Source organism: Carya illinoinensis, chromosome 12 (assembly GCF_018687715.1).
Source record: "Carya illinoinensis cultivar Pawnee chromosome 12, C.illinoinensisPawnee_v1, whole genome shotgun sequence".
NCBI classification, from domain to species: domain Eukaryota; kingdom Viridiplantae; phylum Streptophyta; class Magnoliopsida; order Fagales; family Juglandaceae; genus Carya; species Carya illinoinensis.
The window spans coordinates 26656218-26711731 of NC_056763.1; the positions used below are offsets into that span (position 1 = coordinate 26656218).

Sequence of the window (55514 nt, forward strand, 5' to 3'; positions counted from 1 at the left end):
ACATGAAAAATACATACTCCACAGTTGTTGTGGCCCCATGTATTCTACGTGTAAATACATACTCCACAGTTGTTGTGGCCCCATGTATTCTACACAAACTTGACTTAACATGAAAAATACATACTCCACAGTTGTTGTGGCCCCATGTATTCTACACAAACTTAACTTAACATGAAAAATACATACTCCACAGTTGTTGTGGCCCCATGTATTCTACGTGTAAATACATACTCCACAGTTGTTGTGGCCCCATGTATTCTACACAAACTTGACTTAACATGAAAAATACATACTCCACAGTTGTTGTGGCCCCATGTATTCTACGTGTAAATACATACTCCACAGTTGTTGTGGCCCCATGTATTCTACACAAACTTGACTTAACATGAAAAATACATACTCCACAGTTGTTGTGGCCCCATGTATTCTACACATCACAATTGTAGTAAAATACATACTCCACAGTTGTTGTGGCCCCATGTATTCTACACAAACATAATGTACTCAAGATGAAACGTGACTTGAACATAACTTGAAATACATGACCAACTTGAGATAGAAACATTTCGTAACATGGCATAACATATAATAGACAACATATTTAACATGACATACTTGCAACAGTGAATATTACATGACTTGACATACATGTAATAGATGGCATACTTAGCATGACGTACTTGTAATGTACAGTAATACATAACAGAATATATTATGTAACAGATAAAAATTGATGACAGAATAAATTCTGTATAATAAACAATTACGTGATAACTTGGCGTGGCATGACATATATGATAACACACATACATACACTATAGTTCTTTTACTTAGCACACATACACAGTAGACTGCTGGTAAGTTAAAAGCTAACTTACCTCGATCTCCGCGTTTCTTATAAAACCTCAAGCGCGATCACGAGGAACTGTAATTAGTGATTCTAAAAGTTAGTACTAAATCACTAATAATTTGAAATATGGAAAAATACTAACTTAAAGAGTAAAATTTCCATTTTATTTCCTACATGTAGGAAAATGACCGTTTTACCCATAACTTAAGGATTTTGCATACTAACTCCAAAAGTCACCAAAATTTACATGCCTCATGTAAATTTTATCCTCAACTCAAATATCAATTTAGAAAAATTTAAAACTAATCACAACTATTAAAACTCCATAGGGCCGAAATTCTCATATGTTATTTCTATTGATTTTTGTTTCTAACTTGTTTTGATCAACCTTTTGATCTATGACTTATAAATATGTGATCTTCAAACCAAACCATCACATGGTTTAGAAAGATGTCCTAAAACATATATAAGCTTCTAATTCAAGATCACATGGTTAAAAATTAACCAAAACATAAATTTAGCCAAGAACATCCACACTTTGGCTTATCTGAATATCTCTTTGTATAAAATTTCATATCTTTGAAACTAACATCAAATATCTTCAAAATAATAATATAACATGTATATAAGATGCTTAGGATCCTCCAATAAAATTATCAAAGTCATTAGAATAGGTTTAGACCACAAAAGAGTTAAACTTTCTCAAAATAGAAACTGTTTTTCTTCTTCCAGTTTCTAAGTTTCTAAATCTAAGCAAATATTTCATCAAAACCTTCAATCATGCAAAAATCCTCAACCAATAGTCATATATACATGTTAACAATACTCCATAAAAATTTCGGACCAATATCTATCCATTAGCTTGGTCAAAAACTCTAAACTATAACATATTCTCCAGTTTATCTCCCAGAATGACCTTTCTATAGTTTACACAATATTTGACTGACCAAATGATCTTCAAATGGGGCAAATAAGATATCCATGTAAACTAGACTCAAAAAGGAACAACTTATATGAAGGAGACTTTATGATAAAACACTTACAACAGTTTCGAAATGGGCATGCAAAAGAACTCCTAAAAGCTGTCCGAGAGAGAATGTTTGATATTCTTTTAAAGAAACGTGTAAATGAAGATAAGTTCGTGGGTGATGGCTGGAGATGCTTATGGAAGAGATAAGGGAGATGATAAGGCTGGAGTTGAGAGTTGAGTGTGGTTTTCTCCTACCCAAAATATCTATAAAATATTATTTCAAAATATTCTATCCAATAATATCTATAAAAATCAGCTCAATATATTTTCCAAATGTGGAGTAGACTTGGAAGAGTAAGGTGGCTAAAATCTTTCTATGTGTATTTTAAATCTCTATTCTTAAGATATTTTCCAAATGTGTATTTTGCTTAGGTGTCATGATCTCACGCCTTGATTTCCTTCACAATTCCATCTAATGGTTTCTCTTTGTGCCAAGTATCTAATACTATTCATTATGTGTGGTTAAGATCTTGCCAAGTGTCCAAATAAAATATCGCTATCCTAATTTGGACATTTCACGCTATAATTTTGAAAACACTGCGCTCAGTACATTTACCGAGGTTACTATTCACTCCAAAAATAAACGTAATAAACTTAGTACTGAAAAATTCTAAATATTTAATTAAGCCTAGTGGTGTAGACTATAATATATTCTGACACTTTTAACTATCTCAAATAATTAAAATCGCATTTCTAGCACCATAGTGAGTGATAACACTAACTATGTTGACAGGCTAAAATTTATGCGATTAGTCGATTCGTGTAAACTTACAGAGTTTTCACGAGGTTCCTAAAGTCAATAGAAATTCCTTAATTGAATTTCTAGCGGGCTGTTACAGATACACTTGATTCTTGGCCAAATGAATTGCACTTTGACTGTCACAGTCAATGGTAACCTTTTGCTGCTTAAAGCCCAAATCTGTTACCAATCCCTGTAACCAAATAGCTTCTTTCACAGCTTCTGTTACAGCCATGTATTTAGCCTCAGTTGATGATAGTACAATTGTCGACTGCAAAGTTGATCGCCAACTAACTGGTCCTCTAGCCATAGTGAATACATATCCAGTTGTCGATAGGCGTTTGTCGAGATCACCTGCATAGTCTGAGTCAACATATCTAGTTACTAGACTATCTTCACTCTTCTCGAATTTCAAACCAACATCTACGGTTCCCGAAATATACCGTAAAATCCACTTAACCGCATGCCAATGAATCTTTCCAGGATTATGCATATAGCGACTAACTAAGCTAACGGCCTGGGAGATATCAGGTCGTATACACACCATAGCATACATTAAGCTTCTAACAATACTTGCATATGAGACATTCCTCATGTAGTCCCGCTCTTCATCGGTTTTAGGAGACTGCAATGCACTGAGCTTGAAATATGGGGCCATAGGAGTACTCACCGGCTTTGTCTTCGAGTCGATGTTGAAGCGTTTCAGTATTCTCTTCAGATACTGCTTCTGAGTAAGGTGAACTGTACCTTTCACCCTATCTCTGTCGATTTCCATCCCCAATATTCTTCGTACTTCTCCCAGATCTTTCATTTCAAACTCATGACTTAATTGAGTTTTTAAGCGATTTATCTCTCCCTTACTTTTACATGCAATTAGCATATCATCTACATATAAAAGCAAATAAATGAAAGATCCATTTGCAAATTTTCTGAAATATACACAATGATCGTATTGTCAACGAGTGTATTCAGATCCATCATAAAGCGGTCGAAACGCTTGTACTATTGCCGAGGTGACTGCTTCAAGCCATAGAGTGACTTTTTCAGACTGCATACCCAATTTTCTTTTCTAGCTTCTTTGAAACCTTCTAGTTGAGACAGATAAATCTCCTATTCCAGATAAAGCTGTCTTTACATCAAGCTGTGCTAACTCAAGATCATATTGTGCAACCAAAGCTAAAATATACGAATGGATGAATGCTTCATAATAGGAGAGAATACTTCACTGTAGTCAATTCCCTTTGTTTGAGCGTAGCCCTTGGCTACTGACCTAGCTTTGTATCGCAATCCATTTTTAGCAGCTTGATCATCTTTCTGATTGAAGATCCACTTACAGCCAATTGTCTTCTTTCCTTTTGGAAGAGGCACAAGCTCCCAAGTCTGGTTATTGTGAAGAGACTGCATCTCTTCATTCATCGCCTTTGTCCATTCAACTTGTTCACTGGACTATATGTCTTCTTTGTAAGTGGTTGGGCTCTCACCCCATTCAGCTGGTAATGCATATGTCACATAGTTTGCAAAAAGTGTCGGTACACGTTTCTCTTGTCTCAGTCTGTTGGTTGCTATTGATTCAGATTGTATTGGAGGTACTGTGATTGACTATCAACCTCATCTTGTCCGTGTTCTCCATTTGTTTCTCTTGAATCCTTTCGAGTGGATAACTACACCTTTTGTGAATCACCAGGTGTTTCGCTATCATGGCTACCTTCATTAGAATCTTTATGCTTATGTGACTTAAGCATCTCAGATTCGTTAAATGTAACATCTCTACTGATGATCACCTTTTTAGACTCATGCACCAGAGTCTATATCCTTTTACACCAGTACTAAAGTCCAAGAATTTTGCTTTCTTGGCTCTAGGATCAAACTTACTTTCTTTAGCATGATAGCAAGCAGGACATCTGAAAATGTGTAAAGAGTTATAATCAGTAGCATGTGTACCTCTCCACATTTCAGTGGGTGTCTTCCTGTCATTGGCAGCTGCGGGTAGTCGGTTGATGAGGTGGCAGGCATATGTCACAGATTCAGCCCAAAATTGTTTACTGAATCTAGCATTCAGCAATATACATTGCACTTTCACTAGTAAAGTACGATTCATTCATTCTGCCACACTGTTCTGCTGCGGTGTACCTCGTACCGTGAAGTATCTGACAATTTACTCTCTCCGGCATACTTCCATGAAGGGGTCTGAAGTGTATTTACCTCTATTATCAGATCTGAGCCGCTTTATCTTTCTGCCGGTTTGAGTCTCAACCATTTTCTTCCAATTAAGGAAGATTTGCAGCACTTCATCTTTATTCTTCATCATATACACCCACACACGACGAGAATAATCATCCACAAAAGTTATAAACCAATGGTTATCTCCCAATGATGCATTTTGGGTAGGTCCCCAAACATCAGAGTGTATATAGTCAAGTATTCCCTATGTATTGTGTACTGCAGTTCCAAACTTGATCTGTCTTTGCTTCCCCAATACACAGTGCTCACAAAAAGACAGTTTATCAATTTTGGCACCTTTAAGTAAGCCTTACTTCACCAGTGTTTGCAAAACTTTTTCTCCAGCGTGTCCCATACGCATATGCCAAAGACTGGTGGTGTCGGCATCAGTCTCATCTAACTTCTCATAGCATGTGGAAGCTTTTCCATCAATAGTACTTCCTTGCAAGAAGTACAAGTTTCCTCGCCTCAAACCCTTCATTGCCACCTGAACTCCCATTAGTACTTTGAGAGTTCTGTCTTCAATGGTGATTCTGAATTCTTTTGAATCCAGAGATCCCAATGAGATGAGATTCTTCCGCAAGTCCAGAATGTACCGACTGATGAACCACGTGATGTGGCCCGTGTTTTCGATTGCTTCTTTCCGGGATACCTTGACTGTGGTCTCCCCCTTACTGTTAGCGCTTCATTTGATGTATCTTGTTGTACTTACTTATCCTTTTTGCGGTACTCATGCTAATTAAAGAACTAGATACATCATTAAAACTAATCTTTTCCTTTCCATACAGTAGAGTAGTAATTAAATACTCATATGTATCAGGCAAGGAATTTAACAAAAGTAAAGCTTTATCTTTATCTTGAATTTCAACATCCAAGTTTATCAAATCAGTAAGAATTTAGTTATAACTATTCAGATGTTCGGATATAGAAATACCTTCACGAAATTGGAATCTGAAGAGCTTTTTCTTTAAGTGCAAACGGCTCTCAATGCTCTTCTTTATGAACTTATCTTCCAATTTCTGTCAAAATTTCTTAGCATTTATCTCTCTCATGACAAAATACTTTTGTTCTTTAGTAAGGCATAACCTGATTGTACTACAAGCTTGTGTATTAAGCTTCTTCCAATCATGTTCAATCATATCATCTGCCTTTCCGTCCAATGCAATATCCAACTCTTGTTAGATTAAAACGTCCATGACTTCACACTGCCACATGCCGAAGTTGCTTGTTCCATCGAATTTCTCAATTTCAAACTTGGCATTTGACACTGTGGACCGACGCCCGGAGCTACTGGCATTTTCAGAGCTCCTATCTCTTCCAGATCCTTCCATTTGAATTTAGAAAATTTAGACAACAAAATTTCAAAATTCTAACCGTACAGATGAGTATGGAATGATCCAAATAGTTGGAAAACATTATTTGATCGTTGCAATCGGACTCCAAATGGCTTAGATCAAGCCCAAAATGGATCTGAAAAATGAACGGTCCTGATCGTCTGGCGCTTGAGATGCATGCGCATCAGCAGTGCGACTGGGGCGTGTGGGGAACATGCGCAGATTCCTGTCTAGGGCGCGTGGGGGCGTGTGAGAGAGTGGATTTCAAGCTTTCTCCTCCTTCTAGGCGCGTGAGGGCGCGTGTGGTGCATGTACTTCACGCGTCTTCAACCTCCGGGGTGCATGTCTGCACATGGGGGCGCGTGAAGCATGAGTTTTAGTCGTCTTCAACCTCCAGATGCACGTCTGGAGGGTGGATGCATGCTCCGATCTTCTAGGGGCGCGTGTGAGCTCCTCTGACCTCTGTTTTCAATTCCGTTTGCAGCAACGGATTCGTTTCGATGCGAGAAACACCCTGGAGTTGTCAAAGGTTGATTTTGAGCAACTTGATTTTTTAGACAGCGTGAACCAGAGCTCTGATACCAATTGTTGCGCCTCTGGCCTGTCCAAAATCACACAAGACGATATTTAAGTGGTTCAGCAAATTGCCTACTTCCACTGGAGTCTCTTTTACTGAATTTGTACGAGATTTACAAAAAAAACTCTACAAATTTCTCTCACTCTCTCACATCCTTCTTTTCTCTCTGTTTTCCTATTTCCGTATTTGCCTACCTGAGCTCTCCTATTTATAGGAGAGAGCAGCCTACAACTTATGATTTCGGTGCAGTTACTTCTAACTTTGCTAAAAAAAATTGGGTGGGTGGCCTAATAGAGCTAAGAAAGAAAATGGTGCCTAATACAACAAAACAAAGAACGGTGCAAAGGTTGGTTTCACACTGCAGGTTGTTTTCAACACCTCAACAATCACAACGTGCAAGGCCAAGACGTTGAAGGAAACGGCATGCATGATTTGCAACAAGAGTGGAGCAGTGACATTATAATAGAACCCAATGACCTCCAACTTACAGCATACTGTCCGTTCTAGCAGGCAATCGGTGGAAGAAATTGATAGGCACCAAAGGTGACCGGTGGCGAAATCTCGGATGCCTCATCAAGTAGAACCCAGCCAAAGTGGCCATCGCCTGAAATGGGGTCACATACAACATTTGTGCAGCTACAAGGCAAAATGTAACATAGATGGATGTAGCACGCGGATCTCGCCAACTTAATAGTTCTGAATTCGCTCCCCTTGTGTTGCCACATTGCCAACCACTGTCTGAATTCTACCAGCCACACTTCTCAGCTGATCATACCTCATTCTCACCAGCTCTGGACTCCGACTCATGGGAAATGTGTCAAATTCCTCGTCTAGCTCATCCAGGTGTACTGCCTCTGCTTGTGAGAGCTTTGTGTTCATGTGGGGAGGATATCTTGGCCGGTACCAGAAGTTCCACACCCCTATTAGAAACATGTAAAGGAAAACTGTGGGCAAAATGAGTTTTGGGAAACAAACAAGCATAAGAAAGAGCACATGAACAAGCATCGTCGTGATAGGATTCCTCCACATATAGATATCACCAAACCATTTCCCAACAGAGAATAGTCCTGAGAAAACGAACATTAGCCTAAAGAAATTTGCCTTGCTTTTTCTCATGCTCTAAAGGTGCGTGTACACATCCGCCATGAATTCCACCACTTCCTTCCGAAGTGGAGGCTCTGTTCGACCTAGCCTTGCTGCCACTATGTTGACAGCTTGGACACGTAGCATGTCCAACTGCATTAAGCCAAAAGGCCTTACATAGTGCATTTTTGACAGAAGTGGTCGAGAGTACATGTAAAGCATGTTTACAAATGATGTGCATGAAAACCGTAATGCCAAATGCAATTCCCCCATCTTCTTGACACTAGTAGGGTGAAGAACCAGCAAAGGATAAGAGTGTGTATAGATACGACCTGCTTCGAGAGTTGAGATACGAATGCGAACCTTCCCAATTTTGAGGTCCTTGTTACCATTTGAACCCTTTTCAGTTAGTTGGCTATTGTCAAATACACCTATAGTGAGAACCATGGTGGGATCAAACACCTCCCAAGTGTACTGCTCATTGTATTTTGGACAAAGGTTGTAAACGATAGTGCGTGTCCTGACCCATTTGTGACCATACTTCGCTACACAATATGTATCTGATGTGCCCCTTCCATCTCGTGTTTTCATTGGTTGAAGCCCAACATCATTCAATATTCCAAGTTCTAAAAGCCCAATTGGTGGCTTCCAGAGTTGCTTTGCTGTAGGGTGGAGATCGCTGCAGTAATGAGTTGACTCATCAAGGACATGGTAACCTCCATCTAGACAGATTCTTAAATGGATACGATTGGAAAACTTCTCTTTGTTCAACTGATCTACATCCACATTAACTGGCTTTTTAAGGTTGAACCAACGGGAAGGGATTATACAATTGTCAGCACGCCTATCTACAGAGCTCAACGGTACGAGGACCCTTCCAATGATTTCATCTTTCCCAAGACCCATATGATCCTCAACAGATAGTACCAGATGATCGTCAAAAGGTTCAGCAGCAACAAAAAAAAGGTCCTCATTCCAAACAGAATTTAAAGTCTAAGCTGGAACAGTTTTGGTTTTCAAAACCTTGTTACCTAGTTGAGCTTTAACATACACATCCGGGAAATGATTCTTCTCTGTTGCAACCAAGTCTTGCGCCTCAATAATATTAACACGTACATACCACAAGCGCGGTGCATGATAGACTTTTGAAAGTAACATAATAGAGGTTATTGTGAAAAACGATGACAATAATTAAAAAAGAAATATGGAACGAGAAAACAATCACACACGATACAAGATTTACATGGTTTGACAAATTGCCCAAGTCCAAGAGAGCTGCAGAGAATTTTATTATTAAGGAATATCACATTACAATGATAGATCAATCACTGTACGTTCACAATGTTTCTACAGTACGACCATATGATATAATAATCATATATATAGTCAAACGGCAGAAAAAACCATAGAGTCATGTAAAATGCATGTTCGCTTAAGCGGTGTGTCGAGCGCACGTCGAGCGAACTTCCTTCTCACATCCGCTCGAGCTCATTGTCGAGCTGACATCGAGCGTTCAACTCTGCCCGACGTTGCTCGAGTGGTCAATGCCTCCGCTCGAGAGAAACTTCCTTCTGCATCCGCTCGAGCTCACTGTCGAGCTAATATCGAGCGTTCGAATCTATCTGACTTCGCTCGAACGACTAATGCCTCTGCTCGAGCGGTGTGGACCAGACTCCACAGTACTCAACAAAGGTAGCTGGTGTGCTATCGATAGGTGTAACTACATCAGAATGCCATGCATCAGAAAAGGCCTCATCTGCTTGGGTGCCTATCCAAATTGCAAGCATCACCTCACTCTTAATCTTCTCTCCTTTCTTATTCTTGAGCCGGTACCACTCAGGAGCAAGAGGGCTATCCGGTGGCACTCGCAATGGAATCTCATTTATATCAAACCTTACAATGCCTACAAAGTCATCCTTGACGAGATCCTTGTCCTTAATCACAACTTCCAGAAAAGATGCTTGCATCCGATCCTTCAAAAAGGCAAACACCTGATTCCACAATGGATTTTGCTGCTTCTCAAAGTGTTTTGTAATCCCTTTATAATTTCCAATTTTCACTTCAACAAATGGATCAAGACTCCCCGTAACATCCATAGAAGGAAGATCACGAGCCTTAACAATCCTAACATATAGAAAATGCATCTGTTCAACAAGATCGTAAGTGCTAGAAGTCTTGTCTCCATGAATGACTTGACCGCCAACAACTCTTCCACCACGAAGGTAGGGGCTTGTTTCTTTTAGTGCATACTCAACAGGCTGTGATGACGATTCAAAGTACATGCATACTAGCTTTGGAGGCTGTGGTTTTGTTTTCATTTCCTCAGCCTATATAGCACACTGCGCTTCAAAACTAAGATCCTTAAAATCTACTACTTGCGCGCGAGATTTACACAGGAGATTCCACTGAATATACATATAAGAAAAACAAGAAAAATCAAGACGCAGGGAAACTAATTAAAAAGAAACAGAGAAATGAGAGGGACAGAGAAATGCACAGTGCACTAGTCACGTAGGTTGAACAAGATTGAAAAGCAAAACTATGTTACAGATCCTTCACGGATTTGAGATGTTGTTAAGTTTGAAACTCAAACAAAGTAAATAAATAATAAAAGTACTTAAAATACAGAGAGATATTATAAACCCTTTTCCAGGGAAAAAAAATCCAGCCGTTCTTATTCATTGAACTATAACAAAACAATAGAAAGTTTAAAGCCGAGGAAATGAAAAGTGTATAAAAAACACAAAAAGAAGAATAACGAAGGTACTACTTAGCATATGAAAACAAAAACAAGCAGAATCTAAAGCTTTTAGTAGGTCGGCAATGGCATTGTCATAATACTTTGCAGAGAACGAAAGAATTAACCAAGAACAAAAAAAGAGTGACCTACTTTTAGCTTCAAAAGCCTTGGGTATTTAGGCCTGTATCAAGACGTCCAAAGATCTGAGCTTTATAAAACCGAAGCATCAACTGAGAGAAAAAGAGTGAGAGAGTCATCGATGCGCAAAACGAGGAGTCAAACAAAGAAGTGAAAACCAGAGATGCAGCAATGGCAATAAGAGAGAGGTTCTGTTCAACAAAATGTAAGGACTGATATTCTGACGAATATAGTGTCTCCGGTTGTGAGATCAAAACACTAAAAAGGGTCCTTTTTCAGTTTCCAGTTTTTGCTGCAGGACCCTAAAAGATAAATGGTAGGGTTTGCACGGCTTCCGGTTGGTAAACGTTTGGATCAGATGTAAATGACATTCGCCGATTGCTCAGTCGAATGGGAATGAGAGAGAGAGATATATAATAAAATTTCGAAAGTTTTATACTTTTTTTTTTTAAATTAATTTCTCTTCCAAATTACATCACGCAATCTTACATGTTGAACAAGCCATTCCCTTTGGTGGGTTGCTTGAAACAACAACTCTCGATGAATTTATTGAAAGTGGGGAGGCATGTTCATGATGGGAAAAATACCAATAAATGAACGGTCAAGAACTCTTGGGATCGACAGTAGATAAATAACATTCATTGTAGTTTGTAGCTCCCTCAAAATCAACGGATCACTCACGTGGATTTGAGTTAGAAATTTCTTCTCAGATCAACGAGAGGATCATGCATGTAATTACTAACATTCATTTTTTTTTAAATATGAATCTATTTATCATAACGAAATTACAAATGTGACTTATCATTACAGGAAAATCCCGACTATAAGCCAATCTACGCATATGCTCTGAAAGTACCCCCGCACACGAAGTAGTGGACATTGTCTTAACTTCTAAACTTCTCCGAAGAGAAAAAGCACTCTGTATAAAACAGAATGACCAGCCCTCCAACCTTCTAAGAAGGTGGATTAAGGGACATCACTGCTTTGGACACTAAGTCCAAAAGCGTACTCCTAATTTATTACTAACAAAATAACATAAAAACTACACTACCAAACAACCAAACACCAACGAAACTGAGCAGCAGCGAGGGCCCGGTGGCACACCCACCCCAGACGACGGCATCAGGAGCCCAAGCACAGCACGAGTACCCAGCTCGCATGCGGAGCACAGAACCTCCATTAGAGGTTGGCCGTACGTCCACTGGCCGTAACACCGACTGCCTTTCTCCACAGCACCAGCCTCGGGTTGTGTCCAGTCAAAAAAACCCCATCACCCGCTCAGTTTACAACAAGAAAAACAAAACAAAGCCCAGAAAAAACACTAACTGACTGACGGACGAAACCCAGAAAAACAAATAAAACAGACGGCAAAAAAACAACACAAAAATAGTGGTGCGTGCAATGCAACCATTCTTAGAGGGGGTCCGACGGTCGTTCGATGACCACCCGGAGGCTTAGGACCCAGAAAAGCCAGGTTTTGATCTGTCAGGTGGCTCCCCGGTGGTGCTTGATAACCTCGCTCTGGGTCTGTCTGAGACTTCGTCCCGCGCGTGCAGGCTACGCTCCCTCCCTTCTGGCGCCGCGCTCGGTGGTCTTGAAGATCGGCATCTGATCAACGCTCTGGTGGGTTGCTTGTTGACAGTCGGCGGCTAGAAACGGTCCCGCCGAAACTCCCCTCCTTTATTTACCTGAAACTACACAAAAAACTCAAAAACAAAAAGAAAGCTAATACAAGACAACAAAAGAGAGAAGAAGGGGAAAGGGAGGGGGGGGGGGGAGCCGAAGCTCCCACCCCCGTCGGCTCCCACCCCCGTCGGCGATCTGGTCTGTTAGGATTTTATGGAGAGAAAACGGAAGATTTTTTAGACTATTTAAGATAGTGTTCGGCTGTAAATTACTAACATTCATTGTAGTTTGTACCTCCCTCAGAATCGATTCATCGAGAAATGCTAGATTTAACAACAGTATTAGTTTGTACATTCCATGAAAAAATGGAGAGATTATTATTAAAAAAATATTTTTTATATAAATTTTAAATAAAAAAAATCTATCTATTTTTTTTATTATTCTTTCATCATATAATATTAAATAATAAATTTAAATAAAATATCTATTTAGTCATCTTACTGTTTATATAAACAGTATAATAAAAAAAATGTAAAGATTAATAAAAATCTCAACTTTTTTCATAAAAATTCGTGAAGTCCTGCCTTCTCCGTTCCTACAAGACCACCATAAAATATTTTTATGATTTAAATTAAATAATTATGAGTAGTTTTAAATGAAATGAAGAATGAAGACGATCCTAACTATGTAAGCATTACACACTGCCACAGGAGCAGAACTAGATGTATTGTTGGTGCTTCAGCCACAAAATTTCAGCCCCCAAAGCAGAGTATATTTATTTTGCAAATAAAAATACTAATTTCTCTTTTATATATCCACTAATATTTTCTATTATGATGAAACATTTATTTACTTCGTTTCTTGCCTTCGAATTTGGAGCTTAGAAAATTGAATTCCCCAAAATTTATCATTGAGAATATTTTCTTAGTGATGACTCGAGTTTAGAAATTATCCTAGAAAATTGGTTGGGTTGAAATAATCGCCTCTATACCCTATAGATAAGTATTCGCTTCCATAAGTATCGTTGCTAACCAGTTTCATCTACCTCGTTACAAACATACCCGACTTCGCTTTCTTTTGGAACCAAACCAACACAAGAGTTGGGAAGTACACAATCCGCGCCTCCTATCCACTTTTATTAGAGAGAGGGAGTGAGAAGACTACGGGAAACCAAGACAAAAATGAAGCTGAAAGTGTACGCTGATCGGATGTCCCAGCCGTCTCGGGCCGTTATTATCTTCTGCAAGTAATTCTACATATTCCCTCATTATCCTTCTCATTTTTTTTTTCGAGTTTTTGTTATATTATCTTCAATTTTTGGTATAGTTCTATCATTATCTACTGTAATTGGAATCTGGGTTTTCCTCTTTTTTCTTTTTGGGTTCTACCAGGGTTAATGGTATAGACTTCGACGAAATCAAAGTGGATGTGTCCAAACGCCAGCACTTGTCTGCTGAGTTCAAAGGTATATATATATATATATAAGTATGTATTTATTTATTTATTTATCCATGCATACTTATATTGATACCAGTCACCGTGAGCGCGCATACGTACGTACATGAATTAATCTGCTGAGTTCGGCATGTTCATATTGATCGAATTCATGGCCTTGCTAATGTAATACCTATGGGCTGTTTGAGAGAAAACACGGATAACACTGTTGTTACCGTAGGTGAAGAAAGCAACGACTGCAAGTTCAGGGAAAAAAAATTAACCTTTTAGACAATGGAATTGTAGGGTGGATGTGATGAAGCAGATGCATCTGTGGGTTGTGGTGGAATGAGCTCTTGGGTTTGGTTCTTACTTTTGAGCTCACTTCTTTCTTCCCCCTTTTATGTATTTTCAGAAATAAACCCTATGGAGAAAGTTCCAGCTATTGTTGATGGAAGATTTAAGTTGTTTGAGAGGTAATCAAAGATTTTGATTCCATACTTCGTTATAATTTGGTAGTTTTTTGCCAATAAGATTTGATTTCTTGAAAAATTGGAAGGGAGTTTTCTCAGCGGTTGTAATCAATACTGCAATTGAACTATCATGGGGAGAAATTTTAATTCCGAAAGCATGCACATATTTGGTCCTTGTAGAGACGAGGGTTTGCATTTCTTTTTAAAGATTGGCTGTGTAATCCACCAATTGATATTTATTTTGCTGATAGCAGTGGGTAGGTTCTTATGGTTTTCCCTGGTTCAAGTGCTTCTAGGAGATTATTATCATAGGTGTGGTTTCCTTCGGATTTCTATCTCTTGTATAATATGGATATTTATGATATTTTTGTTGTAATCTCTTAAAAACAAATGATGTAGATATCTATGATGAATCATGCCAGCCTCATTTCTTATTTGTATTATTCAATTTTAAGGATCTGGAATATGCACATCGTGGCTTCTTAATGGCCATCATCTAGACTAAAGCTCAATGCTGCGTATGTTGTCATGCTTCTATATTTGAGTTGTTGTCTCAGTTGACTCATCGGTCTTGTTTTCCTTAAGTAAGATCCACTCTAAGTATACATATATAGTTATTTATAAATACTTATTATTGATGCTTTTGGCCTGTGATGCTTATAACTAGACTTTCATGAAGTTTTACTTATAATTGATGCTGTTAAAAATCTGCTATGTTTTATCCTTTCACAATTTACCCATTGATTTCAATAATGAAAATTTTCAATTTATCCATTAATTTGTCTACTGAAGCTTTTTTATTTTATTTTTTGGTTGCAGTCATGCAATTCTTATCTATATTGCTTGTGCATTTCCTGGAGTCCCAGATCACTGGTAAATTGAGTGGCCCTTCTTGCAGTTAGTTTCCAGGTTATATTTTATCGACAATCAAAATATGTGATATATGTGATTTAGTCAAAGGATGGTGCAGGTTTTGGTGAGTACATGAATATGGGTAGTGCTTTGGTCTAATTCAAGTCTCACTCACTTTTATCCAACAAAACCAAGGAGCAGATGTCTTGTTTGCTAGGAGTCCTTGACCACTGTGATACTCTTGTTTTATTCCTTAAATCTAGATTCAGATTTAAATTGACACCTCACCTTAGGGTATTGAAGAAGAAAACCGAATTTCATTTAGTAGGTCATGTCCGTGTCTTAAATTTAAAGGATAGGTGTATTTGAAAAATAATCACTCCAACTTAGACAACGGTGTGTGCATAAATTAGGTTTAAATCCATATTTACTATTTAGTCCCAATAATTTCATTCTGCGGCCAGTTTTTTAACTTCCTTTTCTGTTCATACTATCAGGTATCCGGCTGATGTTTCCAGGAGAGCGAAGATCCAGTCAGTATTGGATTGGCATCACTCTAATCTACGCCAGGGCGCAGGTGTCAACTCCAAAAGATGCTCGTAGTTATTAAGTGTTATCAAATATAACTCTAGTTCTCCTAATTGTACATTTATTTGCATGCTAGTGGATATACATTACTCAGCATGGAATCATTAAATATTAGTTGTTTCTGGTTATTCCTTCAAAATGTGGCAATACTTCTACACATATTTGGTATTTCAATGCACTTGACCAAGTTTTCTCTTTTCTGACAAGCTAGAGCTTTTTACTTGACTTTTATCATTTCAGCCTTGTTTGTTTTCAATACCGTACTGGCACCAGCACTTGGGTTTCCCCTGAATCCACAAGCAGCTTCTCAAGCCGAGAAACTTCTATCCTCATCTCTGTCAAAAATAGAGTCCATTTGGCTCAAGGGGAATGGACGCTTCTTGCTGGGTGGCTTTCAACCATCCATAGCGGATCTTAGCCTTGTTTGTGAGATTATGCAACTAGAGGTAAATATATTATTCAATGCTTCTGTTGTTGCCCCTAGCTAAAAAGGGGAGTTTTGTTCTTTACTAGAGTTAATTTCAATATGGTGGCATGGTAATTGGCATTTGTTGAGATCATTGAGTGAGAAAACGTAAACATTAAACAAAAAGTGGTCATTCTAAGGAGATTGCATGCTTAAAATGCTCTAAAGATAGCCCAAACCAGGACAAGTGGTAATTGGTGTTTGTTGAGATCAGTAAGCGAGATAAGCAAAGTAGCTTTTTGAAGAAAAAACTACAGAAGTATGCTTTATTAGTTGGAGTTCTTATCTATGGCTCTGCAGAGGGATTTATTCTTGATCTATTCTTGTTGTAACTACAAGTTTGTTACAAACTAAAACTAGTTATCTAGGACATTATGGGTCACACTGTATTACTTATTGCCATATATAGGTTTTGGATGAGAAGGATCACAGCCGTATACTAGGCCCACACAAGAAAGTTCAGCAGTGGATTGAGGATACGAGAAATGCAACAAGACCTCACTTTGATGAAGTACATACCATCCTCTATAAAGCCAAAACAAAACTTGCAGTGCAGCGATCAGTGCGTGCAAACAGTGAGACAGAGTCTAGCATAAAAAAGTTGCCTTCAAAGATGTGAAAACCGTGTTGCTGTTTATTAAGCATTGTAAATGTCATATTTTACAATGCTGAGCGTTGTAGAAAGATTATGTAATAAACTCTTAGGATTTGTCATGTGGATCAAGGCTATGATTGGCATTGAAAATGTGAACTAGAAACCAGCAGTTTCGCCTGATGGGTCACAAATGCCTGATTTATCAAGTCATCCAGCAAATTACAAGGAGTTCATGTGAAATAATGTAAAATTTATTTTAGCATTCAAATGCGTTTGGATTTATTTGTACTTTTCTTTTTTACGTGGATAACCCATTTCATGTTTGAGTCTGGGTGCTTTTGAAAATTGTGCAATACGTTTTAAAGGTCTCGAACCTTTATTTCCAAAAGTAGTCATATGAAAGCAATCATTTATGAAACATGTTTTGTATACTATGGCGTAACTTTTTATTCATTGAATTTAGAAACAGAAATTATTCCAACTCACACATGCATTCACAAAAGAAATCAACTTTTCATTGCCGAATCTAAGAAAGTTGGTTTACAATTTGAACGTAATGGGTGCACAATTTAAGAGGTGATCGGTTATGAAATCAATATGTATCTGATCTATATCTGTTCATATATTTTCTTCAATGAAAACACTGCCTAAATTTGTTTCTATGGAGAACCTTCACTCGATGCATATACACAGATGAAAAAAATCATTATTGATTACTCGATCGTTATCCTATGTATCACCAGGTTATCCAGCTTCCGGGGTCTCCTATAATACTTCAACAAGAGGGAGCTGCAAACAACACTGACAGATGAGGCTGCCATTGCTGCTCCAGCAATCCATGGCGGCAAACGAAATCCAGTAAATGGAAAAAGAAAACCTGCAGCAATTGGGATGCCAAGAATGTTATATCCCAAAGCCCAGATGTAGTTTAGAAGTATACGCGAGAAGGTTTTCCTGGAAAGATCAATGGCTGTAATAACATCCTCCAAGTTGTTCTTCATTAGAACAATGTCCGCTGCCTCAATGGCAATGTCTGTGCCAGCGCCAATAGCCATTCCCACATTTGCTGCTGCAAGTGCTGGTGAGTCGTTGATGCCATCTCCCACCATTGCCACAATGTAGCCTGAAGCCTGTGTACGAGGAAAAAAAGAAGAAGAGATATGTGCGTTTTATCATGACGATAAAGTATTTGAGCACATAACAGCATTGAACTTGGTCTAGGCCTATGACTATATCCAAGTGTTAGTCATGATGTTAGAAGTAATTATGGATGCATACAGCAAAAATATGTTAATGGAGGTGGATGAATTTCCTAGGTACATAAAAATATTTGTTAGATAGTCCCAGGATACCTACAATTGGTACTCCTATCCTATCTCAAGGTGATATGCAATTATAAATTAATGCTTATTTAACCAAACTGAATGACACATCCTTTAATAGGAGGAGCACCATGTCATCCATACCTCTTAAATGCTTGATAGATGGAAACTGCAGCATTTATCCATGTTTTCACACAATCTTGATATCAAAAATTTTTACTGACCATGTACCTGAAAATCCCTCACTTTCTCTGCTTTTGCTTCTGGTTTGGCTTCTGCAATGACAGTTTCAATTCCGACTTCTTCACCAACGGAATTGGCAGTGCCCCAATTATCACCTGTCACCATTATGCTCCTAATCTTCATAGACTTGAGAATGGAAATGACTTCTCGAGCACCTGGTTTAAGAGGATCAGATATGGCTAAAACTCCAGCCACCTCCCTATCTATAGCTACTAGAATCCCAGTTTGTGCCATCCGTTCAGCTTTTGCTAGTATATCTTCAGCATCCAAAGGAATTTCAACGTTCTGGTTGAACATCAAGCTTTTGTTTCCCACAATTATTTCCCTATTTTGAACCCTGGCTTTCACTCCATGGCCAGTAATTGAGATAAAGGCTCGTGCTTCTGGCCAGGCGGGATTCTCTTTATCTTCTACGAAATTCTTGGCATACTCCACTATGGCCTTTGCTAATGGGTGTTCACTGTTCACCTAGTAGAGATACACCAGGCCAATATTATCAGTGCCAGAGATGCATAACATCACTCTGGCTTCAAAGTTAAGATCTCTCGTCTCTTAAAGAGTGATATTCCACAGGATTAAAAAAAAAAAAAAAAAAAAAAAAAGACTTAATACCTCTGTTGCAGCAATTAGTACATAGAATTCTTGAAGCTCCATTTTTTTCAAGAGTTGTGTTATAACGACCACAGGTTTCCCTACTGTGAGAGTCCCCGTCTTGTCAAACATGATACAGTTCACCTACAAGAGCAAACATGCACACAGGAAGCAAATCTGAAGAATGCTATATCATGCACACTTAAAAGTATCTATGGATATATAGGAAGCTTACCACAGACAAGCATAAAATAGAATATTGGTCCAGATTAGGGACAAAAATTCAAGAAAGATTTACTGAGTTTGAGTTTTAACTTCGTCGCGTTCTTATAAAGTTCTACCAACTCAAGTAGTTGCAATACAGAAAGCGAAAAAGAGAAGACATTTGGGAAGCCCACAAGCATTTGGGTGGTAACTGAGCTTGTACTATTCCTAAATCACTCCTTACTTTCTCTCTCTTTTTGGTAACTAAAGAGTAAAATGGAAAAAATGTTGACTGGGCGGATGGAGATCAAGTGTACCACGAGAAGTGATTACAAAAGGAGAAGTCTTAATTCTTATTGCTTTAACGTAATGTTGACAGCAGTATCATTGGGACAAGCTGCAACTTCAAAGAAATTCAATATAAATTGATTGGTGAAAATCGAAGAATCAAGATGAATTTCACAATGCTACCTTATGTGCGCTTTCCAAAGCTTGGCCGCCTTTAATGAGTACACCTTGAGATGCGCCAACTCCAGTGCCAACCATAACAGCAGTTGGAGTTGCTAGGCCTAGAGCACAAGGGCAGGCAATGACCATGACAGAGATACCAAACTGAAGTGCAAGTTCAAAGCTACTCATGGAAGATGGAATCCATGATTTTGGGTAGGCATGGAACTTCCCAGCCAAAAACCAGGCAAACCAAGTTGACAATGAAAGTATGATGACCTGCAGAAAAAGCCTATTTCTTTAACAATGGCCTCCACAAACAAAATAATTGAAGTAACACCTCAGGGAAAACTGAATCAAGAGAGAGGATAAAGTATTTGTAGTTTGTACTCACTCACCAGAGGCACAAAGTATTTGGAAATGCGGTCAGCATACTTCTGGATAGGAGCTTTAGCCATCTGTGCTGACTCGACAAGTCGAACAATCTGAGAAAGAGCAGTATCTGATCCTACTCGTGTTGCTTTAATGTGCAACACCCCATTCTCATTCACAGTTCCTCCAATCACTGTGTCTCCCTTCCGTTTTGCCACTGGCCGTGATTCTCCTGTTATCATGCTCTCATTTACGTGACTTTCCCCCCGCAGAACATAACCATCTGAGGCTACTTTGGCACCAGGGATAATTTTAATTACATCATTCTTTTGTATTAACCGACCATCAATTTCTTGCTCGCTCACCTCATTTCCTTCACCGTCCAGAGTTAACAATATTGTTGTTTCAGGAGTCAATTCCAAAAGCTTGGCAATGGCCTTTGATGTCTTTCCCTTCGCCAAAACCTCTAAATACTTCCCGAGTAGAATAAAAGAGATGAGCATCGTGCTAGTCTCAAAGAAATCTGTACCCTTGAAATCTTTTGAATAAGCAGCCCTTAGCAATGAGTAGACAGAATAGAAGTAGGCTGCATTTGTTCCCAAAACGATCAAAACATCCATATTAGCAGAACCATGGCGCAAAGCTTTATAGGAACCAAAGTAGAATCTTCGCCCTATAATGAACTGTACTGGTGTAGAAAGCTCCCACCTCACAACCATGCCAACTGTCAACATGTTGATTACCTTAATATCTAGTACCTGCCTAAATCCAGGGATATACATCAAAACCATGGATGTTAGAAACACAGGAATCGTAAAAACCAAACTCCATAAAAAGAATCGATAATAGTGCTTAATTTCTTCCTGTCTACGAGCTTCTTTTCCTCTTCCTTTGGGGTATATGCTTGCTTTAAAACATCCACCACCAGTAGATTCAATGACACCGATGAAAGTTCTGGGTCCTGTCATATCTGGTTTGTAAGAAATTGAAACTTTGTTGAGTTCAGGGTATATGATTATCTCTTGAACCCCTGAGATTGCTTGAAGAGACTTTTCAATCAGTCTTGTTGTATGATGATCTGTGTCTAAACCATCAACTTTAAACTCTATGTTACTTATTTCTTCCCCAGTACTAATAAGCATGGCTTCAAATCCAGAGTTTTCTATGGTTTCCAATAGTTGATTATAGCTCACAGTCTTGGGACTATAATGAATTTCTGCTTCTTCAGTTGCCAAAGCCACTTGGGCCTTTCGAACGCCTGGAATTGCTTGCAGGGCTGATTCAATAGTGGAGGAGCAGGAGGTGCAAGTCATTCCATTTACGTGTATTTTGCATACTTGAGTGGATCTCTTAATATTCTTGTCAATATTACTGATCAATGTTGCTTGAAATCCAACATTTTCAATAGTCTCACGTATTGTTTGCTCCTATAAAATCATTGGAAATAATGATAAAAGCTTAGAGCAATATGGGCAAATTCAAAAACATCACTATAATTACCTTAAGCAATTTTCAAACTTGACAGCGAAGTGTTTGCATAGAATGACTAATTACAGGGACACCAAACACGCAAAATTTCTCTTATGATCATCATTGGAAAAAGTTAAAAAGTAATGATTCTGTAATTAAAGCACGTAGGTTTGGGCCACCAAATCACCATGACGTGTCTGATCCAGAAAAAAGGAAAAAGAAACGATGGTCAAAGTAACCTGAAGTAGCATTACGTTGCCTTGATCAGGAAAAGGGCGGTTCGCCGAGGGAGCTCGGGTGTGAGTTCCCATCTGCTTTCCTCACCCGAATTACACTGCAATCCGGAGAGGAAATTGCAGTGAAACTCGATAAACTTAATTGGCTCAAGCAAAGATATATGATACATCTACTTATATTACAAAGTTTTAAATAGATTCTATCTATATTTCTTTACAAAGGAGGACATGTCTTCCCTCCCCCTACCCCTTTTCTCTTCTTTGCTCTTCATCGTTTTTTTCCGTTCGTTTTTTTTTTTTTTTTTTTTTTTTTTTTTTTTTTTTTTTTTTTTTTTTTTATTTCAGTTTTTTCATTTTTGTAGCTTGTGTTTTCAGGCATATAAGGGAGAGTGCCGACCGGGAAGCCTTCTAACCGCCGTCCGCCAACACGCACCCCGTCAGGATGTTCGCCAGCCACCAATCTTCAAGTCTACCGAATGCGAAGCCAAACGGAGTGGCGCGTAGCCCATACGTGCGGGACGAAATCTCGGATGCTCCAGAGCGTGGCCGCCACACACCTCCGGGACAGCTACCGACTAATTCAAAACTGGGCCTTCTGCGATCCCAGTCATTGGGAAAGGACTCTCCGACCATCGGCTCTCCTCCAGTTCCTCCTGCACCACAGCCTCCTCTTTTGTGTCTCCTGTGCCATCGCTTGCAGTGGTTTTGTTGGTGTATTGTTCTTTAGTTGTTTTTTCTCTACCTCTACGGCAGTGTGTGGTGTTGGTTTCTTGGTGTTTTGTACGTTTGGTTTTTCTTGTATTTTCAGTTATTTAGTTTGTTTTAGGAAGTAGTAGAAAACAGTCTAAGACAGTCTCTAGGGTCCGTAGAGTTTTGTACTTCACTCCTTGGGAGGGGGAGTTGTGTGGACTGTTTTAGAAGGTAATCTAAGACAGGTTTGAAGTCTCTCATACATTTAGTCTGGAGGCATGTCTCTCAAACTATTAGTCTGAAGGCATAGGACAACACCCTGTCAGGTATAAAAAAATTTGTGGGATGAAGAGCGAGAAAATATTAATTTTTTATTTATATTTTACAGGTTAAATATTATAATTGTCCACTTCATTAATGAATGGAAGAGTTTCCGCTTAAAAAAAAAAAAAAAAAAAAAAAAAAGAAAAGAAAAAGGACATGTCAAGTCTGTCAATCAATCAAGAAAGAAATCGAAAGTTTCTGCACCGGCAAAAGGGATAAGCAGGGGGGATATTTACATGACAAGTACTGCACAAAAAAATTATTAAAGAAAATGATAAGAGACAGAAAATAAATATAATAAAAGAGTAACGCAGGGACAAGTTTTAAATGTACAAACTTTATGTAAATCTTTTATAAACAAGAGGACCCTAAAATCGGGCGGGTCAGGCCGAACCAATGTTAAATAGGTCAAAAATTTCATCAAAACACTACAATAAATTCTTATCGAATTAGATCATCAAATCGGATCGCACATAAATAAAATCGGGTTCCATTAAAACATGAAGTCCAACAACATTTTTCATAAAAGTAGATAATTTTTTCTAAAAATGAAATTCTTTAACCATCAATTTAATTACCAGATTCCACAAAGACTTAAAATTATTGAAAGTTAATAAATAATATTTCATGTTTAAAAACTATTTTAGAGGAAGCTTGCTTTCTGAACTACGTTAACATCCTTTAAAAAACAAGCAATTAACAGCACATCAATGGTAAACGAAGGAATGATAGGAAATTAATTACTTACGTTGACAAAACTGGGGTGGTACTGGACTTGGGCTCTATTATTCAGAACATCGACCGCGGCCTCGCGTATTCCCGGCAGCCGCATGATGGCCTTCTCGACCGAGCCGGCACATGCTGAGCATGTCATGCCGATGACTGAGAACACGGCGGCCTTTGCCTCGGACGACCACCCCTCCAACTTGTTTTCTTTTAGCGACATGCTTAATATATCCTTGGTTCTTTTCCTCCTGGCCTGAAGGATCCCCGCGCGGCCACCTCAGTTTACTGCAAATTAATGTAACTCAACTTCGATGTGCTATATATATAGCTAGCTAGCTACTGATCATTTGGTGGCCACGACCGACAAGCATTTGTCTCCTCCTAAATGTAAGCTTCTTTTGTTATGGAGAAGAACTTACAGCGAAGATATATAAAAGGGTTTGTGCTTGATTATTTGGCAAGCTAATTGGATACATACTTTATGATATAGCAGGTATGATCTCTGCGCATTTACAATTTATAAAAATAAATAAATAAATATTAATGGTATATGGTTGAGTACATTTCTGGGTCCTACCATTACTTGAGATAAACGCCATGATAATATATATGTTAGTAGCTAGCGTGCATATGTGTACATTTCCTGCAACTAAAACCCTAGCAAAAAAACGAAAGTTTTTAAAAAGAAAGGGATCGTGACCTTCCCCATACGTACGATGCCCGAACGACATATTAGGCTTTCTGGGAAATCAAGTGGGAGTTTCATCATGTGAAGACGAACGTGATTCGCATGCAGAAGAATTTGTCTTCTTGTCTCTCATGATCACCGTTATCAGAAGATAGAGATGAAAAGGGTGATATCTTATATATATATATATATATATATCTATTCATGGAAACGGCAATCTTCTTCTTCTTTTTGTTATATATGCTTTTTATTAATTATTTGGCTTTTGCGTCTCTTTCGTACTCTGATCAAAGGCCGAATTAAGTTGCTGATGGTATCCGACACGAAAGCTCGATCTCAGCGATTGAATGATTCGAGAAGCTGCCATAAAACTAACAGTTCTCTAGCTTGTCATTAATGATTTGAGGAAGTCATAAGAGTGCGCCCCGTTTCCATCAAGATCAAGTTAATTATTAGTATATATTTATATACATAATATACTAATTATTTAAATATGAAATTATAATACAAGACGTCAACTGTGCTTAATTAGTTACATAATCTTATTCTTTATACGAATAATGTGTATGATTTTGAAGCATTCAACATGCAGATGTACTTCGGATAAGAGCATGATTAAAAAAAGAAACGACGACTTGTAATAAAATATACATAAAATGATTAATTAATTAATTAAGTATTTACAATTCATGCAGCATTGCAAGCAATATTCTAAAAGGAGAGCATCTAGATACACTTAAATTTAAGACTCAAATAAAAATTAATATTATTTTTAAAATATATATTATGTCGCGAATTTTGCTATTTATTATTCACGCATATATCACACATTCTATATCACATTTATTTTTCTTATTTTAATTTTTTTAAAATTTTTATTGTTTTAAACTAATTGAATTTTTCTAACTATCATATTTTTTTCCTAAGAAAATTATGAGTAAAATTTTTTATCTCACTATATTTTTTTGGAATACAGTACAGCAGGCTTCAGTTGAGAGGCCAGGCCCAATTCAAGCAGTGAAGGAACTGATCCAGCTGACTCAATAGACCATCGAGTTGAACGAGTACAACCGTACAAGATCTCTACACTGACCAAGAATTTTAGACTTAAATATTTTTGAAAATTCTTGTACCGAGTCCATTCTCCATACTCACCATTGAATAATTATACATATAATCATAAAGTATAAAAACACATCATAATTATTTTAAAAAATAGTAGAATTTATTATTAAAAATTTAATTTATTTTCATATAAATCTCATATTTTATTCATTTTTTTTAAAAGATTATAAGGTAGTTGGACAATTCACAGTTATAAATATATTTTCTCATTACATATATCAGTCAATTGCAAAGGAAAAAAGAAGAAACAAAAAACGAAGAATAAGAATAAGAAGTAAGTAAAGAATTGAGGCAATTTACAGAATTAGAAGCCTTGAATAATATATAATGAAAAATAATAGATATGTAGTCTCTTTTATAAAATTTCATATAATTATTCTTTAAATAAGATTAGTATGTAAAATAGATTATATAGATAGCAACACTTAAATATATACACTCATTTTATTAATAAAAAAAAATTATAAAAATAAATGTAAGTATATCATTATTCGTATATAACTCATGCCAAATATGGCTTGCTAGCTCCATGAACTATTATCCAACGGATCTATCACCAACATGGTGTTGTTTAGATCTCTGTGTGCCCATCGCACTTAAGACACCACGCAAGACGCAAATTTCACACAAAACTGCTTATATCAAATATGCATTTTCCTCACTTTGAACAAAGCAACCACTGGGTCTACAATCAAACACTTTATGTCCCTCGCAAGTTGATCATCGACTCTCGTATTCCCTCTCACAGTCAGATCGAGATGACCCGTGGGTCTAGATCTTCTTTTACCTTGACAAGTTGGCTCAAGCAGCCCATGTTGACCTCTCTTTTTAAGACATGATATATACAGTTTTAGAATATTCAATTAGCATATATTCTATTAAAATTATTATTAAAAATTAATTTTTTATATAAATCTGATTTACTTATTTATTTTTTTCAAACGGAGTATACGTGAACTACACTCTTCAAGATTATAAATATTATTTCTCATTTTTAAAACATAACTCTGGCCTTAGGATCATTCTCATTAAATTAAATATTTTATATAATTTTAAAGTGTACAAGCCTCATAGATTTACTTAGAAAAAAAAAAAGAAGTAGGATTTACATTTAAAAAATAATAATTTTTTGCATGGGTCTAAAATTTATCCATTTTTTTTTTAAATAAATGTGTAAGACTTGTACATCTTAAAAATGTAAATATCATTTCTATTTTACGTTAGAGCGATTTATTTAAAGAGTTTTGATCGCACAAGAAATAAAAATGTTAAAATATAATTTAATGAATTAAATCTCTCTTCTCGTCAATTTAAAAGTTGTCTCATATGCAAATTCATGGGAAAAACACTTGAAAGAGATCGGTGGAGGAGATCCAAGCTGAGAATGAAAGTGTAATGACCCGTGAAAATAATAATAATAATAATAAAAATAAAAATACCCTTGGCTAACAAAGAAGTTTTGTATACTTGATTTGGGACTCTAACATAAGATCAATAAATCTACATCTAAAAATAAGACAAATACTTAATATGGCTAGGATTATATAAAAATAAATCTACAAACTGATGTAATTTGATGTAATATGTCGGATTGTAAAATTACTTTTAAAGTAAAGTAGATATAACACATTACGTAAAATCTCATCAATTTGTGAATTTATTTTTATATAATATCTTTATATTTATAGCAACTCTCAAAAATAAATTGAAAGTCCCAAAATTTATGGATCTTGAGGAATTTATATGGACGTACGATTTCTTACTCCAGTTAATACTAATTATAGTTAAATAATTAGGGAATGTCTTAAGAAAAGCCATTCCTACGAGATGAGGATTCATATTGCAAAAGTACTTAACTTCCGTTTGGATACTTAGTGTTGATATGTACTAATACTAAATAGTACTAGCAAAAAAAAGTAATAAAGTCATAGTGAATAGTTTATAAATAATAATAAAATAGTTTGAGAATATTTGAGAACATACGGATCCTTAGTTATTTTATTCTGGACAACTATTAGTAGGATCAAGATATTCTCAAGATATTCATGAATTTACTTTTTTTTTTTAATGCTAAAATTAGGGTAAAAACTTTAACAATGTAAAATCATTACTTGTTTTAAAATATTTAATATAATGTAGAATCAGTATTTGACTTCGTAACTTTTGCTCTGATATCATATTATAAAATTATTATTTAATCAAAAAACTTATAAAGTAATGAAAAGAGAGAGATTTAAATTATATATATATATATATATTTTAATTATATCTTTAACAAAGAACTCCATGTAAAGGCTTACAACTCCATCTCTAAAACAGAAACACGTCTGATTGTAAAACCAGGTACGTCATTCTAATTAACCAATCGGATGAATTAAGGAACTCAAAAGGAAACAACGCTTCGAACAAAACAAAACATTAAAAAAAACAAAAACAGATACGACTTTCAGAAAAGTTGGGACATTAAGGGGATAAGGGTCGTGATAGAATACTAGAATTATTGAAACAAGATAAGAAATTGTTTCTTTCTTTCTTTCTATTCTAGAAAGTAGAAACAAGATAGAAGTTGCTTCTTTCTTCCTTGCTAACGTGTATTCCAACTGCGCTGTCTCGGTATTTCAATATTTTTCTCAAAGACTTCTACCTGTTTGACAAATGGACCAAGATTGCTAGCTACACATTTTATAAAACTCCATTTTGGACTTTACATAACCCCAAAGGCCAATTATTTAAACGACGCCTCCTAAGCCTACGCAGGGCTTATCAGGCAAATGATCTTTTCCTTCCTTGACAACTAGTACTCAAACACCTGCCTCACATCTCCATATTCACCGACACCTCCAGTGACGTCTTTCAAGCTGAATTGTGGAGACAGAGAGAGAAATGTGATGCTTAAATATCATATGATCATCTAAGCAGACTAAGCTGGCCTGCGACAATATAGAGTACTGTACGTAATATTTCTGGTCAGATTTAAAATGAAAAAGATAAACTCATAAAATAGAGTAGATTAATCTACCTCTCTCTATCAATAAATAGCACGAACAACTTGGAAATCTTGGCCATTAATGGACATTAATTCAATATATTAGTCAGACATGCGCAGCATGAGCAAAATTGATTTGAGTTTTGAGCAATTTATTGGCAACTGGGGAAGGCTTCTTCTACTGGGGAAGTGGGGGCTTCGTAGGAGTGGAGTGGAGGTAGTGGCCGAATTGAGTTCCGCCATTGAGAAGGGATGATTGATAATCAATGAGTGTGCATGGCAGCCGACACAAGGCTCATATAGGTCCCCAGCTATCGCCACCAGCTTTTGTTTTTTTGCAGTGCGTAAGCGCTTGCGTTAACGTCCAAGAGTACGTTGCATGAGAAGGCTCGACGAATCTTATCATCGTGTGGTGCTGTAGAATTTGTGGACCTCTAAATTCCCATTTTTCACGCACCTCCGCTGCGTATAATTGACCAATCTGCTAAAACCTGTATTTTTTGTTTGTTAATTTGTGTTTTTTTTTTTTTTTTTTTTTTGAATTCTGAGATTCTACGAAAATCTTATCACACTTTCTGTGATACCTAAGGCTATATATATATATATATATATATATTATTGCTCCTCCCTCGGCTTTGATTTTGTCAAAGAATTAAGAGGTTTTGATTATTATTATCAAACTTTGCAAACCTAATTACTTAAAACATCTCTTAAGTTGATTGTTCCAAAAAGTTAAACTAATGGAAATACGTAGATTTAATTATTTTTATTATATTTTTAATACTCTCTCACTTGTGAGTCAGACTTTCTTTTAACGAGTGGTCCAATATTTAAAATATTTAATTAAATGAGTTTCAATGTAGAGTCAGAATTTGAATTCAAGACCCACGCTCTGTTACTATATATATGAAATCATCACTTGTCTAAAAAACTTAAGTTAATAAAACAAGATAAATTTTATTATTTGTCTTATATACTTAGCACTTACTATATAATAGTACTATTATTACTCTTTATTTTGTTGTTTTATCATTTACAGATAAAGTTATAAGTTTATAGATGATCCAATTAAATGAAAAATTACTTAAAATGTGGAAATTTAGATCGATTTGATAAAATAACAAAATCTTAATAAAATAATATATATGTTATTTATTCTAAATAAAACAGATGAATCCTATCTAATCTGTGCCAAGTGGTACTAGATGTAGAGTCGGACCATTTTTGTTTTGACAGAATCCTTTTACCTGTACCCTACAATAAATTATATATATATGGTCGAAGGCGGCCGATAATATGTAGTTCTCAGAGTCTCAATTCATTAAGAGGAACGTTGGCCCAATTAATGGGCAATTTGGTCATTTTATAAAAAGTTAAAAGTTAAATTATTTATTTAATTTTATGTAAAAATTAAAAAAAAAATTATAATATTAGATAAGATAAGACACTTTTACTATTTAAATTAAGCCAAATGCATTTGAATTTGACTGCCGCACAATCAAAACCAAATATGTAAATGAGTAATTCTATGCATCAGTCATTATTCATGCTACACACTACATACTTATAAGTTTTTATAAAGTGTAAGGATGCTTTTCATAGGATATATATATGTTTTTTATAGGGTATGTGATGTGCAGTAGTAAATAGTAACTGCTCCTAATATTTTCTCTATGTAAATTATTAGAAAAATATTATAATCACAAATAAATTATACACAAAAATAAATTTACATACTTACATAAAGTCAGGTAATATATTAAATTTATTTTATAATAAAAATAATTTTATAATCTTACATATATATATTATATAAAATTACATTAACTTGTAAAATTATTTTTCATGATCTATTTATGATTAAAACATTATATTCCATGAATAAAAGTTAAGAGAGTTGGGTTTTGGAAAGCAAAATCACCGGAACTCACGTGAAATTTCAAATGAAGTGCACTGGATAGAAAAGTTTGAGAAATAGTTCACTGAAACGGGACACATTTGAGATCTATGAAAATAAGTAATTGCTTAGGTTATATATATATATATATATATATATATATCAGAATCCCTTCTTTTTTATGTATGTATTGAGTTTTCTAGCCAAACTTGACTTTCATTCAGCTAGACGAGTCAAAAAGAGAACACGCTTGCTTTTGAGCCAACTTTGTCTTCAAGAAAATGATACTGGCAAACCACGTCATATATAGACTTTGTCCATCTGTCAAGTGTCATGCATATTAACTACTTCCAACATTTACAGTTTACACCTCTTTGTTGTTGTTGTGATCTATTAATTCTTCCTAGTTCAAGACTTTTAGAAACGACATTTATAAATTAAATTTAAGCAAAGTATTGTTAAATATAGTGTACAAACTACGCACTCTTTTTAAAAATATAAAAATTTTATATGTAGTTAATTTTGCGTATTCATTATACACTTTATTAATGCGATATGTTGTTACTTTTTTTTAATATAAAATAATTTTTTTAATCAATTATATCAGTAAAATGTATAAATAATATAAAAAAATAATTATATATAACATAACTCTTAAAAATAATATGGTTTATCGTTAAAACATGGGTTCTTTTATATGAATTATAAATTTATTTTCTTTTTTTAAAAAAAATGGATATGCAAAATTTGCACATTTCAAAACTATACAAATTATTTTTTATCATAAAAAATAATTTTTAAAAAACAGAAGAAAATTCTATTGAATATTTCAAGGCTGTACATAATCAATGATCATCTTGAATCAACAAATTATTATACATTTTTGTCTAACAAGATCTGGGGTAGAACGTAACCAAACCATATTATTTGCATGTCTAATTGGCTGGCTAGCTTCCCTTGAGTCACTTCATTACTTTTCTCTACCTCGAATCGGTCCAAATGTTTCAGCAAAACTTTCATGAGTCTAACCAATCGCGCGACCCATTCTAGATCGTTTAAGGAAAGATCACGAGTCTAGCGGCTCCACCATTAATCTCCATGAATCATTTTCAAATATATGTATCTTTTTGTTGCGAGGGCTAGCTTTCACCCACTTCCATTCCATATTCAACTTTTGCTCAAGCAATAAACACACAGCCTTTCTTGTCACATACAAATTTACAATAGTTCCAATCCCATATATGGTTATGAACTTTAAAATTAGCTTCTACAATTTGGTCAAATAATTTAAAAAAATCTCTACTAGAAAGAAGCTCAGATCAATGTTTTAAAATCCGTTCCGTTCCGTTCCGGCTGGAATGGTTGGAATTTTTCGTGCCGGAACAGTGACCGGAACGGAATAGGTATTCCGTTCCGGTCAAATTCCGGCCGTTCCGATCAATTCTGACCGGAATTCCGGTATTCCGGCCGGAATAGTAATTCCGGTCCAAAAAAAAAAAAAAAACTCTCTTGTAAATAAGTTGAAAAATAATGAATAAAATTGTACTTTTAGAATTCAAATACCCCTTTCCGTGCACTAAAAGTATTGTTATTTTTAATAATCTATCTATTCTTTAAAAGTGAACTCAAGTTTGTGATTTTTTTCAATATATATTCATTTTATAAATCTTTAATTCTTCTATATATATACACATATACATATCACACACATACATATATATATATGTATTTATTTTATTAATTGTTAGTTTATATATACATATAAATATTTATATATAATATATAATTAATTCCGAAACGGTACACCGAAACGTACCGGTATTGAAATATTCCATTCCAGTGCCTCAACCGAAATGATCTCCGGAATGGATTTCAAAACTTTGGCCCAGATCACTGACGTGACTCGGGGATCATTCTTTCCTCTCTTTTGATTTGGTTTTACAAATTTACACATTAACAGATTTACCAGCAGACACGAGAAGGGTTATAATAACTAATACGATTTCATATAATTTGTTAAAAATAACTTTATAATTTAATGTGATTTTATGCAATTTGTTAAAAATAATTTTATAATTTACGTGTTCGATTAAGTGACGTTAATTTAATTTATAATTGTTGTAAAATAACATTGTAAAATTGTATGACCACCTTGAGCTAGCCGTCAAATGCACAGTGCATAGTGCCAGCATAGTACTGCATAGTAACTGGCATAGTAAATGGCCGACATCGCACAGTGTGTATAGTGCCAGCATAGTACTGCATAGTAACTGGCATAGTAAATGGCCGACATCGCACAGTGCGCATAGTGCCAGCATAGTACTGCATAGTAACTGGCATAGTAAATGGCCGACATCGCACAGTGCATAGTACCAGCATAGTACTGCATAGTAAATATGCACAGTATCAGCATAGTACTGCATAGTAACTTGCATAGTTCCCTTTGTACGCCTATATATATCGTTGAATTCTTTAAGAAATTCATAAGTTTCATAACTTCTTGAGTTCTATTTCTCTCTCTCTCTCTCCTTTCGATAGTTTCATAATACGTTATCAGCACGAAAGTTCTGACGATCTTGAAGCTAATAGTCCTCTACTTCAAGTAAGTCTTTCAATATATTTTTTTTATAGTTTTCAAAATGAATATGAAATATTAAACATACTTATGTTCTTGATTTATATATGTAGAAAATGTCAAATCTTACAAAATTGGAATTCGTTGCTCTTGACATTTCTGGGAAAAATTATTTATCTTGGATCCTTGATGCTGAGATCCATCTGGATGCAATGAACCTGGGAGATACAATTAAAGAAGGAAATCAAGGGTCCCTGCAGGACCGTGCTAAGGCAATGATTTTCCTTCGGCACCATCTTCATGAAGAATTAAAAACTGAGTATCTAACGGTGAAAAATCCACTTATTTTGTGGAATGATTTAAGGGAGAGATATGAACACCAGAAAACTGTAATCCTCCCAAAAGCTCGTCATGATTGGATGCACCTGAGGTTGCAAGACTTCAAGAGTGTTAGTGAGTATAACTCTGCACTCTTTAAAATTAGCTCGCTATTGAAATTATGTGGTGAAAAAGTCACTGATGATGACTTGTTAGAGAAGACATATACTACTTTTCATGCCTCGAATGTGCTCCTGCAGCAGCAGTATCGAGAGCGAAAGTTCAAGAAATATTCTGAACTTATATCTTGTCTTCTATTAGCTGAGCAAAATAATGAGCTTTTATTAAGAAATCACCAGTCACGTCCTACTGGTTCTATATCATTCCCTGAAGTGAATGGTACTAGATTTACATCATTCCCAGAAGCGAATGGTGTATCTTTTCAAAGAAAAAGAGGGCGTGGACGTGGTAAGAAAAACTATAGAAGTGGAGGTCCTAGAAGTAACCACACTAAAAGGGAAAATAATAGATATACATCGTACCACCAGAAGTGGTTCAACTCAGAAAAGGGCAAAGGTCCTCAAAATAAATTTGTAAAGAAATATGAAGATGAATGCCATAGATGTGGTATGACTGGACATTGGTCTCGTACCTGTCGTACAGCTAAACACTTGGTTAACTTATACCAATCTTCCATAAAAGAAAAAACAAAGAAATTTGAAACAAATTTTGCTGAACCATCATATGCTTTAAATTCTATAGATGGAGAAGATATTACAAGTCTTGATGTTTCTGATTTCTTTGAGGATTCTAGTGGTAGAGTTGATCATGGAAGTGTTCCTTTTTAATTAATGTATTTCCTTTATATTATTGTAAAATATTTTTATTCTGTAATGTTTTTTTTTAGTAATGAAAGTTTTATATATTTTGTAGAATCATGAGTCTTATTGATGAACTTTCTATCTCCGAGATGAATAATAAAGATGTATGTCTGGCTGACAGTGCTACAACTCACACAATTCTTAAAGATAAAAAATATTTTCAAAATCTAACATTGAGTAAAGCCTATGTTCATACCATCTCCGGTTCATCGAATCTAATTGAAGGCTCCGGAAGAGCTTATATTGTGTTGCCTAATGGCACCAAATTTTGCATTGATGATGCTCTATTTTCTTCACAATCCAGAAGAAATTTATTAAGTTTTAAAGATATACGTCGTAATGGTTGTCATATTGAAACCATTAACGAAGACGATAAAGAGCATCTTCTCATTACTAAAATAATTTCGAGCCAGAAGCTCGTATTAGAAAAACTGCCTGCCCTCTCATCTGGATTGTATTATACAAAAATGAGAACAATTGAATCACATGTTGTAATGCACCAGAAGTGCATTGATCCCAAAATATTTATGACTTGGCATGATCGCCTTGAACATCCGGGATCAATAATGATGAGACGAATAATTGATAATTCGTATGGGCATCCCCTAAAGAATCAGAAGATTATTTTACCCAATGAATATCCATGCTCTGCATGTTCTCAAGGTAAATTGATTATCAAACCATCTATCTCAAAGGTTGGTTTTGAATCTCCATCGTTTTTACAAAGGATTCATGGAGATATATGTGGGCCTATTCAACCATCAAGTGGACCGTTCAGATATTTTATGGTTTTAATTGATGCATCAAGTCGATGGTCACATGTTTGTTTACTTTCCACTAGAAATGCTGCATTTGCTAAACTTCTTGCACAAATAATTAAGCTACGAGCACAATTCCCTGACTATCCAATTAAAACTATTCGATTGGATAATGCAGGAGAATTTACATCTCAAGCTTTTGATAATTATTGCATGTCAATAGGAATAGATGTTGAACATCCAGTTGCCCACACACATACTCAAAATGGTTTAGCTGAATCATTGATTAAAAGGCTTCAGCTAATCGCTAGACCTTTACTCATGAAATCAAATCTTCCTATTTCTGCTTGGGGACATGCTATAATTCATGCAGCATCATTAATTCGAGTTAGACCATCAGCATATCACAAATATTCACCATTACAGCTTGCATTTGGTCAGCAACCAAATATTTCTCATCTTCGTACTTTTGGATGTACTGTATATGTTCCAATTGCACCTCCACAACGTACAAAGATGGGCCCTCAACGTAGACTTGGGATATATGTTGGGTTTGATTCTCCATCTATTATCAGATACCTTGAGCCTCTTACAGGGGATATGTTTAAGGCACGTTTTGAGGATTGTCATTTTGACGAATCCATTTTTCCAACAATGGGTAATGAGAAGTCGGTGCCTGAAGCACGACAAACATTGTGTAATGAGAAGTCGGTGCCTGAAGCACGACAAGAAATTACTTGGGAAAATAAAAATCTTTCCCAATTTGATCCTCGTACAAAAGAATGTAATCTAGAAGTTCAAAAGATTATTCATTTGCAAAGTGTTGCAAACCAATTACCGGATGCATTTACTGACACTAAAGGTGTGGTAAAATCATATATTCCTGCTGTTAATGTTCCAGCAAGGATTGCAGTCCCTGAAGGACAAGTTGCCAAAATCGCAATAGGCGAGTCTAAGATACGCCTGAAGCGTGGACGGCCTATTGGTGCTAAGGATAAAATTCCTCGGAAGAGGAAAATACAAAATGAATTTGGTACTCCTGAAGAGTCCATACCAACACAGGCCATAAGAGTAATTGATGCTCATAAAGAGAGTAAATCTCCTGAGAAAGAACCTCCTGAAGAGGTATTTCATGAAATGTCTTCCCTTGAAGAGGGACAGGTACCTGAAAATAACGAGATCTCGATACATTTCATGAATACAGGAGAAATTTTGAATAGAAATAAAACTGTTGTCGACAACATATTCTCATATAAAATGGCTCTTGACATTACCAGAAGTAATGAAGAAATTGAGCCAAGAACTGTCGAAGAATGTCGACGTAGAGATGACTGGCCAAAATGGAAATCAGCTATTGAAGCTGAATTAAACTCGCTAGCAAAGCGAGAGGTCTTTGGACCAATTATACAAACACCAAAGGGTGTAATACCCGTTGGATATAAATGGGTATTTATACGTAAACGTAATGAAAGTAATGAAATTGTGCGATATAAAGCACGACTTGTTGCACAAGGTTTCCTGCAGAAACCGGGGATTGATTATGAGGAAACATACTCTCCTGTTATGGATGCAATCACATTCAGATATTTGATTAGTTTGGCAGTTATAAAAAGATTGGATATGCAGTTGATGGATGTGGTCACCGCATATTTATATGGATCATTAGATCATGACATATATATGAAAATCCCTGAAGGATATAAAATGCCTGAAGCTTCTAATCTGAGTACATCCAGAAGTATGTATTCTATTAAGCTTCAAAGATCTTTATATGGGTTAAAACAATCCGGACGCATGTGGTATAAACGCCTTAGCGAATATCTATTGAAAGAAGGATTTGAGAATAATCCAATATGCCCATGTGTTTTTATTAAGAAATCAGACTCCGGATTTGTTATTATTGCGGTTTATGTTGATGATCTAAATCTTGTTGGAACTCCTGAAGAGATCAGAAGAACTGCTACATATTTAAAGAATGAATTTGAAATGAAAGATCTTGGCAAAACGAAATTTTGTCTCGGCCTGCAGCTCGAGCATTTGCCAAATAGAATTCTCATTCATCAATCAAATTATACAGAGAAAGTCTTGAAACACTTTTACATGGACAAAGCTCATCCCCTGAGTACTCCAATGGTTGTTCGATCACTTGATGTGCAGAAGGATCCATTTCGTCCTTGTGAAGACAATGAAGAAATTCTTGGTTCTGAAATACCTTATCTCAGTGCAATTGGAGCCCTGATGTATCTTGCAAATTGCACTCGGCCTGATATTGCATTTTCAGTTAATTTACTTGCAAGATATAGTTCCGCACCAACTCGAAGACATTGGAATGGCATTAAACATATCCTTCGATACCTTCGAGGTACGGTTGATATGGGATTATTTTATCAATATGGTTCAAGTCCACAATTAGTTGGATATGCAGATGCAGGTTATCTTTCAGATCCACACAGAGGTAGATCTCAGACTGGATATGTATTTACTTATGGAAATTCTGCTATATCATGGAGATCTGTCAAACAAACACTATCTGCTACATCTTCAAATCACTCAGAGATCATTGTAATTCATGAAACAAGTCGAGAATGCATTTGGCTAAGATCAATGATCCAACATATTCAAGAAAAGTGTGGTCTTCCAGTGATTAATGATAGTCCAACAACTTTATACGAAGATAATGCTGCTTGTATTGCACAAATTAGAGGAGGATATATCAAAGGTGATAGAACCAAACATATTTCACCTAAATTCTTTTATACTCATGAACTTCAAGAAAAAGGTGAAATTAAAGTCAAGCAGATACGATCAAGTGATAATCTGGCAGATTTATTCACAAAAGCATTACCAACTGCAACATTTAAGAAGATTGTGCAGAACATTGGAATGCGGAGACTTGAAGACCTTTTATCATGCACTTTTCAGGGGGAGTAACGTCTTGAAGACTTATGCTGATTGTACTCTTTTTCCTTCGCTAAGGTTTTATCCCACTGGGTTTTCCTTCGCAAGGTTTTAATGAGGCAATCTTAAAGCATTTTACAGTACACATGAATATTGTACTCTTTTTCCTTCGCCATTGGTTTTTTCCCACAGGGTTTTTCCTTGGCAAGGTTTTAACGAGGCATATTCATTATAAGTGGTCATCCAAAGGGGGAGTGTTGTAAAATAACATTGTAAAATTGTATGACCACCTTGAGCTAGCCGTCAAATGCACAGTGCATAGTGCCAGCATAGTACTGCATAGTAACTGGCATAGTAAATGGCCGACATCGCACAGTGTGCATAGTGCCAGCATAGTACTGCATAGTAACTGGCATAGTAAATAGCCGACATCGCACAGTGCGCATAGTGCCAGCATAGTACTGCATAGTAACTGGCATAGTAAATGGCCGACATCGCACAGTGCATAGTACCAGCATAGTACTGCATAGTAAATATGCACAGTATCAGCATAGTACTGCATAGTAACTTGCATAGTTCCCTTTGTACGCCTATATATATCGTTGAATTCTTTAAGAAATTCATAAGTTTCATAACTTCTTGAGTTCTATTTCTCTCTCTCTCTCCTTTCGATAGTTTCATAATAATAATATATTTTTTTTACCATTTATCGAGTGATAAGGACTTCCTTCTTAGCCAAATTTCGCTTAGTTGGCATTCGGCAGGGTATGGTTCTATCTTGATTTCGACCGACGATTTGAATTAGGATTAATATTTAAGTTAGATTTTAATTTATTTTATGGGAAAATGTCCCCCTTCATGGAGTTTCCTTACGCGTGGCATGTACAGGATACGACCCACTACAACCGACTTCCAGGCGTATACCACAATAGGGTCAGCAAATCCACGTGTCACCCGATAAACCAACCGAGCAAGATCCTCGAAAGAGCGCCGCACCCCTCCACCAGCCTCCCTCTAGTGTATATAAATGGATACCGTCCGCTCTCTATCTCTCACGCAGCCTTTATTTCTAATCGTTTATTTATATATCGCACCAGTACTGCTCAGGAGAAAAAACCAGCCAGATAACCCATAGTCAAAAATCAAGATCGTTGCTACCGTGAAAAATGGAGAATCATCTCACCTTAACTGGCTTGTTGAAGAAAGCCGCATCGGAATTTCCCTCCCGGCGAGCTCTTTCGGTCTCCGGAAAACTCGATATCACCCATCTCCGATTGCAACAGCTTATCGATAACGCCGCCACTCTTCTGCGTGCCTCCGGTATCAGCCCTGGTGACGTCGTCGCCCTCGTCTTTCCTAACACCGTCGAGGTACATCTATATTTTCCATCTTCTTTTTCTCGTGTTTATCGCCAACCAAACTTGCCAAAAACATTGTTTTTATAATATTTTAATTTACCTAGTTTTCTCCGTCAAAGTCCGAATTCTTCGGTAGTCTACCAATGCAGACAACCGATATCATGTGTTGATTGGGTACTGATTTTTATTATACAATTGGCAGTTTGTGGTGATGTTCTTGGCCGTAATTCGATGCCGAGCCACGGCTGCGCCATTGAACCCTGCATACACGGCGGAAGAGTTCGAATTCTACCTCTCTGACTCAGAATCGAAGCTTCTCATCACACCGAAAGAAGGTATTCAATCGGCTCTAACCGCGGCTTCTAAACTCAAAATCACTCACGTGACCGCCACTCTGCCCGACCCCGAATCAGGAATCTCCATCTCCACTTCGGGAGACGATTCCATCTCCAACGACTCGGTCTCCGAAGTCGTCAATGACCCGTCCGATGTGGCTCTATTCCTGCATACTTCCGGTACCACGAGCCGGCCAAAAGGAGTGCCTTTGACTCAGCTCAACCTGGCGTCCTCGGTTTTAAATATCAAATCGGTTTACAAACTCACTGAGTTGGACTCGACCGTGCTCGTCCTTCCCCTGTTCCATGTCCACGGATTGATCGCCGGGTTATTGAGTTCGCTCGTTTCCGGAGCCGCCGTGACCCTCCCAGCAGCCGGTCGATTCTCGGCATCGACGTTTTGGTCCGACATGGTCGCTTACCGCGCGACGTGGTACACCGCGGTCCCCACCATCCACCAAATCGTCCTAGACCGTCATCACAGCAAACCGGAGCCCTTTTACCCGAAGCTTCGCTTCATCCGCAGCTGCAGCGCGTCGCTGGCTCCAACCGTACTGGATCGGTTGGAGGAGGCATTCGGAGCACCAGTGCTGGAAGCCTACGCGATGACGGAGGCATCTCATCTCATGGCGTCGAACCCGTTACCGGAGAACGGCGTGCACAAATCCGGGTCGGTGGGCAAACCCGTGGGCCAGGAAATGGCGATTCTGGACGAGAACGGGCTCCGACAACCGGAGGGTGTCAGCGGCGAGGTGTGTATACGGGGACCAAACGTGACCAAAGGTTACAAGCACAATCCGGAGGCCAATAAGGGAGCGTTTACATTCGGATGGTTCCATACCGGTGACGTCGGGTATTTGGACTCCGACGGATATCTGCATCTCGTGGGTAGGATCAAGGAGCTCATCAACCGCGGGGGGGAGAAGATATCCCCGATCGAAGTTGACGCAGTGCTTTTATCTCATCCGGAGATTGCTCAGGGTGTTGCGTTTGGAGTTCCCGATGATAAATATGGCGAAGAGGTGAGAGAGACAGCACTGTTGTCGATTATTAGTAATTTGTGTTTGATCGTTGGTCGAGAAGTTTGCTAACTCCGTTTGGTTGCTTTCCGAATTTGCAGATAAATTGTGCCGTAATTCCCAGAGAAGATAGCAAAATAGACGAAGCGGAGGTGCTGCAATTTTGCAAGAAGAATCTGGCAGCTTTCAAGGTCCCCAAGAAGGTTTTCATCACCGATGATCTTCCAAAAACTGCCACCGGAAAAATTCAGCGCCGGTTCGTAGCTGAGCATTTCCTCGCTCAAATCTCCACCGCGAAAGTTCCAAAGTTTGGAGCTTAAGAGTCTATTTTCTGAATTGCAGGCAAGCCGTTTGTGGTTGGTCCATGATTAGGACTTCGAAATATTTGCATATTTGCTGCATGCGATGCATAATACTAGTTAGATTGGTTTGGGTCTAATATTTCATTTTGGGCTCCATCACAAAATGTTTGGTGTATTGGAGCTATAAAATAATATATAGCTGAAGATTGATTGTTATCGCTTCCTGTAAATTTCGACATAATTATTATAAAATTCTTTTACCAATAGTTGTTTTGTCTATAATCTTATGAGTTCTACATGGGTTGCTTGGACTGAACCTGAACTTGCTTTGGGTACCCAAGTTTACAGTTGATACAAGTGTCTTTGAACCAAATATCAGTATTACTTTTATTTGGAACTTGCTTGAAAATGAGTTCACATAACTTGCAAAATCGATCCCACTGTCGTGGTTGTATTAAAAATGATACAAATCTAAACTGATACGGGTATTCAAGTCCAGATTTTATGTTGATTGCCCTGAAATATGTTAAGAAGGTATGTCTGTACAACCATAACATGAAAAGCTTAATTTTCCTTAGATTGGGAGCAATATCAGTTTTTCACAATAGCATTGTTATTCTATCGCAACATGTCATACAATTTAATTAACATATGATATTATAAGATGAGACTATATTTAAATTGTTAAGAGTACCTAACAATGCTTTTCAACAAACGAGCATAAACCTAATAAATACACTTTTTGAACAAACTGGCGAATGACATGTAATTAATTTTGACTATTTTTAGTCGGTTGATTTTAAGAACGTCGAACGGAGATGTTGAAATTTGAATAAAATATTATTATTATTAAAATTTAAAAAGTTAAATTATTTATTATATTTTGTGTTAAAAATTAAAAAAATTGTAATAATTAGATAAGATGAATTAAAGTGGATTTAGTATCAAATTAAGTCATGTTCAACAAGCAGTTAGTGATCACATGTTAAACAACCAGTATCAGTCATATGACTGGATGTACCATGCATTACAACAATCTATATGTATATATAGTAATGGATGACGAATAGTACTATGATTTTTTCTTTTAATCAAGTCATGTTCAACAAGTAGAGTCTAGCTCTTTACAAGTTACACTATAGGTGGATCTTTTCCACAATGAAATTGCAATAAACATGAAGGAATTTGGATTAAAAGGATATTGCTATAGACTTGCATTGAAGTTGTCCACTGCACTAGATTATGTGCACATCGATTTGAGGATTAATGAATTTTCCTGCTTGCCAACTTGTAAAGGATTTTAAGTGATGCTTTATATCACTGGTGATGGGATATAAAATCCAATCTTGGGCAGCTGAAGAATTTCTAATTGCTTGAATCACTACATTGGAATCTCCTTCAAGTATTATATTCTTCAGTTTTATTCTTTTAGCTTCTTGAATGGCTATTAAGGCTGTTCTGGCTTTTTCTGTGTTCAGATGAGAGCTGTGAATTTAATCTATTTTAACAAAGAGAATTGTCCCTATAACATCCTAGCATAAAGAAGAAATTGTGGAGCCTTGTTTGCTCATAACTACATCAAAAGACATTATCTTGGATTCTTAAGGATCTTGTTGTCTTTCTTCAATTGGAAAGAAATTATAAAAAGGCAATTTTTTTTTCTTTGTCCAAGCATTTATATGATCTTAATAACTTTTTTGAACTGATTAGACAAACTTGAGGGGGTTGGATTGTATTTGGTCACGGATGAGTTTATTTTTATGGAACCAAAGGAAATCCATAGAATGCAAGCAAAAACTTGAGAATATTGATACTTAGATTCTGGGATTTTCGAGAACTTGCTTCGATTGATAATGTTATTGATCCACTCATGCACTGGTTGATGAGAAAAAATAGGATCTCATTTTCCTCAAGTGGAATTACTCTATGAATTAACACATTTGTTAGAAGAATATTGTTACATATTTTCCAAATAAGGAGTTTCAACTAATCTTGAATTTTTATTTTGTGCTTCCAATTGGTTAAGTCAGAGGAGTGAGGATGATTTGTATTTTGATTTGCAAGAGCGACATAAGCTGATTTGACCGAAAAGTTCCTAGAAGAATGATGAATCAATTTGTTTTTATTAGGAATTGAGTGAAAATTGTGGATGGCTAATGGAATTTTTTGAATTTTTCTTGTGGTTTTTTCGATGAAGAGAAAGTTGAAAAGTAAAATGTTCCATTTTTTTTATCCTTCCAAAATGAGCTCTGAGACTGTGATATTCTAATCTATTATAGTAATGTATGGATTTGGAGAAGGTTTGAATGAGGTTATAGTAAGTATTCAGGAATCTTGCCATACTTTCAACACAGTCCCATTATTAATTTGAAAACAAAACTATTCATCAAAAAGTCTCTTATAATAGTATTATGATATACGATACAGTACCGATATACGATATACATGGTACTATGAGTCCCATTACTCGGGTTTGAATGGTACTATGATATACATGACACTATGTTCATCATTTATTTTGTAATTCATTTCAAGTGTTCAAATGATACTTTGGTTTCATAAATACATGTGTTTAAATAAAAATAATAATTATATTTTGATATGTTGTATAAAAATGATAAATAATATTTTAAAAATATTAAATATATTTTAAAAAACTTATATTTTTACATATCAGTTATTTGTATGTTAAAAGTTATAAAATTTAAAATTTGACTTAAAAAATAGTAAAATAAATCTTATAAATAAAATTATAAATATATAGTATGATATTTGTAAGGTTGTACTTTCAAGAAAAATCCCATTTGTCTTGACTGTTTTACGTGGCTTATTTGTAGGCAGAGACTGACACCAACCAAAGTATTCGTCCACGTGCACTCGATACAATGTAAGCTCACGGCCAAACCCAAAAGCGTTGAATCAATCTTGAGGTACAGAGTTTGGCAGAGATAAGACATATTAGTATCATTACATTTTTCAAGTAAAAGGAAATTCGCGTATTAATTTATATATTAATATTTATTATTTTATATTTAAAATTTAAATTAATATTATTTTTAATAAAATTTATTTTTTAACTAATTATATTATATTAATATATATATATTAATACATAACTATACTTATAATTAAATTTTTCTCCAGTATCATAATATCTTCACAAGTCTTTACAGTGTTAGAAATGCCAGTTTTTAAACATACGACTAACAACAATAATTAAGCGATTATGATCATCATTTCACGTTGTATATTATATATTTTTATTTCATTTTATTTTCTATTTAATTTCTGTTAAATTAATTAAATTATTTTATTTATCATATATATACATCACATATTTAGTATTAAAAAAATTTAATGTGTGCTGTGCTTAGTAGAATCATTCATAATTAAATGTATTTCATTGTGAAGAAAATGAAACTCCTCAAAGACAAGTAAAGCCTAAACTAAATTAAAAATATACCCTGATGAGAGGGACATCTTTTATATGAGAAGTTCTTATGTTTGGATGGAAAGAAAATGCATGAAGAAGTTCCGAATCTTACTTTTTTTAGAGATATCCATTGGGTTTTATGCTGTTTCCACCTAATTTCTAAGTACCAGCTATTTCTTATTGGTGGCACAAAGATGGTGGAGGATGAGAGCACACGCGGAGTGAAAAATACGACACGGCTTTTTATCCCGCATGCTCAAGAGTTCCACGTCTTCGGTGGGGGGCCAGCTAAGCAAGTGATACTTTAATTGGGGCATCAATTCAATTGGGCCAAAAAAAAATAGTTTTTTTAATTATAAAGTAATTATACAAAAATAAATATATAAATTGATATAATTTAATTTGATATATTATTTTTATCCTAAAATAAATTTAATAAATCTTATGAAATTACGTTATTTTGTGAATTTATGGATAGAATAAAAAATCTGAACTGTCTTAGGACACGGGGAAGTCTTGTTAACAATTATGTGCGTCGATGATCCTCTTGCAAACGTACCTGATGCGAAGATGCTCCATTCTCTGAAGTCTGAACCATGAATGAAGTAGAATGAATATATGAAGTTCTCGGGCCCCGTTCGTAACTCTACAGGGGAAAAAAAATAAAAAATAAAAAAGGAGCAGCTCAACACCTAGAACTCTCGAGTCTCGACAACTGAAGAAAATGAAGTCGGAGGAGAAATTTGGGGTGTTACACGGCCCTGTCCAAGGAAAGAATGTCAACAATCTTGCAATTCGTGGGACACATGGATTCTTAAATGCAAATAACTAATGAAAGCAATAATCCAAACAAAGCTCTGTAAGTTTGTGCAGAAAACACCAAAAACGAAAAGGACACACAACCAGATACAGGCAATGCGGCATTGCATTACTAAACCCCAAAACTTTAGACACTCCAGTACAGCATGACAAACAAAACAATAAACCAGAGTAAATTCGTCATCTGCTATCCTACAAAAGAAACCAACAGGAGTTCATTTAAGCCTCTTCCTCGTATCCTCCCTCCTCCTCGTAGTCATCTTCCTCATCTGCAGTTGCATCTTGGTACTGCTGATACTCAGAAACCAGGTCATTCATGTTGCTCTCGGCCTCTGTGAACTCCATCTCGTCCATACCCTCCCCGGTGTACCAATGCAAGAAGGCCTTTCTGCGGAACATAGCTGTGAACTGTTCGCTGACCCTCCTAAACATCTCCTGGATAGATGTGGAGTTACCAATAAATGTGGAAGCCATCTTCAGGCCAGTGGGAGGTATGTCGCAGACAGTGGACTTCACATTATTGGGAATCCATTCTACAAAGTAGGAAGAGTTCTTGTTTTGCACATTTATCATCTGCTCATCAACTTCCTTTGTGCTCATCTTGCCACGGAACATGGCCGATGCTGTTAGGTACCGGCCATGTCGAGGGTCAGCAGCACACATCATATTCTTAGCATCCCACATTTGCTGGGTGAGTTCGGGAACAGTGAGAGCCCGGTATTGCTGGGAACCACGAGATGTGAGAGGTGCAAAGCCAACCATGAAGAAGTGAAGCCGTGGGAACGGAATTAGGTTCACGGCCAACTTGCGAAGGTCTGAGTTTAGCTGACCAGGGAAACGCAGGCAGCATGTGACACCACTCATGGTAGCGGAAATGAGATGGTTCAAATCTCCAACTAATCATGGAAACGTAACAACAAATTAGCTATCTTGCATTTTTTGCATCGGAATCAAAAACTCGAAAGAGAAAGATCCTATATTGACACCCTATTAAATTGCAATGAGACATCATGAGTAAGACAGACAAGATGTACCTGCCTATTTCACCAAAAACAAGCATTTCTCTTAAAAGAGATGAGCTCTATGCAGTAAATTCAAATTGCCGTCCCAAGAATACTTGAATTACGACAAAACAATCGCGACATACACTACGAAATATTAAGCGAAAAGCTCTAGGAAATGAGACCCATGTGATAACAACTGTTCATTTTTTGTGCACAGGAATAAAGAAAAGAATCTGAAACACGTGACTGGTTGTCCAACCAAAACCAATTGAAAATTAAAAAAATATAATACCACAAAAGAGATTATCCTTATCTTGGCATCCGAAAATGTACTCTCGTCCAGACATACAGAATTGTGCAATTATAAACTAGCAAATCATTTGGGTGATCCTACCAGTCATAAATACTAGTCAAGCACGGCACAATGTCTGATTCTACAGAATCCTCCATTCAACCCAACATCAAAAGTTTTAGCAACGAATTGCTTATCAAAAGTTCAATCATAAACCAAGAAAACGCTGAAATCATGTGTACCCATTTTGAAAATAAAAACAAAACAATAATAACCCAAACAAACACAATATTAGAGGGTGAATCGAAAATGATAATTGAGATGTGTAATATGTATGTCAAATCATTTTAATATCTGTTGATTATTCATCTACTAATGGTTTGTTTTGTGTTTAAGTGCATGAAGAGCTCGTGGCTCGAACTGGTCCCGTGAAGCTTAAATCTGCCTTCAACAGGCACGTGAGGAGCTTGTGCCTTTAATCTGAGTATATGAGCTGAGCCATTGGATCCGATACACGTGTTACAATCCTGATGCACCATATATATATATCTTGTTCTCTTGTAACCCTAGGGCAGAGTTCATTTTGGTGTTTCGGCTGAAATAAAGAGGCAGAGAGGGAAAGGGGGAAAATTCTAGGGTTTCTAGGGTTTGAGCTTGAGGGAAGAAATCGGTGTGATTTCTTTGTGAGATTTGAGTGCTTACGGATGTATTTGAACTGAGGCTTCTCTGTGATTGATTTGATTCATCAATAAAGAGCTCTGAGGCCATTCCTGCCGTGGATGTAGACCATTAGGGTCGAACCACGTATCTCGATGTGTTCGTTCCTTGCTTTCTTACTTCTTTCTACTTTCTTGTTCTTATATGATTTCTGTAATATCCTGATATATCTGTTCTTGCTTAAATTGTTGATTCGAGAGATATATCTGATCTGGATGATGCTGTATATATATTGGTAGATGGATCTGTGTTGGTATAAATTGGTCTTGTGATCATAGCTGTTATATACATATGCTGTGTTTGATGTAATCTTGAGCATTCTGTTTTAAAGTCACAAGATAAAGACGTACGTGTATATTGTTGTTCTGTGACCAAGCCTTTTATATAGATTATTAAACAGTGAATTTCCATACAAATCTTGGCATTTCTTTGTAAATATAAAACACAAGTTTTATAACAAGATGTAATGAGGAGAGAGAAACTAACAGCTGGGGGTGGTGAGCTTGAGAGTGCGGAAGCAGATATCGTAGAGAGCCTCGTTGTCGAGGACCATGCACTCGTCGGCGTTCTCGACGAGCTGGTGGACAGAGAGGGTGGCGTTGTAGGGCTCCACCACGGTGTCAGAGACTTTGGGAGACGGGAACACGGAGAAGGTGAGCATCATTCGGTCCGGGTACTCCTCCCTTATCTTTGATATCAATAGGGTCCCCATTCCGGACCCGGTTCCACCCCCAAGCGAATGGCATACCTGAAAGCCTGCAATTCAAATCCTAACCGATTCTCAAAAAACAAATATGGAGAGTGATTGTTTGGTTTTTAGAGGTGAAGTAGAAAGAAACGGATAGAGAGTTCAAAATAAAGATGCTCAGAGAACGATAAGCGTTGTGCATTTTCCTGAACTTTCCCTCGTTTTCTCGAGGACCAAACAGATTCTAAACATAGTATACTAATATTTCACAGAAAAGTGGATGTGAGAGAGACAGACAGACTGACTGGAAGAGTTCACATCGAAAATAAGAATCCGAAAAACAAAAGGAATTTTCCATTAAAAAATAAAGAATACACTTCCATCCTTTTCCTGAGAACCAACTAGGAGTCACTCTAAAGAGAGAAAACGCTAAGAAATATACCTTGCAAACAGTCACAGTTCTCAGCCTCCTTCCTCACGACGTCGAGAACGGAGTCGATAAGCTCAGCTCCCTCGGTGTAATGCCCCTTGGCCCAATTATTACCCGCACCCGATTGCCCGAACACGAAGTTATCCGGGCGGAAAATCTGACCGTACGGACCGGATCTGAGACTGTCCATGGTGCCCGGCTCCAGATCCATGAGAACGGCCCGGGGCACGAACCTCCCACAGCTCGCTTCGTTGTAGTACACGTTGACCCGCTCCAGCTGGAGATCCGTGTCGCCATTGTACCGACCCGTGGGATCAATCCCGTGCTCCGTGCACACCACCTCCCAGAACTTTGCCCCAATCTGGTTCCCGCACTGGCCCCCTTGGATGTGAAGAATCTCACGCATTTTGTTTGTTTTTGTAGAGATTTTCTTGCGAAAGTGGTTGAAAGCTGGGAGAGAATTGCAGAGGGATTTTGAGAGAGCAGAGCAGAGTGAGGTTGGGGGGTTTATAATGGGGATGGAAACCGTCTCCGTTATCGGTTCAACGGATAGTGGGTGAGTTAACGGCGCGGTGGTACGGGAGTTCCGTTTTAGTGGGAAATCGAAATGTTTGAAATTGGGTTTTGTTTACGTGGTGAACTGGTAATTCGAATCGGTGGGATTGTGCACGTGGAGGTAAATAATTGGTACAAAGATGAAAGGAACTCGTCGATTGAGAGAGAGAGAGTAAAAAGTTCTAACATAATTACTCATATTTAAAAATTAAAAATTTGATGTAATGTCACTTTTACTCACTGTTTATATAAAAGTACGTAACATTATTTAAAAAATTAATCAATTTTAAATAGATAGAAAAATATTAGTCATAAATAGATTCTATAAAAATAAATTTACAAATTGATATGACTTAAAGAAATATATTAAATTATAAAATTACTGACATGATTTCATATAATACGTTAGATATTTTATAATAAAAATAACTTTATAATCTATCATATCATGTCCAAATCTAATCAATTTTATGAGTTTGCATATATGTAATTAAAGCATTTCTCTTTACGTACTTGGTCTGATAATTTGCTTTGTACTCAGTATTGTGCACAGCTGAGTAGTTTGCTCCCCATGCAAGCTGTGGAAAAATTGACACCCCACAGGGTGGTTGTATCATCATTTGAGCGCAGACATAGCGATCATAAGGAGTACAAAAGAATTTAACAAAAAAGGGTGATGAGCCTTGGGAGCAAAGCAAACTACCCACCAATCCATGCTTATTCCTTGGTTGTTGATCCGTCCGACCATTGGAATTGGAGGTTCTCTTCTCACAAAAGTCCACATTAATCCCCAAAATAAGGTATGGTAAGTGCGAATATAAGGTGGTCTTGAGGGCCTTGTACGGTACTGGCTTCTGTTTTTTCCTTCATTTTGGTGAAGGGTGTAATGCAAGACATGTAAACTTTATCACATTCTTTCTAGGGCCCTCTTATCCATCCTTCTTTCCTTCCATCACAATTCACTGCGGGTGCCAAAATGGTACGTTCCATCTCTTCCCCATCTGTCATTTTTATGGAAGAGATGATACTGCTCCATGGAACTTGGGTGGAAAGATGAAGATGAGTTTCGCTGTGGTACGAAAATAAACAAAATATGAATGTCACAAAATAAGTGTAAAGAGATATGAATGAGTAAATGATTTTGTAAGGGATCGTTGCATTGATTTAAAAAAAAAAAAAAAATAGTACTCAAGTTTTGCAACACGATTTTTTGCAACACGATTGTAAACCCATAAACTGTAATTTTGCAACCCTTTCTCGAGGGTGCATGGTTAGTCATTGGAGAAAAGAGTTCGTTAAAAACTACCAAGTTGTGATTCAATCGATCTGACGGCTTTACTACTTATGGACTTGTATACAAAGCGACTTTGTCAGGCATGAGGCTTTACTTTTTTGCTCTTGCATGCAAGCATTTACAAGGAACATAGAAATTGAGAGAAGGGGGGGGGGGGGGGGGGGGGGGGGGAGATGGAAAAAAGAAAAAAAAAAATAGTATTACAGTTGTATAGTACTGATCTACTGCTTGCTTGCTTCAGCTCTTTACGATGAAAGTGCCAGCTCGGCCCAGGCCAGAGAAGAAGTCTTAAAGTCGACGGATATTGATGAGTCAATTCTGCTCTCTAATATGGTGCACACTTCCTTCATGGATAGCTGCTTGCTGGAGTCTGGGTGGATGCAAAGATTTACTACCTCGCATATAACTTTGAGGTCTTCATTTTTGAAATGTTTCAACTCTGGATCCACCACATAAGACATGACTTCTGGTCGTTCGAGGTAGTTCTTGGCCTGCAGCAGAGTGAAGCTTTAAGGTTTCGGCGCATTACTGAAGTACAGAAAGATCACCTTTGAATTTAAAGGGAAGTATCGCATGCATGGATATTTCATCAAGTTTCTTACCCATTCGACTAAGAACCCTTTCTCCTTACAATATGGAGGTCTCCCGCTTATAATTTCCAGTAGAAGTACACCAAAAGCATACACATTGCCTTGGACATCCAGATGGCGTGCCTCCACGGAATTTGGAAGAACACAGAGAGCACCTTGGTTGCCAATAGCAGCAGAGTTCTTTTCTGACCTTGCAAGAATAGTCTTCCAACATTCAAAATCAACTAGCTGCAATTAAAGAATAATGTTGTTAGAATTTCTCTGAGGTTCTGGAGCTTTATCAAGGGAAACAGCCATAAAAATTAGTATTCTAGTAAATAGGAAACGGAATTGATGCAGTCTGTGAATATGAAAATTTGCTGAAATCACTAATTTTCCAACAGATGAAAAGGACAAGTAAATGAGGCTTTGGGTTCACCTTGGGGGAAAAATCTTCTGTAAGATAAATGGCACTAGAATTCAACTCTGATATGGTAAATGGTGGCTCAAGTTCTGTGTGAAGATACTTCAGTCCACGTGCAATTCCAATAGCAATCTTCATACGCCTAGTCCAAGAAAATTGGCATCCTTCTCCATCTGCAGTACAAGAAAAATGCTTAAATTTGATCCAATAAGGCATGTCTTGGATGAGTTTTCAAGTGAAGCACATTGAAGTAAACAAATGTTATAATAAAGAAACTCTTACAATGTAGGTGCTCATACAGTGTTCCATTTGATGCATACTCAAAAACCAGCATCCTTGTAAATGGAGTGCTCTCTCTGCAATAACCAAGAAGTTTTCCTGCATTCTCGTGATTTAATCTTGCCAAATCGGCCACCTGAATGACATCACAAGTGAGATTCTTGAACTTGGCTGTTATCAATTTAATGACTCTTGCATGCCGTGATCAGTGTGGTTCATTGAATGCTTTAGGCTGCGGTTTAGCAAGTAATAATTAGTACCTCTCTCTGAAAGTAAAGCTCAAGATAGCCTGTCCAATGCTCTTCTTTGATGCAGAAGGATATCACTGCAATCTCAGGTCCACCTTTCACCGTACCTTTGTAGACCACGCTGTCTGGTGAGGAGCCAATAATATTGCTGAAGTCTTCACAGGCTACTTCAAGGTCCTGCCTGCTGTATCTCACCACATCTTTCAAAGTTTCTGAATCTGTAAGAAAACCGGTAATTAAACAAATTATTTACAATCAATTAACTCCCAAAACTTTTAAATGCATTGAGGTGGACATAGTATAAGTTAACAAACCGAACCTATGGATACAGTCATATGGTCTTTTCCACTTGCTGATTTCTTCCAGGGGATTATGATAGAAGATTTACTATTGCACTTCTGAAGAGCAGTAAGAATAGCAACCAGAAACAGAGAACCCACCATAGTTCCTGTTGCTATTTCTAGAGCTAAAAGCCAGACAGGTTTTGATGCCCTCTGATGTTCTGATGCACCCTTAGCCGGCAGAGACTTCGAGTTTGCTCCAGGATGGCTTTTGGCAGGTGGAGCACCGCCTACAAAGAGGATTCTTGTCACCCCAAACTGCAATAATTGTAAATGATTTTTTCTTTTTACTCGCACCGGGTGTCCGAAAACAACGTCCCGACTAATCCCGAGAGTGCACAGGTCCTCAACAAAGAGTTTCCTGCAAGTGCACCTCGGGTAATTCATAGGAAAAATCCTCCAGTCCAATGGCCCCTAAAGATTGTTTGCACCCAAGGGGATTTGAACCTTAGCCTAGGAGGAGTGTACCCCCAAGCCCAAGGCCTTTACCACTTGAATCTTTAAGGCCACAGGCTATATACATAGTAACAGAATGATCAATTGGTGCATATGCAGACAGATTGCACATGTAACTGCAACTATGATCATAGTTGCAGTGCAGAAACTGAAATAAGCCCTTTGTATCCCCAGGTTGAGCTTTAGTGCATGCTAGGATGTTCTGAAACTCAATAAATGAGAACTGAGCATGTACTTGTCAAAACTCTAACCCTGGAACAGCCTTTATTCATTTTGCATTTACTGTTTATGGAATAATTTGTGCATGTATGCTTGTACCCCTAGATAGTGTTCCATAAAGGAAAATCTTATCATACATACCACATTGAATGGTTGGACGCTGTTTTGAATCTGTGTGTTGGAGGCAGTTCCCTTGAAAACTTGACCTGCATGCAAGACATCAATGAAAAGATTTACCGAGAAAAAAGAAACAAACATGAGACAGGCGCAATAAAAGAAACCTTGGAAGACCCTCCAAGCATTTAGGTATGCTCCCAACAAAGAAGTTGTTCGAGAAATTTGCAACTTTTAAGCGACAAAAGCCTGTTAAGTTTCTGCTTGCACCATACCTGAACCAGACATTAAGTACAAGAAATAAACTTAAGAAAATTAAAACCTTCTACATGCTAAATAGATGTTTATTATCACACTCAAGTTTCCGATTCATCAAATTTACAATTAAATGTCAAATCTAAATGAAGCCCCATACCACAACAATAGTGCATCTGCATACATCTCCAGTCAAGCCATCTGACTGTCTCCATATCAGACCACAACAATAGAACACACATCTCCAAATTCACTGTTATAAACCATAACAGAGTTTGCCACATCCACTAACAAAGATGAACAAGAAATGCAATGAAGTGAATCTTTTTTAATAGCTTGATTATCACTGTGCTGATAATGGCAACAACCTTGGTAACTCTAGTAACATTTTTGCCATGTACTTGAAGTTATATTTGGCTTTGCATCCAATATAAAGGTTCAATCACCAGGAAACAAATGATCTAGAATCATAAGAACAAAAAGAGAATTTTCTGAATACTGTTAACTATTTCCAGGCTGCTACTGGCTATCTATTGAGATACTCTGCTATCATCCTCAACTTACCTGTTTTAACCCTGAATCCTGTCTAACAGGTAAAATTTGCCATATGCTGAAAAGATAACTGACATTTGATAGCACTATCCTTCCTGCCCATGAGCTATCTACACCAAACTTTTAAATCATCTTCAAGGAAGGCAGATTGTACAAAGAGTACTTGTACTACTTTATATGATCATCCAATTTGTCTCATCGGGAAATTAAGCTTATATGTTACCATTCTAACCAAACTTTTCAAAAGTTTGCACAGTACTCACATCCACATCCAAAACTGCATTATTTTAAAAGGACAGAACTTAACCAAAGTCTTCACTGCAAGAATCTTTACTTACTTCCCATTTATGTAAGGTGAAAAATCTGGATTTCCAGCAGCAGGAACAGTTCCTTGAAGCTTATTCCTGTCCAACCGAAGTTCCTGGAGATATCTCAAATTCCAAAGCTCGGGAGGTATCTTACCGGTCAACCCATTTGACTGAAGGTTTCTGCATTAAAAAAAATTTAATAAAACAAGCCCAACTTCAAATCCGTCACCCAAAAATAAAAATGAGAATATTAAATTCTTTTACATCTTCACAACGTTAGTCAATCTTCCAATCTCTGGAGGAATTTGACCAGACAATTGATTTATCCCCAAATCTAAAACCTGGAGGGATTTCAACATGCCAAGTTCTTTAGGCAATATCCCAATCAGTTTGTTCCCGTGCAATATCCTACAATACAACAATTTATAAATTAGCCTTCAACCATATCAAATTCTAAAAAAAAAAAAAAGAAAAAAAAAACAAAGAAAGAGATAGAAATGTCAGTTCGTTAAGGAAGAGAGGGGGGGGGGGGGGGGGGGGGGGGGTGCAATGGCATACAATTCTTTCATGAAGGTGAGCTGCCCCAGTTCTTGTGCGAGAAATCCTCTCAAGGATGACCCAGAAATGTTACTGCAAACCAGATTTCAATCATGAAATGATTAGGAAAAATAAGCCCAATGATGCGTTGTTCATGGTTACTATCAGATGCATCTTACTGTGAGAGAATACGATGTGATTAAGCACTGAGATGGGTGTATGAAATCTTACAGCTTTACAACGTGGTCTCGAGCGTCAGTACACGAAATGCCGTACCAATTACAAGGATCTGGATCTAGGGCAATCCAGTTGGACAAAACCAGAACTGGGTCTTCGTCTATAGCTTCCTTAAAGGCTGTAAGGGCCCCGACTGTGCAAAACAAAAGTTTTCACTAGGAGAGTTCAATCGAAGAAGAAGTTACAAACGTCTTTGTTTTCATTAATTCTTCTTTAAGCAAATCCAAGATTTACCCCAAAACTCTAATCCATGTTGGACATTGATTCGAATTCCAAAATTGAGATCACACTACTTGAAGAATACTAAAAACCCGAAGAAAAAACAGGAAAAAAAATTAGACAAGTCTGAAACTGAAAAACTTGGCCCAAGCGTCACAGGCTTATGAAATTAAGCTCTTGAGTAAATTTGGTTCAAAGTAACAACTCTCGCTTTCAAGATCTGGTAAAGTAGTTAAAACAATAAAGCACATACCTTCATGCGATGGAAAGGAATCACATTTCACAAAAATTATCCCATATATCATATATAGAAGCAGAAACGAAGTGTGTAAACTCATTTTTTCCTCAGTTTCCCTCAAGGAAACAAGAAGCCAGAAGAACTCATTGGCCGGACACCAAGACAAGAAGCACGAAGAAGGAAAAAAAACCCACTTGTTCGGAGATGTGGGGTTTTATGAGTAACTACCCGAAAGTTCAAGACTTCAATGCTGTAATCTACTAATAGAATCCGTAAGGTGTAGGTGGAGAGAGGGAAAGAGAGAAAATACTGAAAAACCCAGGATCTGGCAACTACCAACGAAAGCAAACCAGTGGGAGAAAAATGGGTGGGTAAATTGAATTTGTAAGGGATTCAGCCAACTCCAGTTGGATTAGGACGTGCGGATTTAAACTTGGATTCAAAGAGAGGCTTGCCATTCCTGTTTATTCGTAAAGCAAAATAGTGAGAGACGAAGCTGCGAGACGTTTTGGCCTTTGGATCTTTTTTCTTTTCTTTTTTTCGTAGAAAACAAATTTCGTGAGTAGGGAGTTTCGTGTCGTCGAGGAACATTTGGATATTTTTCCGCTAATGATTGCTTCAACAGGGATTTGTTTGACTGCTCCGTGGGTTGTTTATATTTTGACTCGTGAGATGAGAAATTGTTATCTCGGCAATTTTACAAGCATAAGCTGTCGGTTGGATCATTTTAGATTAGGAGTAATGTTAAATTTTCCTTTTTTAAAAAAATATATATA

General features: G+C 36.9%; 5 protein-coding genes, 1 long non-coding RNA gene and 1 pseudogene across 9 annotated transcripts; 2 read left to right on the plus strand and 5 right to left on the minus strand.

The window, feature by feature from the left end:
- Positions 1-7234: 7234 nt before the first annotated feature.
- On the minus strand, positions 7235-10151 carry LOC122290377 (annotated as a pseudogene).
- A 2967-nt stretch (positions 10152-13118) lies between these two features.
- LOC122289827 (glutathione S-transferase T1-like) lies at positions 13119-17027 on the plus strand. Its single transcript, XM_043097151.1, has 7 exons — positions 13119-13583; positions 13729-13802; positions 14187-14247; positions 15064-15117; positions 15594-15673; positions 15925-16130; positions 16560-17027. The coding sequence occupies exons 1-7, from the start codon at positions 13519-13521 to the stop codon at positions 16767-16769; spliced, it is 750 nt and encodes a 249-aa protein (XP_042953085.1). The 5' UTR covers positions 13119-13518; the 3' UTR covers positions 16770-17027.
- A 211-nt stretch (positions 17028-17238) lies between these two features.
- LOC122289826 (probable copper-transporting ATPase HMA5) lies at positions 17239-23821 on the minus strand. Of its 4 annotated transcripts, XM_043097149.1 has the most exons (7): positions 23393-23527; positions 21634-21728; positions 19951-21351; positions 19577-19831; positions 18923-19045; positions 18299-18778; positions 17239-17875 (listed from the first exon to the last, which is right to left on the minus strand). In XM_043097149.1, exons 2-7 carry the CDS (start codon positions 21703-21705, stop codon positions 17459-17461), a joined length of 2748 nt encoding a protein of 915 aa, XP_042953083.1. In that variant the 5' UTR covers positions 21706-21728; positions 23393-23527; the 3' UTR covers positions 17239-17458. The 4 variants fall into 4 exon arrangements, 3 of the variants coding, with proteins under 3 accessions (XP_042953083.1, XP_042953082.1, XP_042953084.1); XM_043097148.1 differs by lacking the exon at positions 21634-21728 and having other exon boundaries at positions 23393-23820; XM_043097150.1 differs by lacking the exon at positions 23393-23527 and having other exon boundaries at positions 21659-21728.
- Positions 23822-27601: 3780 nt separating this feature from the next.
- Positions 27602-28657, minus strand: LOC122290346. The gene is made up of 2 exons (XR_006236360.1): positions 28203-28657; positions 27602-28113 (listed from the first exon to the last, which is right to left on the minus strand). It is a non-coding gene; the product is annotated as an uncharacterized LOC122290346 (long non-coding RNA).
- A 9883-nt stretch (positions 28658-38540) lies between these two features.
- Positions 38541-40776, plus strand: LOC122289507 (probable CoA ligase CCL9). The gene is made up of 3 exons (XM_043096554.1): positions 38541-38866; positions 39057-40211; positions 40310-40776. The coding sequence occupies exons 1-3, from the start codon at positions 38663-38665 to the stop codon at positions 40526-40528; spliced, it is 1578 nt and encodes a 525-aa protein (XP_042952488.1). The 5' UTR covers positions 38541-38662; the 3' UTR covers positions 40529-40776.
- Positions 40777-44754: 3978 nt separating this feature from the next.
- LOC122289508 (tubulin beta-2 chain) lies at positions 44755-48384 on the minus strand. The gene is made up of 3 exons (XM_043096555.1): positions 47906-48384; positions 47262-47531; positions 44755-45658 (listed from the first exon to the last, which is right to left on the minus strand). Exons 1-3 carry the CDS (start codon positions 48297-48299, stop codon positions 44982-44984), a joined length of 1341 nt encoding a protein of 446 aa, XP_042952489.1. The 5' UTR covers positions 48300-48384; the 3' UTR covers positions 44755-44981.
- Positions 48385-49739: 1355 nt separating this feature from the next.
- LOC122289509 (probable LRR receptor-like serine/threonine-protein kinase At1g63430) lies at positions 49740-55299 on the minus strand. Its single transcript, XM_043096557.1, has 13 exons — positions 54754-55299; positions 54276-54414; positions 54066-54137; positions 53772-53915; positions 53538-53687; positions 52560-52667; positions 52420-52484; positions 51582-51833; positions 51275-51480; positions 51018-51150; positions 50751-50908; positions 50345-50560; positions 49740-50233 (listed from the first exon to the last, which is right to left on the minus strand). The coding sequence occupies exons 1-13, from the start codon at positions 54836-54838 to the stop codon at positions 49988-49990; spliced, it is 1974 nt and encodes a 657-aa protein (XP_042952491.1). The 5' UTR covers positions 54839-55299; the 3' UTR covers positions 49740-49987.
- Positions 55300-55514: the final 215 nt, after the last annotated feature.

Bases quoted from the DNA above. Each gene is read 5' to 3' on its own strand.
- LOC122289826 (XM_043097148.1), bottom strand. From the start codon at position 23,590: ATGTCGCTAAAAGAAAACAAGTTGGAGGGGTGGTCGTCCGAGGCAAAG. The intron at 18,779-18,922 runs GTATTAAGTCTT...TATCTCTACTAG, and splicing joins TACTAATTGCTGCAACAGAG to GTGAACAGTGAACACCCATT. The intron at 17,876-18,298 runs GTACATGGTCAG...CCTCGTACACAG, and splicing joins AGAAAGTGAGGGATTTTCAG to GCTTCAGGCTACATTGTGGC.
- LOC122289827 (XM_043097151.1), top strand. From the start codon at position 13,519: ATGAAGCTGAAAGTGTACGCTGATCGGATGTCCCAGCCGTCTCGGGCC. The intron at 13,803-14,186 runs GTATATATATAT...ATGTATTTTCAG, and splicing joins CTTGTCTGCTGAGTTCAAAG to AAATAAACCCTATGGAGAAA. The intron at 15,674-15,924 runs GTGTCAACTCCA...TTATCATTTCAG, and splicing joins TAATCTACGCCAGGGCGCAG to CCTTGTTTGTTTTCAATACC.
- LOC122289507 (XM_043096554.1), top strand. From the start codon at position 38,663: ATGGAGAATCATCTCACCTTAACTGGCTTGTTGAAGAAAGCCGCATCG. The intron at 38,867-39,056 runs GTACATCTATAT...TACAATTGGCAG, and splicing joins TCTTTCCTAACACCGTCGAG to TTTGTGGTGATGTTCTTGGC. The intron at 40,212-40,309 runs GTGAGAGAGACA...CCGAATTTGCAG, and splicing joins ATGATAAATATGGCGAAGAG to ATAAATTGTGCCGTAATTCC.
- LOC122289508 (XM_043096555.1), bottom strand. From the start codon at position 48,299: ATGCGTGAGATTCTTCACATCCAAGGGGGCCAGTGCGGGAACCAGATT. The intron at 47,532-47,905 runs GTATATTTCTTA...TTTGAATTGCAG, and splicing joins GAACTGTGACTGTTTGCAAG to GCTTTCAGGTATGCCATTCG. The intron at 45,659-47,261 runs GTTAGTTTCTCT...TTCCATGATTAG, and splicing joins CAAGCTCACCACCCCCAGCT to TTGGAGATTTGAACCATCTC.
- LOC122289509 (XM_043096557.1), bottom strand. From the start codon at position 54,838: ATGAGTTTACACACTTCGTTTCTGCTTCTATATATGATATATGGGATA. The intron at 54,415-54,753 runs GTATGTGCTTTA...TGTTTTGCACAG, and splicing joins TTCCTTTCCATCGCATGAAG to TCGGGGCCCTTACAGCCTTT. The intron at 51,151-51,274 runs GTACTAATTATT...GATGTCATTCAG, and splicing joins AGCTTTACTTTCAGAGAGAG to GTGGCCGATTTGGCAAGATT.